At 31.7% G+C, this 72,089-nt stretch overlaps 3 protein-coding genes across 4 annotated transcripts; 1 reads left to right on the plus strand and 2 right to left on the minus strand.

The window, feature by feature from the left end:
• Window positions 1-4,788: 4,788 nt before the first annotated feature.
• Window positions 4,789-38,122, minus strand: LOC100788022 (nuclear-pore anchor). Of its 2 annotated transcripts, none has more exons than XM_026129635.2 (48): window positions 37,724-38,122; window positions 37,462-37,608; window positions 36,906-37,004; window positions 36,438-36,566; window positions 36,230-36,322; window positions 36,074-36,139; window positions 33,454-33,543; window positions 33,267-33,344; window positions 32,869-32,978; window positions 30,437-30,560; window positions 30,250-30,342; window positions 28,495-28,543; window positions 27,898-28,001; window positions 27,753-27,821; window positions 27,292-27,432; window positions 27,102-27,206; window positions 26,892-27,005; window positions 26,420-26,498; window positions 23,466-23,518; window positions 22,958-23,031; window positions 22,072-22,174; window positions 21,854-21,988; window positions 21,655-21,753; window positions 21,542-21,583; window positions 21,403-21,456; window positions 21,092-21,271; window positions 20,954-21,001; window positions 20,152-20,202; window positions 18,800-18,883; window positions 18,649-18,723; window positions 18,377-18,561; window positions 18,193-18,295; window positions 16,977-17,093; window positions 12,586-12,678; window positions 11,833-11,991; window positions 11,696-11,749; window positions 10,786-10,899; window positions 10,558-10,635; window positions 10,155-10,304; window positions 9,994-10,065; window positions 9,129-9,284; window positions 8,993-9,046; window positions 8,787-8,871; window positions 8,615-8,682; window positions 8,394-8,522; window positions 7,032-7,136; window positions 6,673-6,847; window positions 4,789-6,496 (listed from the first exon to the last, which is right to left on the minus strand). In XM_026129635.2, exons 1-48 carry the CDS (start codon window positions 38,027-38,029, stop codon window positions 5,124-5,126), a joined length of 6,264 nt encoding a protein of 2,087 aa, XP_025985420.1. In that variant the 5' UTR covers window positions 38,030-38,122; the 3' UTR covers window positions 4,789-5,123. The 2 variants fall into 2 exon arrangements, with proteins under 2 accessions (XP_025985420.1, XP_006585387.1); XM_006585324.4 differs by having other exon boundaries at window positions 8,787-8,874; window positions 37,724-38,121.
• Window positions 38,123-46,709: 8,587 nt separating this feature from the next.
• LOC100788559 (probable aspartic protease At2g35615) lies at window positions 46,710-50,081 on the plus strand. The gene has a single exon (XM_006585325.3). The coding sequence runs from the start codon at window positions 48,467-48,469 to the stop codon at window positions 49,829-49,831; it is 1,365 nt and encodes a 454-aa protein (XP_006585388.1). The 5' UTR covers window positions 46,710-48,466; the 3' UTR covers window positions 49,832-50,081.
• A 7,518-nt stretch (window positions 50,082-57,599) lies between these two features.
• Window positions 57,600-60,707, minus strand: LOC100791725 (probable GMP synthase [glutamine-hydrolyzing]). The gene is made up of 5 exons (XM_003531426.5): window positions 59,825-60,707; window positions 59,434-59,491; window positions 59,225-59,308; window positions 58,993-59,128; window positions 57,600-58,535 (listed from the first exon to the last, which is right to left on the minus strand). Exons 1-5 carry the CDS (start codon window positions 60,456-60,458, stop codon window positions 58,245-58,247), a joined length of 1,203 nt encoding a protein of 400 aa, XP_003531474.1. The 5' UTR covers window positions 60,459-60,707; the 3' UTR covers window positions 57,600-58,244.
• Between the last annotated feature and the right edge of the window lie 11,382 nt (window positions 60,708-72,089).

Below are 72,089 nucleotides of genomic sequence, written 5' to 3' on the forward strand. Positions count from 1 at the left end.
GGGTAAAGCCTAGAAAGTCTTGGAGAATATTAAGGTGAAGTGCAAAAAGGCTTTTCAAAAGTAATACTTGGTTGCAGCCTGCAAAGGCTTTGATAATACTAGTTGTAAGGAGTCTTTGGAGGCTTCAGGAAAGAGAGAATATTACGACAAATGCAGGTATTGGATGTAGCCAGTCACAACCTACCTTATGAGAGGAGTGCGAGCAAAAAGCCAAATGAGCGTCTTCCAAAAAGGAAAACGCGTGGGAGTCGCCAGTTCGCCACCAACGTTTATTTGAGGAAAACGCTAGAAAAATAAAAAAAAAGGTCTACGAATATTGAAAAGAAGGGTTCAAGAGTTGTTTACGCATAGGGAAGGTATTAGCACCTCACGCGCCCGTCACAAGGGCCGACAGCCTTTAATTGAGTGTGCAAAAACATGACTTCAATATTATTAATTTTCCCTTTTCATATTCTTTTATTTTTTTGGGGTTGACAAGGGTGTTGCCCTTGCTCCTACGTATCCTCATGTGCAATGAGGAATTCAGACCTACGCAGTTCTTTAAGTCTGAAAGTTTGTGTGTTAAATTGATTTTATGTTTTTTTAAAAGATTGATTTTAATTACGAACAAAAGTCGTTTAAGGTGTTGGACCTTGAGACAATGTTTTAAACTTTGAAAAGCGGAGAGTTGTTAAGGCGTTGGACTTTCAAACGATCTTTTGATTTTTGAAAAGATGAGAGAGTCGTTAAAGCGTTGGACCTTGAAATGATCTCAAGTGATATTTGATAAAAAGAAATTAGTTATGAGTTGGTTTTATCTTGGTTTTGTTTATTAAGCTTCAATCTTTTTTAAAGATAACTTTACAACACTTAGTGATCGGTTAAGATTGAAATTTGTAAAGAAAAAGAGATAGACGATGATAGATGGAGAAGATGAATGTGCACAAAACAACAAGGGGGACCCCTAAGGGTACATAGATCATATTCAATCCTCAAAAACAAAACTAATCAACAATAGCACGAAGAACACCGAACGAGAAATGATGTAGAGGTTGATCACAATCTCGATTCAGTAGCGCCTCGACTTCGTTTCTTCTTCTTTCTTCTTCTTCTCTCCTAATTCTCTCAATTTCCTTCACTACTGCATGCTGGAACCCTTTACTCAGCCTCCCTCATGCCTATTTATAGCAAAAAATGACCCTTAGAACCATGGCAGCTCGCCCAGGCGAGCTACTTCATCCTGAATTAACTGGCTCACCCAGGCGAGTTGGTTCCTTCAGCCCTAAGCAATTTGGGGGCCCAGGCAAGCCAGAGGCTAACCAGGGCAAGCCAGGGTTCAGAAAACCCCCTAAAATGACCCTTTTGCCTCTCCATTTCGGTATCTTTTGCATCCTTGACCAAAAATATCGAACATCTTTCGTCTTGTGCGATAATTGGTGTTCAACACCGTAAGTCGACTAACAAGGATCAAAAGATCAACGAATAATAGTCTCCAGACAAAATTAAGGTATGACATAGCCCATGTTAGGATGAACTAGTATAATTCTTTGGTGTGTTGATTTTCCTCTTTATTGTGCCTTGTTTATCTTAGTTGTTATATGCTTAAAGTTTGTTTTTGAAAAGTATAACTTTGACTTTTAATGTTTTAATCAAAAGTTTTTTAGAAAATAATTTTATCATTCAAAAGCAACACCACATACTCTATGTAATAAAAGTCAAAACCAGAATCTATAATTTAACATAATATGATATTTTAAGAGTAGGTTCTAAAGCAGTGAGAGATAAGTTTACTTGAAATATTTTATCTTGATATATTCTTTTATCCAAGTACTTGTGAAAGAAATGTATTACTTCTGTAAGTCTTTTGATTTCCAAGTAATAAGTTTGAAAAGAAAAACCAGAAGTAAAGTGTGTTTATGTGAAAAAAATAGCCTAATCAATTTTTGTGTCACTATTCAACCCCCCTTCTAGTGACCAATTGATTCACTTTAATAGCCTTTTACAATTTTGCATTTGGCATGCTTGAATAAGATTATATTTTTACTCTTTGTGAGTTTTAAGGGTTGTGTCTCTTGTGAGTTCTTAGATCAAACATTTTCATTCTTATCAAAGGTTTTCATGCCTTTGTGATGAATACTCATTGGACTTACCATCCATAGAGTGTGGTGTCTTCCACCATTTTTCATCTTTTCTTTTTGTTACTTACTTTTTTTTTTTCATGTTTTGCACCATTGCTACAAGTTTATAATCTTATGTTATTTTATATTCTTTTCATTTTATCTTTATTTCTTTAAACAAGATAATCAACTCAAGGATGATTCATAAAAACAATAGGAATTCAATTAGGATCATATCAGGTTACCCGAAACTAATTGTGACCAATGAAAAATTATTAGGGATAAATCTTTTTAAAAAATGGATTAGTTGACAAGAGTAAATAATTATATAAGGCTTACCAACAAAAAATAATTGATTATTCTATGGGCCTCTACATTTTCAAAGGCCATTTCATTTTCTACTAAAAGGTACTTTTGCATACTTTTACATATGATTTTTTTATTGGCTATATTATTTTTACTCTGCTAAAAATTCCACTTAAAACTTTCATTGATTTTTGAATAATTCTTTAAGTTCTCATTGAAAGAAAGACACCAAGAAGAGTATGTATACGTTTGTGACTGTCTTTTTTGGTTTTTTGTGACTTGAGTTAGGAATCTCAAGCTAACAAGTAACGAGACAAAGAATCCTTTTGAGGGTTTGGTTCTTGGGTGAAGGATCCTAAATTTCATCAAAGTGTGAGGTATCTCTGTTGTATTAAAGTTGATTTTAGTGGAAAATCCCAATTTATGATTGGAGTTCAGATGTAGCTCTTAGTGGTGAAGAGTAAATCAATATAAAAATTAATGTGCAATTTCTCTATAGTCCTTACAATATTACATTATTAGTAACCTTTGATTGGCCATTAGTTTAAGGTTAATTGACAGGTAAACTGTTATTTAATGCCCATATCTTCCGGTGTCCCTAAAAATATATTGGTCTATGAACTGTGTGACATGTTAGAGACTGTGATCTTGGGAATTTTGAAAGGAGATATGATGTGTCAATTTAGGAACTTGACTAAATTCTTTCTTATTACTTTGCCTTTACCCATTTGGTCAAATAATCAATTGTCACTACGAGGTATTTATTGTTCTGGGCCATAGGAATATTAATGAGTGAAGTTTGGTGAATGGTATAATATGTAAGCAAGCTTGTCATTGAGATTTGTCACAATGCTTTGCATACTTTATTATATCGCACTTCATAGTCGACCAAATATATTAGTTCTTGTGATCTTTTCTTTTCTAATAAAGCTTTTTCCCTCTGGGTGTTGTTCACAAATCCCTTTGTTGGCTTCTGCTTGTGTAATTTGCCTAATACGGGTGTTAAACATTTAAGCAAAAGGCTGGAGTTATTAAGTCGAAATCCCTTATGTTTTAATTATGACAAATTACACACCTGTTGCTTATGGTTCAGTCTTCGTTCCACATTTGTTGACATGTGTCTCTACAGGTGAAAGTCTTAGTCAATGGAGAATAATTGAAAATATGAAGAACTAATTAAGGCTCTAAAACTATCACAAGTTTCTGGGCTATCCTAATCTTACATTGTTGCTAATATTTTGCATTGTTTAGAGGAAGAGATATGTTCTAACTTTGACAAACGAGGAGCAAAGCCAAAACACAAAAAAAAAAATTATAAGGACTAATACCAACCATAATGTGTAGGGACTAATATTTTAACATTCTTGAATTGTGTAATAAGGGGGTTTAGAGGGAATAGAAGTTCTGAAGACTACTTTGATGGTTATGGTGTATGTTGAAAATATCAAATGGTTAATGAATGAAAAAATGGTTTGTGTCCAAGAGATTCAAATGTTGAGCTTGCCCACACTGAAGGAGAATGTCTTATTAACCAATCATAAGCCTCTACGGAAACTTGCTTCAACTCTACCATCTTTTCCCATTTTGCGTGATCATAGCTTTGTATGTAGCAAGCATTATATCTCTAAGCCAAAATCCATAACACATTTCTTAAGAGTGATTAATTTGCCCTTAACATATCTTCGATGCATTATCAACAAAAGGAAAACAATGAACATCTATCTTATACTAAATGCATCGAAGTCAATATTATCGAAACATTATGCATATGCTTTTCAGAAAGTAGAACATTATTGATGGTCACCAACAGTATCACACATCATCAACATTATTCATAATTTCCTAAATCTTAGCTTGCATTATTCCCCCAATAATCCATTATATAACATTAATACCACACATTATCGTATTATTGATATATGTACAAAAAACCCATCAAACTCAACGACCCACACAACTTAACTGCACTAACCTCAAACATTATCAAAACAAACTCTTGAAAACCCTAATCACAAAAAGTGATTTTACAATCAAACCAAATATGCAGAAAATAGAATTCTCAATATTGAATCACAAAATTGGTATAATTTTTTAATGCCATTTGGTTTTCACTTAGTGATGATAACGAAATGATATACCAAAAAAGATATACATACAAAATTTAACTTGCAATGTTTTGTATACTTATTCTTATACTTGATTGATCATACACACTAGCCAATTTTCTAAAGCATCTGTAAAGCAATTTTTAATTGGTTCAAAACTCGAAAAATCATAACGTAAACGTGTAGACCTTCTATTGTGTCTAGATAATAACGGGACATAATTAAATAAAAAATGTGAATTCTTTTATATCTAATACCATGGAACGAATTCATGTATCACCTTCCAAAGAATAGATTCCATGCCCATTCATGATTCTATGAAATGAAATGAGTGAAAAACAACGTTGGTATTCAAATTTTTCCCAACATAAACACCCCCTCGGGAAATGAAAGCTAAATAAAACCACAATTCCCGCATATCTAACATGATGTAAGTCCTACCAAGTAAATTGAGGCAAAATTAAATAGGTAAGGGGAGAAATGAGTGAAAAGCAAAATTGTATTTACATGACGAAAACTGATAACCAATTTGCACCTAACTGGTCTATACTGTCTTCGTCAGACTAAGGGAGAAGTTTACAACCCTAAGTCAAATCACAGACGGTGAATTTGTTGTTCATTGATCACTGCCAGGTGGTGGAGGTGGTCGGCGTACTACTCCCCTACCTCGACCAACTCGACCACGGGGAGCACCGCCTCTTCCACGACCTCTAAGGGTAGAAGAAACCAACCCAGCCTGTCTCATTTGAGCCCTTTCCCGTGCTCGCTCTGATAAATTTATGGTTGTTGAAGTACTACCAACAGGTGATGCCTGCTTTGTCTCTTCTGTTTCAGCGGGGGCACTAGGGGTCCCTTGCCTTGGAACAGGTAAGTTCACTTTAGAGGAGCTACTCTCTGCAACAGTGCTTGTCGAAGTAGCAGTCTCACTCGCAACAGGCTCAGCCACTTGATCGCTCTCAGCTGATATTGGTTCGTTGACATCAATCAACTTGTCAGAACCATCAGCAGCCTCCTCTACCAAGTCACCCTCATCATTCTTATCATCACTTGAAAGCTCAGGAGAATTAATCTCACCAGCCTCTAGAGCATCATCATCAACCCTAGCTGGGGAACGTTCAGGAGTTGCAGCAGACTCAGATTGACCTTCCCGAGATTCTTGGTTTTCCGCAATGTTAGACAAATCACTAGCACCCTCTAGATCTCCAGTATCTGGCATCAATTCTCCCTCTTCTCTCTCACCACTGGGCGCCAATGTTGACTGCTGATTGTCTGGGTCTGTCTGATTCCTCTGCATCTCATCAGACAGCACTTTTGTTTCAGCAGATTGATCTTGATTCTCTTCTAAAGTTCCAGTTTTGTCAGCTTGTAATTCCTCTTGACCAGTACCATCCAAGTGCCGTGGATCTTTGGATTCCTCATCATTCCCGACAGCAATTTCACCATCTTCATTTTGAGCTTCACCAACCTCCTCATTTTGGCATTGGGGCATGTCACTGCTATCAAATAATTCTTCAGTGACAGGGTGGCTGCCAGTAAATTCTAGAATTGCAGCAGGTTGTTCTTCTGTATTCTCTTCTAGGGACTCAGATCCTTTTGACTTCTTCAAGACATCAGAGCTCTTCTCACCAGGTGCAACTGATTCTTCACGTAATTCAGAAGTGGAGGTAGGAGCAACACGCTTACGAGCCAATTGTTGAGATGATTGAACAACATTACTAGTATCTGTGTCACTAGACTGCCCAGGCTTGCCCCCAGGTCCTTCAGCATCAGACATTTCTGTGTCACCACCTTGAAGCTCCTCAGGTCTTTTCTCACTTTTCTCTAGTAGTTTAGGCCTGACCAATCTCCTACCTGTTCGACGAGTTTCAACACTAGCTTTGGGTAATGCAAGTCTTTTCTCACTTTCTCCAGTGGCTTTAGGTGGTAAACCGCTAACTCCAGGGGCCGCTAAAGATGCAATGCCTTGGGATTGAGGATGTACAAGAGAACCTGTCATGTTGTAGTCAATCCATTAATATAGCCAGAGGTACAAGGTTAGATTATGTAGAGAACCACTACTAGTAATTCTTGAAAACTGCATTCTCTGTCTAAGATCATTATTCTACTTTTCTTTAATAGCACTTATTCAACAAACTTGATCTGCACAACATTATAAATGAAATAACCTGTAGCAGCGGCTGAACCATCCGTAATTGTTGCTGCATCTCCAAGATTACCGCGACCTCCAAGCTCCCGAAATACTGACTGAGCTTCCTTTTCAAAACTTTCCACAGCAGATATGTAAGGAGCAGCAAAGTCATCGACATTGGATCCAGAAAGAAGTTGAACCACATTTGAACCCTAGAAAAATCATACAAAAACAAAAGGAGGATAAAGAGTGCCGCTCTAAAATAATTGACTAAAACATATAAGCAAGTGATGAGGCCTCAGAACATAATCATAAAAAATAACCCCTGCGGGCTAAACCATGTCTATCTGTTCAACATTAGTTTGATTGCAAAATAAACCAATTTTGAATCATTACCTCAGGAAGATTGCCAATAACAATCTTAAGCTTTTCAACTTCATCAGATAACCTTTTCAGAGACTCCTTATACCTCTCAATTTCAATAATCAATTTTATTTTCTCCTGAAAGTAAATAAATCAATAAAAGGAGTGAAGAAAATACATAATATATCTTATGGTCGAAGAACTGGACAAGCAATATGTATTTGCATCTCAAAAGTTGAAGGATAAGCTTAATAACTTCTAAAGGCACACACACACGCACATACGAGTACTGCAAATACAGATAGCTTAGGCGAATTCGATGGCCTAATTCTTTCACTCTGAACTTGAAACATTTCACCTCTAAAATATAATCCTCATAAATCATTGTAACAAGCAAAGAAACGAAAACTGCATTCTTCCGATACTACTATAAAGAACAATTACATTTGCATCACTGTATGTAAGCAATTGAGACCAGAAGTAACACAGAAGGTACTTGGACATGAATCACAGTTTATACAAGTAATAAAGGCAAAAAAACTTACAAAAAAAAAAAACAAACAAACATGAGCACTCAATTGAGTCAAATTTTCATGAAAAACATTCTGAAAATTATATGCACATGAGCAATCTCACTAAACATTATCCTTTCTGCATTGAAGTAGAGGAAATTTCAAGACTTAAGAGCTAAGACAACATTGAACCTAGCTAGATTTTGGTTTAAAAGCAGAAGTTCAACAATTGATTGTGGGGGCAAGAAATGGATTTATTCTCCACACAAAATATTTTTACCCACCTTTTTCCTAATAACTTAGTCACCACCAATCATATCCCACAAAGGGGTAGGGGCAGCTACAAGGGTCCAAAAAATAATAGGTTCTATTAAAACCAAAATTTAAATAATTCCATTATGAGAAGGTATTTCAACTATTACTCCCTCTGGTCTCAAATATAAGAAAGAAAAATGTCACAATAACTAGAAAGTTAGTTAATCACATTTAATTGCATCAATTTCAATTAAAAAATAATTTTTACCCTAACTTACCCTTCATTGGAACTTGGTATCAAGAATAAGAAAGAGACATTGAAACTAGCACCTCAATTAAATGAAGGGTATTTTAGAGATAGTAGCATTAAATAACGTAAAGTTAGTTGAAATTTTCTTATATTTGAGACGAAGAAAAAGGTTTTTTTCTTATATTTAAGACTAGAGGGAGTATACCATAATCATTGAATACCCTTTAGCATATGCAAGTCAGTAAAGCCAGGGAGTAAAATTTTCGTTTTGTTGAGCAAATATGGTAACAGGTACAAACCGTACAAGAAATTTAAAACAAATAAGTTGCTAAAAGGTACAAGACAAAAAAAGCAAGCGGGGGTGGGTAAAGGCGGAACCTGTTCAACATTGTTGTAAGAGTCCTTTATGGCCTTTTCAGTCTTCAGTCGTCTACTTCTCTCTAAACGACTCTCTTCCTTCTCCTTCTTTAATTCATCTCTCTGTCTCTCCAGATGTTTCTCCAGAATCTAGGAAACAGAAAATGACAAGCAAAATTAAGACAAAAAGGGTTGCCGCAAAAGGAAAGGGAGAAAAATCAAAACCTCTGTTCCAAATGAACCTGTATTCTTGTGTCCTTTTCCTCCTTCATCGCTTGTTCACCTGTTGTATCACATGTTGACCTTTTCCCTGATATATACCATTAAAATTTAACAATAAATTCCAGCCACAATAGCAGATTAGAAAAAAATATAAACAGACAGCAAGGGAGAGATTAGGAAAAAAAATATTACCTTGTTTAATTTCATCTAATTGCCTAGAAAGTTGTTGGTTCTCTTTCCCTAGGTCTTCCTTTTCCCTTGACAAAACATCAATCCTCTTCTAGAAAAGGATGGTAGGAAAAAAAAAGCAATGTGAATATATATATATATATATATAAAGAAATATACAACCATCCAAAGAACTCTATCCATTTTCCAAGATAAGAATTTCCATGCACCTTAAACTGAGCCAGCAGTTTCCTATGCTTCTCCGAATCAAGTTTTAGGTTAGCCTGTTTTAATCACAGCACAACAAAATGTTAATAAACAAAATATTTCTTCAAACATCAAAGGTAGAGAGAGTATCTCAGAGACCTCATTATGCAGAATGTCATTAATTCTCTTCTCTCTCTCTGCTAGCTCCAATCGGCAGTTTGAAAGATCTTTCTCTAGGCATGAAACAGAATCCTGCTTTTCTGATAGACTTTTACCAAGTTCCTCAATCCGAGCATCTCTCTCTCTTAGTTTATCCTAATGAGATAAAGTATAAATATAATAAATTCTAGAAAAGATACTGACAACTCACTTCAAATTGAGTACAATAAATAGAAATCTAACAATGTTATTTCTTTCTGTGAGTGTGTATCTATCTATCTATCTAAGAAAACTTGAAGTTTCTTGCAAATTTCAAAACTGCTCGATCTGATTTTTAGCTCTATTGGTATTCCAAATATAGTTATAATTTTTGGGAATGGAATTATATGTTCTCCTATGTGTGCTGTTCAGCAATGGAATTATATGTTCCCCTATATGTGCTGTTCAGCAATGGAAGATTGCAAATTTCAAAGAAAATAGCATCACAAAACTATAATTAGAAAAGGAGAAGAGGATCGGCAAAACAAAGATTGCTTGATTCGATCTCCCGCTTTAAGCTTAATCGAGTGACAAAAAGTAGACAATGGAAGGAGAAACGAAAGTCCAGAAAGAACAATTTGAATCTCAATTCTACCATAGATCTTCAAAATGAATAGCATGATTTTATTTAGGATGGAGTCCATGGTAGTTTTGATATAGGCCGACCAAGTTTGATAACCAAGTAATCTTAAATTACTGAACAAGCCAACTTTAGATAACAGATTTTATGTATGCGAAAAGGAACACCAAACATGTATTAAATGATAAACTGTGCTAGACAACTTCAAGGTTGAGAGATGCCAGAATATTCATTAAAATGAACAACCTGGATTTCTCTAGCAAGTTTCTTCACTCGATCATAATCCTCAACATCAACATTTTTACTCCTTTCAAGCAACTGAAAAAAAAAAAAAGAAAAATAATGTAGATCAAAGACACAGTAATACATTATAATATTTTTTTTGTCAAGGTTTGAAAAGAAAATACCTCAGAAACCTTCTTATTGAGATTATCTTTTTCCATTTTTAATGTTCCAATTTCTTTCTTATGGCGCTGAAGCTCAATTTCTCTTTCCCTCAGGAGATTCTCTAGGTTCTCTGTCTCAGCTCTAACCTTTTGTGCTAGTTCACGCAATTTCTAAGCCAAGAAAGTTGTGTATCAGTAACAGAAAAATACTAAACAATGCAACAGATTTTATCAAAATATATTTTAACATAAACTACATCATGCTAGTATGACAAGTCAATACAGATAAGTTTATGAAGCAAGAGGATAGATGGGGGGAATACAAAAAACTTTTTTCCTAGCCTATTAGTACGCAACGTTTTATTGAACTCTATGCGTTGAAATAACAACAAAATGGGAATAGGTAATCGGCAAAGCCATATACCTGACATTCCTCAAAATTGTGTTTATTTTCTTCCCTGAGCTGCATGTTACTCTCACGAAGTAAGTTCAATTCTCTGACCTGCAAATGATTTTAAAAAATCAGCTCATCATTGGATTCAACATAACATCATTAGGAAACACTTCAGTGAAAAATATCAACTTATTATGTCATCAAGAAACAAGCCATAGATAATGAAGAAAAGTGGGTTGTGATGATAGGATTCTCCACCTGAAGCTGCAATGCTTTGAACTCCTCTTCGGTAAACAAAAATGATCTTGATTTTGCACGCTCAGTTTCTAGTGATGCATGTGCAGACTCTGCTGCCTTCAAAGCACTCTCATGCTACAGAAAACCAAGGGATACGATAAGATTATACCATTAAATACACAGAATAAATTCATACATGGTGACAAGAAACTGAATTCAAAAAGTCAAGTTTATTATAAGGAGCCTTCACCAAAAAGAAATACGGACCCTTCACCAAAAAGAAATACGGACCCTTCACATGAACAGGATCTTTCCAAAATATAAATAATAAAATGAAGTCTTTTATATCCATATGAGTTTCAAATGCCAGCATAAACGCGAAAAAGCAAAAGACTATTGTTACAACTGATTTTGTATAACTAAACAGTATATTAGCTCTTTTTGGCGGTGAACATCAGAAGGGGAGAGGCAGCTGTTAAAATAGCGTCAGAAACCAAAATATACAGCAACATCCACATCCAGGGCCTCAGGCACCAGTAACACTAGAGATGATGAATCTCTTTGAAACAAGAGTTGGGAATTTTTTCATGGGATAAGTTATACAGAAAAGGCAAGAAAATACAATAACAAAATCCCCAACCCCATCCGCAAATCCTTAAAAATCCAAATACAATTATCACCACTTCAAATTTGCAGAGAAATAGCGACTGGAAAAGAGATTGGGTTGAGTTACAGATAAATCTATCCGTGAAGATTGAAAGAGAAGGTATTACTTGTGTCAGCCAACTGGTGCAATTTGGAATAATATATTAGGTAATAAACAGTAATATAAATATAAGAAGAATTTTATATAAATATTAATTATGAATACTTGATAAATAATTTATTCTTTATCTTGGAAGAAACATAAGAAAGAAGTACAAAATTTTACCTGTGACTGTAGTCGCAGCTTCTCTTGTTTTAACAATGAAACTTCTGTTTCTGCCTGTAGAAGTACAGAAACATTATTAGATAACCATGAGATAAACATACAAATAGAAGGGAATTCAATAAGACACAGATATGTACAATTTCTTTGGAACGTCTGAGATAATTAATCACGTTTTGAAGACCAGCATCACCAAAGGCATCTGCACTACTACTTCCAGATGAAATACCAGCAGCGTTACGCTCCTTCTCGGCCCATTGAATATGAAAAGCCTCAAGTTGACTATGTAGTATTTTATTCTGAAAAATGTAAACAAAAATTATGAAATAGAATGATAGCAACTAGTACGGTACAATAATAGGTGTAGGAAATCACTGCAAGCAAACATGATGTCATAAGCAGTTCTGACTTCTATGCAATAAAAACCCTCAGCATACAAATCATCAATGCATCTCCCACCATGGCAAAATTTCCAAAACTATACACATAACTCACCAAAACAAATGCAATTGAACAGACAGGAAATCAACATATGGAATAGGAATCCTCCAAAAAGAGAAGAGGAAATTAACATAAGAAAATGAAAATGAAAATGAAAAGACATAAAGGGAGCAACATTGTCCAATCCCAGACAAACTCAAACAATACCTATACCAGTTGTACATTAATAATAACATTAACAATATTAATAACTCATTTCCCAGATGAATCAAATTAGAGACCAAAAAATTTTGACAGTAAGGAAACAATCATGTAGCATTCATTCAATATTATATTAACATAATAAACCTGATATGTAAGCATCACTAATACATAATCAACAGTTAACTGCAAAAGATTTCCTTTTGTACTGAAGCACATAAAAAATAGTCAAGAAAGATATTCTCAATCACCTGTTCATTGATTTCATTGTATTTCTTCTCAGCATCATTCCTAGACTTCTCTAGTTGTACCTTCTCATCTTCCCACTTAGCCTTTAGTTCATTCTGTCAAACACATGAATCATAATTTAAAACTTGTCAGATTTATATTCATGATATGAAAAGCAACCCATAAAAAAAATAGGCAGAGACAAAACAATTGGTACAAATCCAAAAATGACATGAAGAACAAGGGAAAACAGGTAAAGTAGCATGTATTCAAGGTTGAAGGGGAAAATGACAAGTGCGAAAGCAAACCAGTATATCAATAAACATTTCTTTCATACTTATTTTCCATAGCTCACATCGGCATATCCTCAGGCAATAATAAATTATATATCTAGAGGAATTAGCAATAACAGAAAGAGCTTGGCCCAATGGGACAGAGTAAACATGTTGGGGCCAGGTTGCTTCTTATTACTCTCAAAAGACTCAACCTTCATTCTTCTTTGTACCTTATATTGTTCTGTTTGTACTACATTATTTAATATCAATGTGGGATCAACATCACACCTCTGTCATGTCTTGTACTGGACATCTCGACCGTGAAGTTTGCAGAACTAGACATCGACAGGTGATCCAATAATGGGTGGTCCAATAGGCTCAAAAACAATAGTTAGGATAGGCTATACTACTATCTTAGAATTTAGATTTAGACCTAAAATAACCCGAAAGAAAGATCAAGAGGTGAGAGATGCCCCCACATAAATACTTTATTTTAGTCATACCAGTAGTCAATGTGGGATCTCTGATTGAGGCAACTATACTATATAGCTAGAAAGTAAAAATAATAATCAATTACCATCATACATTCTGGATGCACAAATCGAATATAATGATTTTCAATGAATCACATATATTGACCACTACATTGCAATCACACTTTAATAGTTGTATGTACATTATCAGCAAAATTCCTAGGATTAATGGTACTTAACTAGAATATATGAAAATATCTTATCATATCCTTTAGCCACCATCTTTCTTTATCTTATCATGAATTGTTTTCCTTATTAGCTAATATTTGAATTAATATCAATTCGGCATTTATATATCTTTTATCACTTTTTTCTTCCTCAAAATATGGAATCCCTCCCTTGATATCTAAAACTATACAACTTCATAGTATCATAACGATACCATCTTCCCTGACTTGTGATTTACAATTTCATTGTATCCTAAAAATATGGAATTGTTTTGTTTTCAATAACTTTCCCTTTAATTCCAAGAAGTCCTTTATCGTGCTGTATTCTTAATCCGGCTAGTTTAGATATCATCTATCACGATTTGTTTTCCTAATTGGCTAATATTTGAGTTCATATCTCTTAAAATTTGAACTTAGGCCTAATGCAACCCCACAAAACCAGGTTGCAAGGTGAGGACTGCCCAATCATTATAAGCTCTATTTAAGCCATATCTCTAGTCAATGCGGGACAAAACCATCAACCTAAAGGTTGCAATTAATGCAGTCCAAAGAGGCCACTGATAAGGCAGGCTAGGGGTGACTGCAATTAAAGGCAGCTTCCCAACAATATTTTTTTTTTTTGGAAGGCAAAAGTATATATATTAATAATAAGCTGAACAGTACCAGAGGTACTGAAGACTGATACAAGGCACAAAAGTGCGACCTTCCAAAAAGTAAAAACAACCCAACAATAAACCCATCACAGGACCCCAATACAACTAAACAGAAATTTAACCAAAGGCCATCATAAGATTGGTAGACCAATGGTTAAATGTTGTATTGAAACCTTTCTCTCCATATTTTAACCAGGACCAGGCTAGGATTAATGCATCATCCATCATAAAACTATATAACTCAACATGCTATCATAGCAATACCATCCTCCATGACCTTTGGTTTACGACAACATTGTCTATGTTTATCAAAATATGTAATTGTTCTGTTTTCAATAACTTTCCCTTAATTCCAAGAAGTCCTCTATCATGTTGTATTCTTATTCCAACAAATTTAGGTATCTCCAATTCTCCATTATCTGTTTTTCTAATTGGCTAATATGAGTTAGCATCTTTTAGCATTTATGCGTAGGGCTTAATGCAGTACGATACTCAATGGTATCATAGCAAAATTTTCTCTCTCAATATCTAAAACTATAATATATAACTTCAACATGGTATCCTAGCAATATGATACTCGATGACCTATGGTTTACAATTTCATTGTCATTTTCTTAAAATTTTGGAATTATTCTATTTTCTATAACTTTTTCCTTAATTCCAAGAAGTCATCTATTGTTTTGTATTCTTATTCCGACAAGCTTATATCTCTCTCTTATCGTGACCTGTTTTCCTAATTGGCTAATAATTGAGTTAATTAATATCTCTAAGAATTCGGGCTTAGGGCATAATGCAACCCCATAAAATCCGCTTGCAGGGAGAGGATTGTCCAAGTTTTACAAACTCTAAGGCGATGTCAGACTGAAGCACCCCCCTTGAGGCTGAAATTAAAGCAAAGAGGCTACAACTAAAGTGAGGTAAGAGTGAATGCAATAAAAACGGCTTTCCAACACTCCCCTTCACACTTGGGCTACCAGCCTGAATCATAGAAAATACAATTGGTCCAACAATAGATCTAGGATAGGCTCTAATACAATCCAACAAAACCAACTTGTAAGGTGAGGACTAATCGAGCTTTAGAAGCTCTATTTAATCCATATCTTTAGTCGATGGGGGACTGAACCACCACTCTTAAGGCTGCAATTATGGAAGACCCCAAAGAGGATGCTATGGTGGGCTAGAGGTGACCGCTATTAAGGCGACTTTCCAACAATATCAACTCGGTGTTTATTTATTTTCATCATTTTTTCTCCCTCAATATCTAAAACTATGTAACTTCAACATGGTATCATAGCAATACCATCATCCCTCCACAACCTACGGTTTACAATTTCATTGTCATGTTTCTAAAAATATGAAATTGTTCAGTTATCAATAACTTCCACCTTAATTCCAAGTCCTCTTTTGTTTGTGTTGTATCCTTATTCCAACAAGTTTAGATCTCCCTTTTTTTGCTACCACTGTTGATGCTCTGTTGTGGACTTCGTCCCTTTGCCACACTTGCCTGTTCTATGTCCAGATTTGGGCTCAAATCCCCAATTTCAGACCTTTTGTTGGGAGTCTCCTCCAGCAATTTCATCCTTTTGTTTTACTACACATCCACTGCCTCACATGGATTTTTGGATGCACCCCGATGTTTTTGCTTTACTGTTGTTCAGCGCTCACTGATTTTGTTGACCTAGTTTGGTCTTTGAATCTCTCTTGGAAAATCCACTTGGGGCAGCTGTTGCCTCATTTTTCGTTTGTTATGTCCCTCTTGTTTTGATTTCTTAGGAGTTGTGGATTGCTTCCTATGTCCTTGGTTGCGGCTGAATTTGGTTTATTAAGCCCCTTCTCTTTTTTGGCTTTTGTTTCTCACAGGTATCTTACTTCGAGTCTATCTTGTACAAGGTAAAGTCGCACTAAATGTAGACACCTCTCCCAACAGGGATTTGAACCTTGGTTTGCCACGGTGTGATGGACTTGCCCCTTCCACTATACCCAACCCACGTTGGTTAGTTGTGTCCCTCTAGTTGCTTGGTGGTTGTGCTCAATTTCAAGATTGCTCTAACCCTAACCTCTAGGTTTTGGGCTTGTTTGTTTTCCATATAAGAAAAAAGATTATTTGTAATAAGATTAAAGCTTATTAAGCTTTAACTTGAGGGAGAGTGCTAGAATATATGAAAATATGTTATCATATCTTAGATAATCCTTTAGGATTCATATGTTATTTCATCTTTCTCTCATCATGATTTGTTTCACTAATTAGCTAGATTATTAGCATAGAGAAGGATTAATACAATGGATTACACACACATACATATAACAAATGAAACAATAAATTATAATGCATCTCAGTCAATATCAATTCAGCTTTTGATGATCTTTTATCTCTTTTTCTCCATCAATAACTAAAACCAAATGCTTCATTTTAGAACATGTCCACTCATAACTTACAAAACAAACAACTACTCCTTTATTCTCAGGTACATGTGTGTCTAACTTCAAATAAAATTAATAAATAGTTCATGGGAAGAAAAAAATCACTAGGATTTAAGCTATTGAATCCTTTTAAAACTACTTGACACTCAAAAAGTAAAGCAGTAGAAGAAATTGTATGTTAATCTGATGATAATCAACCAAAACAGCAAAAATCAAAGCAACAAACGTACCATAAGGGCTACAACAAACACCTCAGAAACTAAAAAAAATATAAACAGAGAAAAATTAAATGTACTGGTGCTGAAGTATTGAAAAAGAAGCAGATAATAAATCTATAATTATGAATTGAATAGGAAAATTTTTACATTTTCAATTTTCTGAGTATTGGCTAGTTTCCGTAACTCAGATGCCTCCTCCTGCAGCAAGGCTAGTGCTTCAGATGTTTTTGTCAACTCCTGAATAGTTTCGGACTGGAGAACAACCTGAACAACAAGAAACATCTAAGATTAAAAACAATGAAAAGAAATTGAAATAAGCAAAGATAACGCAATATATTGTATCCAACAGCTTCCAAAATTGGTTAGAAAAAACATATTCACATCCTCAAAGATTAATAATTCAGATAACAATGAATGGATTTCAGCATGAATTACACTTTCATAAGCACATTAAGCAGGCAAACTATTAATTTATTTGACATAAGAAATTTTATTTGAGAAACAACATGATATAGGAATACAAAAGGTCACGGTAAAATATATGCTCAACAAGGACAAAGTGATATAGGAATACATTAAGTAGTCTGTTCCAGATCATGACGCAAAGTGGCCGGTCCCAAAAATTGGATTGCGGGATGGCTGCTATTTTAATTATATATATTATATTTCTTATTATTGTATTCATTTTATTAAATTATTACATTTTTTATTTAAATATCTTTTGTTTATGCATATTATTATATTTTATATATTTGTCTGTTATCTTCACAAAAAATATATATATGTTTCTGTTATATAATAAATAATTATGTACCACCTTCATTTCACAGCTCCACCGCCATCGTGGCCACTCCGGCCATTATTAACTACTATGGACAAAACAAAAGGAAAAAAAATAGAAGACAAATAAAAGAAACTCCTAAAAAACCGAGTGATAATTCATACAGTGATAGAGTAAAAGCTGAGACAGCTCTCTGACTCAGCATTACAGTAAGAATAGCTAACAGCTGTCATTTCTGTTGTGACAGCTGGAGTTAGTTAGTTAGAGCTTGGCTTTTAGTGGAAGCTAGCTTCTGTATATATATCTGAGTTCTAAGCTCTCTCTGAATAAGAATTAGATTCAACACTGAAATAGAATTCATCTTTTCTCTCTCTTCTCTGGTTTCTTTACACAGTCAATGAATAAAAAACATCAAATTAAATATTTTACAGCTAGTTGAATCTAAATATTATAATATCAGTCAAATGAAAATGGTAAAATCAGATTGGTCAAAAATCAGACGGCCAAGCAAACTCATCATGCAACTAGATTCATGCAACAGTTTAATCAAATAAGCATATTTTAAGAACCATGTCCATGTACCTGTCTTTCATAATTGGTTTGAGCTGCCCGCCATTTCTGATGTTCCCTGTCCAGTTTTTCTTTTAAACCCGAGATCTGAATTTCCATTGCAGAAATTTGAGAACTACACACACAAAAAAAAATGTAAGAGATGTGAAACCAACTAGCAGTAAATTTAACAGTGCAGCACCATGATACAACTTACGATTTGGTTAAAATTTCTTCTTTAAGATTTGTGATTTCAGCCATAGCAGATGTAAGAGCCTCTTCCTTTCCCACAGTTTCAGAAGCAACTTCTTCATATTTCAAAGAAGATTTATTTTCAAGCTCTAACATCTTGTCTCTTAGTGACTTAAGTTCAGATTCCAGATCTTTCTTTCCATTGTCAGCCTATTTTGTTAACAAGACAGAAAAAATACATGTAAAATAGAAAAATTGACTGGAAAACATATTTGAAGATTCAATATGCTAGAATACCTCTATTTTAAACTTCTCATGCGCCTTTTCTATCTCTTTCAGTGCATCTTCATTCACCTCAGCAATGCTCTTATACTTCATTGTAAAATTTAAACACAGGAAGTTAGTTTAATTACAAATTAAATATAATTCGTTTGAAAATAATAATAACCTGCAGCATGTGGGCTTTGTTGGCATGAGCTTCCTCTTTCCACTTTTCAATTTCGTCCTTTGCCTTTTGCAATTCAGCAACAACCTAGAGATTAAGTTGGGGGAGAAAATGTCAAGCACAATCACAGGTGTAGTTTTTGCAGAGCAAATTAAACAGAAAACAAAGTAGAAGGGGCACTCCTGCAAATCTTTTCTAGCACAACTCATTTGAGCTATTAGAGATAGCTTACCATTGTAGCTGATTTACTTATAGTTAATAACATTGTTTAGGTTCCTTCTCTTATAATTACTGATCACCACTGTAGAGTCTTCAACAACTCCCTAAGAAAATCCTTTTTAAAAAAACTGCTCTCTCTCTCTGGCTTACTTTCTCTCAGTTTCTCACTGTCCAAACAGTGCAGTAATTCTTAACACATAGCAGTGGTACATTTTTATTTGATTTATTTCCTTTAGCTTAGAACTCATTCCCTTCTACACTGTGCATTGGCTACATGTATCAAGTGATGCCACTGCATTCTTGTCAAAAAACATATCTTTCAAGAGATCATTTATATTGGGAAAAACTCATGTCCCACATTAACTAGAGATAAGGCCAAGATAGAGTATATAAGTGAGGTGCAACCCTCACCCCAAGAGCTAGCTTTTGGGGTCAAGTTAGGCCCAAACCCACATTTTAAGAATTTAGATCTGAACCCTTTTAGTGGGTTCACTTTAAGTCTTCTGTGGCCCACTCCTACTTATTGGACTACATCTTAGCAACTCTTCTAACACCAATATTGCTAAGTCTCACGTGTCCAAATCATTCAAGGTGCAATTATACCATCCTAATAGGTACAATTCCCACTTTCAAGTCTCTATTACAACCATTCCAGACCTTGCAAAGGTACCATCCATAGTTTTACAATGACTCATGAGAACCCTAATTCAATTTGTGACATTGAATCTGGAATTCTTTTCCATCATAGACAAATCCAGCCAGCAGGAATCAGGATCTTATTGTGAAGTGACAAACCAAATTTTATTTTTATAATACACAAATTATTGGAAATGAAAAGTTACTCCATCATATAGTACACCAAATGCATCAAAGGAGCACAGTGACATAGGGAACAATTCTAACTGATCATTGAATAGTCCATTTTGCGCACACACCCCTAAAAACACACATCTTTTCTGGGGGCAATACAAGAGTCCCCACACAAGGTCTTGTCATTTGCCCATACTGTTTACTTAACTGACTACTGTGCACACTTCAATAATCTCAACAGATTGGTATATTTCATATTTTCATAACATTGCATAAGAAAGTGTGTAAGACTAAAGTGAAATTGATATATAAAAATGTATGCCCACCTCATCACTTGATAAAGTGGAAGGTCCACTCACTCCACCTATTTCGACAAGCTACATTCAATAATACAGTACGTTAGAATTAAGAGCATAAATATTATCATTGCATGGAAGCAAAACTACTAAAATTGGACTTCCATATAATGGATGCAAAACACTTCTAAATTTCCAGCAGTTATATAACACGTAATGAATCTATTACAAGACACTTGACCATAAGGAGTGGCATCTAGATACTATTAGTACATCATAGAGAAGCAGATGGATTAGAGTTTTAATAATGGTAAAAACAGCCTCTGCATTTGCATGGGTAAGGCTGCATACATTACTCTCCCCAGACCTCAGGGGAGAGTCTCATGCACTAGGTTGCCCTTTTTCTTGTTATGGGTAGCTCGCCAAGCTGTCAGCCTAGCAAGCAATCAGTTTCAATCATTAGATTTCAGTTAGGAATCCAAGTAATGATTCCAACAATGAATGTTAAAGAAGCTGTTAGAAGTTCAGTCAATTCATTCAGATACACAGAATAGAAAATATATATCACATTGTAAACTTTTCATTAACTTTCTCCTGCATCTCTCAGATTCTTGGTCACTCTTTATTTCTATCGCATCTAATAAATTTCTCCTTTCAATGAAAAATAGGAGCCTTAAAATGCCCACAAACATTTTTACTTGGAAATTGGAAATGATATTCAAAGGAAAGTTCTACAAACTAAAACATAAAGAGTGTTAACCCTAATAGTTCTCAAAGAACCACTATCAGCAACACACTTCACAAATTAACAAAACCAATCCCAGAAGCAAACCTTGTCATCCGTGGAACCCATCTTTCTTTGAAGACCAGAGAGTTTTACCTGTGTATAGAGCTTGAAGTTAATATTTACCATTTGTGAAGACTTTAAGAAGAATAAGGTATACAAAAGAGAGCAAAAAAAAACACATACCTCAGCCACAGCAGCCCTTGATTCAGCAGATGCAACTGCACGCAATGCATTAGCTAACTCTTTGCTCATATCCTCAACCTGTCTCAGAGAATTTTTTAGGGTCTGGTCCCGATCTGATGTGAATCTCCGCACATTTTCCCGCTCTTCATTTAACTCTTGCTTGGCCTCAGCCCATTCCCTCTGAAAAGTGAGAAATTATGATAAGCATAACAAAAAACCATGAAAAAACACCAAATATGCACTAGTGAAGGAAACAAAATTATGGTTAACCAAATAGTATTAAGTATTTATAAGGAAACAATAGAACAAACCTCCAATTTCTTTATATATTCTTCTTGCTTAACCCTCTCTGCAGCTCTTGCTTCCTACATTTTTCAAATAAAAAGGAATCATATAGATAGTAATTTTATAGAAACATGAAAATAACACAAGCTGATGATAATAACCTACCCCTCGAACTTCCTCAGTACTCTGTATGGTACTCAAACTAGCCTGCAATAGCAAGTGTAACTGTGTAAGAATATGCAAATTTAAAAAAATTGAAAAATAACAACAATGTTGACCTGCAAACGCTGCACCCTTTCAGACAAACTGCGAACTTCATTGGATGCTCTTTTTTCAGAATTTGATATGACTTCCTTTTCTTGCTTTAAAACTGACAGCTGAAATAATAGTACAGGTCCATAAAAAAAAGGTACATGTCGGCTCAAAAGTTCATAAAATCTCAAATAGCCCGATATTTATAATGAATAAAGTATTAACCTCCAAAGTAAGTTTCCGCGAAAGCTCCTCAGCAGCAATCAATGACTCAGAGCTTTCACGCAATTTTCGTTGGTAGTCAACAACCAGCTGAGAAAACTCAACATTTCTTTCTAAAATGCCTTTGGCTTCAGTTTTCTAAAATGTCATCAGAAATTCATAAATTAGTACAACACAGATATACAAGGACAAAGCACTTAATATTATGGACAAGTAATTGCCTGATGTTCAAATTCTTTCATAATGTCATTAAGTTTCTCTCTAGCAAAATTTGCTTCAAGTGCACTCTTGTCACGTTCTGATCGTAATACAATAATCTCACTCCTGAAGACACAAAATTTCAGATTTAGAACCCATACATTACATGCTATACAGAAAGCATGTAGGTATCTGTAAAAGGATCATGCAAAAATTTAGTAATCCAAATATTATTTCTCTAATGAGCATTAAGATTACTTGGTTATAATTGCTCTAAAAAAATGAAAATAATATGAATCAAAGAATAAAAAAGGGAATATAGTTCTGTGAACAAGAAAAAACTTCATTAATTGTTACAAGGGATTAAGAATAAACAACCTGAAATTATAAAAATCATTGTTACATCAACTACAACTCAAACCAAACAACTTTTTGAGAGTTCCGATAACTGAATTTAAATTACTTCTCCATGGTTAGCAGATTAAAAATTATAAAAGCAGTTTATGTTATTTTATAAAACCAGTAATCAAAAAGGGAAGCCAAGGTGCAAGGTTGGAGTTGTCATCATGTCAGGTAATGCAGCCCTGTCATACACCCACATTAGGATGGACCCTTCCCTAGACCCTGTACACAGCAGGAACTTTATAGAACCATGCTGCAGTTTAGTAGTCTACGTACCTTTTACAGTTAAATTCAGTAGCATATGATTAGGTCAATTATTATAATCTTCTCTTTTCAGCCAATTAGACACAATAAATTAATACATGACAGCAGATAAAAAAAAAAAAAAGCAGAGTGGTAGTATTTATAAGAAATCCAGACTTACTAAAAGCAACCATGTTTCTAAGAAAAAATTATGAACATTTATGTCATATTTTTCTGAAAATATAGCAAATTTGAAACCTTTACCTAGACTTCGCTAAATCATCCTCAAGGCATCTCACACGCTCAGCAGCTTTTTCAAGGGACTTCTTAGCAGCCTCCTATAATAATGAAAACAACACACAATATAAGTGCTAGATAAAGAACCTTTCATGAGAATTCACCGAATAATTAAAGCTTATAGGAGAGTTGGTTCATTACATGATGTCAAAGCAGAAAGAAAATTAATGGGCTACAATACAATAATGTCAAGCAGTATAACACGATTTAATGTCAAGCAGTACAACAAGATTAGGCAATAATTTTAGATCCAAGTAATGACCAAATCAACTTTACATTATTAACACAACCTTATATTCTTCACAATATAAAAGTGTAATTTCAGCACAAAGAATAAGAGACCTATGTATTCTGCACACTTCAAGCCCAAAGAGCACAATAAAACCATTCATAATTTTCTTGACAAAGGTGATCCTTGACAAGAAGTATGAGATTAGAAGTAATTTTCTCAAAAGTGTCCCAACATTATCTTTACCTGTGAACTTTCAATTGAAGTCTTAAGGTTGTTTCTTCCAACTTCCGCAACAGCTGAAAAATCCAGAATCAATAAAATATAAGATGCCAACAGAGTATAAGGGGAAGACACCTGTCTGACAATAATCAAGCAAAGAACCAAAGCTAATCTACACTAGCTTACAGATCTAAAGATCCATTAAGAAATCATTATTCAATTCATATCAGCATTTTTCACAATACAACAAAAAATACTTATGAAAACAAGCACAACCGATCAACAACAATATCCTTATCCCACTAGAAAGGCAGCTACATGGATTACACAATGTCATTACACTTGGTTCAAAATAAAATTCTAACTCCGCCTGTGGTCTCATAGCTTGTGCTAGGTCCTCAATAGCCAACCAAAAACTAGCTGAAAGCCCAAACATGGATCACACAAGGACAACCAATTGAGCATGCAAAAAACTAAATCAATGTAATTGCATTACACACATTTCTCTGCCAACACACAAGCATAACCAACATGCAAAGATACAAAGAATTTTCAAGTAATTGACCAGTAAGTTAAAGCAGAACCTGTAAGCACTTCATTATAGCCACACACACACAAAGAAAAAAGACACAGGAGGAATCATACATCACACATTCATTAGAGTTTATATCCAAGTGACCAGGATTATCTCTAAAATTTGAACCCAGAAGGCATTTTAAAGTTTTAATGTTTTTATGCTGAAGGTAGAATGTATGCATGCCTGTGTATGCTTTCATTGGATTATTAAAATAAAAAATTCTCACAGAAAGTCCATACCATATCAATGATAAAGTAAATTTATTAATTCAATTTCTATATGATCATAAGCCATTTTTTTCTTGCTTTATACTTGCATTCTTTTATACCATACAAAATATAAAATTTTAAATGTTTACATATACCTTACAAGGAAAAGGAATTCATTAAATAGTTGAGAACCAGATAAGATAAGGTAGAGCAGCATTTTACTCCCTTCTCAATGTCTTACACAAAATGTCCAAGGGACCTCAAGTGGGATGAATAGGTCTTTTGTTGCTATTTCTCTATTTCTACTTTATTTTTACTCAGACTTTCTATGCTACCCAAATCTAACTTCTTTGAGAGACTAACTATTAGAGGATTGTATAGAGAGCTGCAGTATTCAACTGCACTCTCATTAAAGTGAAGATAGTTAGGATTAGAGTTAGTTCTCTACCTGACTTAATTAGTAAGTTAGTTATTGACAGCTGTCATAACTAACTATCCTAGTCTATATATACTCTTGTAACTCAAAGTTCAGTGCCAATAACAATTACAATTTCTTGATTCTCAAGTTTTCTCTCTTTTAGATTTCATCCTTTATCTTCTTTCTGTTCTGTTAAGAACTCTATTATGGTATCCAAAGCTTGGTGAGATCTTCAATGGCATCTCAACAAAATGCGTTTCTTTCCTCTTTCTCATTTCCTCACTCAATTGCACACAAGCTCAATGATTCAACCTTCCTTCTCTAGCGACAACAGGTTGAGCCAGTTATCAAGTTTGACCGCCTTCAGCGATTCGTCGCAAATCCACAAATTCCGCTACGCTTTCTTTCTAAAGATGATTGTGAAGCTGGAATTGAAAGCCCAGCATAGAAGTTTGGGAGCAACAAGACCAAGTGCTTCTCACATGGCTTCAATCGACACTTTCTACGTCAATTTTATCTTGTGTTCTTAGGATGCACACACTACTATGAGGTTTAGGAGAGAATTCATGAGTATTTTCACAAGCAAACGTGATATGAACTCAACTTCGAGCCACGGCTCTTAAAGGTAAGTCAATGCGAGAATTCCTGTCGCAGATCGGAGCGATCTTTGATTCGCTTGCCTCAGTCGGATGTCCGATTATGCTTCAGGAGCATGTCGACTCAATTCTTGAACGCCTTTCATCTGACTATCATCCGATCATTGCGATGATCGAACCTCAGCCTACTGAGCAAGTTAAAGCGCTTTTCTTGGCTCTATTACTAACAATAACCAACACTCAAACCCTTGTCAAAATCCTCCTCTTCCTTCAACTTTTCTTAAAACACATCAAACACAAAACCCTTGGTACATTCATAGCACCAACACATTTATGACTCATGCTGATCATGGCAAAGCCTCTTGATGTTTATCTATATCCAATAACTATTTGATATAGCCATTTGCTTCCTTTGATTCAACATGAAACCCCAATCATTACCCATTAAAATCCATAACTTTCTGTTGTCCCACATCATAATGCCTTCAAAGAAGAAATATGTTAAACCTCAAACTAGGTCAGTCCAATGATCCATCTACAAGACCTCTAGACATTGAAATACTGATGAGTATTAAATGCAGTTAGTGTTAACAAGAGTTGTTGAAATATTTTTTTGATAAAACTTTACCAACGAACAAGGGATGTTACATCACAAGAGCAAACAATATTAAAATGAAATAAAAAAAGGGAACATTGAAGCAGTTAGAGAGAACAAAAGGAAAATATCAAAACAAGACCGCCCTTTTAAATGCCATAGCCAAAACAATATGCAGTCGGGCTTTAGTTTGATTTTCTTTAAGATATCATGGGGTTCAAACATTGAAGCCTATGAAAAGCCCCAACTGCTGAAAATCTGTCAATAGATAAGGCAGAATAATCCTATCTTTTCCCAAGGCTTTTCTGCCTAGTTTTGCATTCTCTATGAAATTTGAACGTACAGAGCTAATTACATTGGATGTGCCCCATCTCAACCTCATTGAAATAAAGATAATTTTGCAAAATATCATTTCTTTTGTGCTGTTTTTTTTTTTGTGGTAGGGGGATTCAAAGCATCATGTTCGTCTCAAACAATATAAACTGTTAACAGACTCTGAAAGCTCCTGTTCTTGTTAAAAATTGATTGCACAAGAGGGGGGGAAGAATAAAAGGAAATGCCAACAAATTAATATTTATGAAACCTGCAAGAGCTTCTGAGGAATGGGTATGAGATAAATGAAGATTATGCTCCTCCTCATATAACCTCTTATACATCGCAACCTACAAAAAGTAGACATCACAAGTACAAATTTAGACACCTGAATAGTATCATAACAAGAGGAATGTTAGTAACCATAACACAATGTTTGACAGACTTTTTTCAACACATGAAATTCACCCAGCAATAAAAAGTTGGTTGGTACCATTTTTCATAATAACAAAAATCAAAATAAAAAATATGACAATTATCAAAGATGTGGAACATTATAACTCAGAGCATTCTGATCAACAGTAAAAACCTGAGTCATTACAGTTACCATTCTATGGGTCTGGTGTTTTAATCCCACAGGGACCTTAAGGTAATTTCCTCCTATCTCAAACAAAACCCAGGTCCCCTCCCCCAAGTCGCAGATCTTGAACTAGAAACAAAAACATTATGTTATATAGAATTACAGATGCATGAAGCGCTTCAATCATGTGGCCTTGCTCTTCTGCTCTCTGCAGAACAGCTGCAACTTTTGAAGCAGATTCTTCAGTATGCTTTTTGAGTTCCATTTCAAGCTTCTCCTACAATTAACAGGACAGGAACAACCAAATACTTCAGGTTGAGGGTCTTTGCAGGCTTATGTATAAGGATAGCAAAAGATTTTTTCTCCGACAAACCTTGAATTCCACCTCCTGATTTTCAATATGGCCAGAAATGCTACGTACAAGGCTTCTAAGTTGAACATTCTGCTCAACTAGTCCGTTGATGTCCTTGAAGGTCAACTACATCCCAAATTTCAATTGAACACATTTAACAATGAAACAGACAAGTTCAAGAAGAGACAAAATAAATCCAAAAACAACTTACGAGGTGCTCGGATATGACATGTTCAGCTTCAGTCTCTGTACTTGTCCTTGAAACAATATTTGAAGCATCATCAACAATATCATATCCCATTGAGCCACAACGAAGTTGTATGTCTCGGCATTCCTTCAGAAGTACTGTCACCTGTAAAGAATCAATTTTCAATTAATAAGGAACCATAATCAAGGCAATGAAGATGCAATCATGACCTTGAGGAGTATAATACAGTAAGACAAATTAAGTGCAACCAGTGAGAATTTTTTGGTAATAAAATTACTTCTTAAACTAAAAAGTGTTGGGTTCTAAACAAGCACTAAAAATAATCATTTACTTGAGGCTTGTTAGAGTTAAAATTTATAAACAGTATAGTGTATTTCTGCTAACACAAGATGTTAAGCTATTAGAAGCTATCTGCTATGATTCCATTACAATGTTACATAATAAAAAATTGTGTTTCTGTTTACCTGTTTTCGAAGGTCATCAGTTTCTTTCTGGACAAGATTATAATCCCGTTCATGCCTTTTCAGATCAGCCTGCAAGAGATACACCTAAGCAAATCCACATGTAAGCAAAAATAAAGGTAGTGAAACTGTATTTTATGTTTTAAACCTTCAGTTCCTGGATGGTTTTCTCTAAGTTGGAATTTTCATTCAGGGATTTTCGCAATTTTTGGTTCATCAAGGAGTATGAGTCAGCCATTTTTTCATGTTCCACTGCAAGCACAACATTATATCTATTTCAGTGAAAAACTACGGCATCAATGATAAACAAACAATGCAAATTGACCATGCTAGCATAGCTTTTCCTCTACAGTGAAATCAAGCACAAGTGATTCCTGCTTGAAAAATCATCATATTGAAACATGAAAATTCACACAGCCAGTTTAAAATTCAAAATGAATTATCAAATCCTTGTGTATTTTCCCAAAGCAGTGCAAAATGAAATCTTTAAATAACAAGACTACCACCGCCAACATGACAACAAACAGGAGCAAGGACAAAAATAGCGAACACCCACTATTGGTTCATTCATCATATTAGATATATAATCAAAGAAACGAAGCAGTACAATTGAGATGCAGATCTACATTCTGTCTTCTAGTTAAACTTTAAGGAGAGCAATGTAGGATTGGGATTTAATGACTTTGTGTTCTCTAAGTTTACAGCATATTTAATAAACACCAACTCAATCCAACAGAAGATATACCTCTTTCATCTATAATTGCTTCCGCTTTCTCCTCTAACTCGTATAGAACCTGAAAAGGTCAATAAAATAACATTGTATCATCTTTAGCATAATAGACACAGAAAACATGTGTGTGTATTATTAAATCATACTGTTATGTATTGGGAAGCACCCAAATCCCACATCGGCAAGAGATAAGGCCAATATAGAGTATATAAGTGGGGGACAACCCTCACCCTTTGAGCTAGCTTTTGAGGTTGGGTTAAGTTCAAACCCACATTCTAAGTTGATATCAGAGTCTATTCTCAAAAGGTCATCCACCATGTTGTCCACGCATCAAGCCCAAAAGTGTTGGATGTGAGGGGTGTATTGGAAAAAATTCAAGTCCCACATTGGCAGGAGATAGTGCCAAGCTATATAATATATAAGTGGAGGCCAACCCTCACTCTATGAGTTAGCTTTTGGGGTTGAGTTAGGCCCAAACCCATATTTCACGATGGTATCAGAGCCTATCCTAGATCCATTTAAAGGGTAACTCACCATGTTATCCACGCACCAAGTCCAAAAGTGTTGGGAGTGAGTGGGTATATTGGAAAAAACCCAACTCCCACATTGGCTAGAGATAGTACCAAGATAGTATATAAGTGGAGGGAAACCCTCACCCTATGAGCTAGCTCTTAGGATTGAGTTAGGTCCAAATTCACATTCTAAGATGGTATCAGAGCCTAGATCCATTCAAAGGGTCACCCACCATATTATCCACACACCAAGTCCAAAAGTGTTGGGTGTGAGAGGGTGTATTGGGAAAAACATAAGTCTCACATTGGCTAGAGATAATGTCAAGATAAAGTATATAAGTGGAGGGCAATTCTTAACGTATGAGCTAACTTTTGGGGTTGAGTTAGGTCCAAATTCACATTCTAAGATGGTATCAAAGTCTATCCTAGATCCATTCAAAAGGTCACCCACCATGTTATCCACGCATTAAGCCCAAAAAGTGTTGGATGTGGGGGTATATTGAGAAACACCCAAGTCCCACATCAGCTAGAGATAAGGCCAATATAGAATATATAAGTGAGGGGCAACCCTCACCTTTTGAGCTAACTTTTAGGGTTAAGTCCAAACTCATTCTAAGATTATGGAAATGGAAATCGAAAATATCATAGTTAGTGACAAACGATAGTATAAACGAATGCCCTGGAAAAAAAACTTTGTATTAAAATGAATATAGTTTGTCATTCATAAAACATAACCTTTAAACTCAAGCATACCAAAACACAGTTGCAGGGTAGAGCTGTAGTAAATCAATTCATCGCAAAATCAAAGCAAATATATGCCAAAAGGAAAAAAAAAACAAACAACTAAATTATACTCTGGGTGTGTCACAAACATTCTTCAAACCATTTTTACCCAACCAAAGCAAAAAAAATAATAGTAAGAGTTGGCACCATTACTTGGTCCTCCAAAAATAAAAGTATCATTACTCATTAGTTTGGTCTTCCATGGATAAATACATCAAAAAGGCCATTTCATGCAAATTCTTCTCATCAAATAGGATCTTTTTGGGAGACAAAATGGATCTTGTTACATGCTTGCATACAAATGATATGCCAGATAATAATTCATATCATTACAGCCACCCATTCCTTGCCATTGCTCTTTGTTGTCCATTTTACAAATTAGTACCAGATAGACAAGACAAAACATTAAAGAAATTATTTGCCATATTAGTCTTTTGAGGTTATACAAAAAAAAGATACGCCAGGTCAATCATACCCGTTGCAGTACTGCTTCTGACTCCTTCCTTCCCAATTGTTCGTGCCTCAATGCATCAATTGCCTCTTGATATTTTGCATACATTTTGGCCAACTTCAACAAATAGACATGCATGGTAAGAAGATCTAATTGTGTAAATCAAATAAAAAATGGTGCCAGTATTAAAAGTAAAACTTTAATAACTCACACTCCACCCATCTCGCAGAAGTGAAGCAGCCAATGCAGTTCCAGAAACTCCAACAGGAATTCTTGGGACTAGTAGCAAGCTATTTTCCTCAACCATGGTATCAGCTTCAATTGGTTCCATCCACCTTTAAGAACAAAACAAATTACTAAGAAAAAAATTATAGGAGCAAACAATGGCCTTTATGTTATCTCCTAATCATTGCCATGATTAGGTATGTTTTCATAACTTAATACATGAAAAAGGTTGGAAGGAAATTCAATTACATATGCTGATTGCTGATTTCACACAAAAATGTCAAAAATGAAAACTGCAATCATCTGACTACTGCCTTCAAGATATATTGGAGTATGTAAATACATAACTGTGTAAACAGTTTTGTTTCATAATTGTAAGGGCAGTTAGCTCTTGCTAACTGCACCCATCTAGTATTAGACCGCAGTGTATATGTTGTAAGAGCTGTGAGTTTTCACTAAACTGCACCCAAGTAGTTACATTCTGTTAGAGGTAGTTAGAGTTAGTTTACATTCTGTTAGAAGTTAGTTAGAGGTAGTTGTGGTTAGTTTCTTAAGTCAGAACTCTTTAAATACCTCTGTTGTATCTAACTCATTGAGTTTTTTCTTCTGAGCAATAATATCAGCTTTATCTTTTTCATTTTCTCTCTCACTTTCACTCAGTTTATCGAAAAAGATAATATTCATTAATTGAGAATTAAAAATGATCACATATTACCATCATTAGTGTCATTGTATTAGTGGACTTGGGCTTGTATTATTGCAAGCCTAGTAGTCATCCCAATTTCTAGTGTTTCAGCCAGCTTTTGCGTGATTTCTATTGTCCAGTGGTTTCTTTTGAAGCCACTGACATTCTTTTTAAATGTTTCTCTTCCTCCTCTTCTCTTCTCAGATGGCATTTCTTCTCCTCCTGCTCTCTGCTCTGTTTAGACAGTGGGTAGTCAGGAATTTCCTTTTGTTTATGCTGGGTTTGGATGGTTAAGTATCAGCTATTTAACTGAGCTTATCTTCCCTCCCTAACGATAGCTTCCAATTAAAATGGGTCGTAGTTACTTCTCTTCTTTTTGGTTGTTTGGCCAGGGGATTTCATTGTGATTCAATGATTATGGTGTCAATGTTTTTGGTCACATTTAAGATGGTTTGTGCTATGCTAACATATAGGGAAAGTTTTTCAGTGGGGTGAAATATGTTATAGTTTCATGAGGCAATTAATAATATTGTGGATTTGTTGTTTGAAAGATTACTTTGGATACTAAGCACGAGAAAGATCAAAAACTCCAAAAATTGTCGCATTTGTTTGGGATGTGATAAGAAAAAGCTAGGAGCTAGATGGATGTCAGAGATATAATTAGTTAGCATGACAAGAACATTGCCAAGATTAGTATTTCAAGGGAAGTACTAGGTGTTATGCTGTCTTGAAATGTGATGGGGTTCTTTGCTTTAGTATATGAATATGGATTTGCTAGTTGCTATTAGTAAATGGTTGTGTTTTGGCTTCAGGGCAACTGTTAAAATATTAGGGTTATCAGAATTATTGTTAAAAAAACCCTGGCTTGTACCAGTAGACTACTTAACAGTTGACCCAATCATTATTAGTACAATAGAACTACCAGGTTAAGGTATTGTAACACGTTACATCTAACCAGTAACCATCTGTCTTCTTCATCCCTAACTCTAAGCATAATATACTCCTATATTATAAACTTAGAGAGTGAGGTTCTCACTCTTCCAACTCTCTCAAATTCAATTAACTCATTTTTTTTATTCTCTCTTCCCTCATTAATTCATTGAAAGAATATAATAAAGTGATTTCAATTTATATAATTAAATGAATTGTATATAAAAAATATTTAATTCGTGCATTTGGAAGGGTTAAAATGCTAGTTCTCAACAAAAACAATTTAATGTGAACATTTTCATTTAGTAATATCTATTCATCACCCCCTAAAATAAAAAGAATATCCTTCATAATGAGGATACAACAAAAGATGCAACAATTAAGAAACTCATGATTTTCACTCTACCATCCAACTGCAACACCTCAGCCAATCACATTCTAACACTATAAAGTACAAACTAGCATGATCATGCTCATTGCTCAGTGTTGTCATTAATGGATACCATGACAATTACACAGCACCACATCATAATACCTCCGTGGCCAAGTAACTTAAATTAGGTAGCTGTGACAACTTCCAAAGTGGAAGAGGCAGATTTTTACATATTTCATCCTTTTTCCTCAACCAAAAATGAGTACTAGATTTTTATTAGTATAAAAGACATTTATCCACATAATAATACTGCATTTCCGGGGCTTGATATTTTCAACAGTTTATGCTATGAGAAGGACACAAGTTGAACATGGGAAAATGAATAAAATCAAATAATTGAAAAGAGCAAAAAAAGTAATGAAAGACATACGGTTCAGTAGCAAAACTGCTAAGAGGAAGATTATTCACTCCATCAGTCTTCTTCCTTGTCTCAATTTCAGCTTCACACTTCTCAAGCTTTTCTTTTAAATCAGTGGCCTCCTACAAGTTCACAAATAGGCATAAGGTATGGCTATTAGTATATTCAAGCACATGGTAGAAATCTGCCCTCCAATAATGAGAGCACCAGCAACCCAATGTCACCCAAGTATTCATCAACTCCAAGCATTACCATTGTTGTAACCTAAAACATTTAGCAACTACAAACCCATACTATTTTTTTTACGTAGCAAGTCAATTATTATTTCTTCCAAAATAACTAGGTTCATATAAGAGGGAAAACCCAACAAACACTGCAGAGTAACACACAACTGAGGAAGAATAGAATACCTTTTCAACTTGTTTTCTGGCAGATAATTCCTTCTCAAGTTTCTCTTTATAATCATCTTCAACTTGCTTTAGGCGTGACTGTTTACACCCAAGTAACATTTAAAAATCAAAAATCAAGCATTCTAGTTTTTAGTTTGACTAATTCCATATCCAACCATCAAATAGAGCAATAGCAAACTAAATTCACCTCTATTGCTTTTATCACACCCTCTAGGTCTGCTGCTTTTTTTGACCATTCCTCGGAACTCTCTTTATATAGCTCATTAAGCTTATTAACCTAAAAATGCGACATATTCAAATTCAAAATACATAATAAAAGACACAAATAAAAAAAATGCTTATTATCTTGAGAAATACATCATTGTTCATAAAGTGTCAAGATAATTTCACTTTACACAGGATATATATCTGTTCCCACAAAAAATGAATTGGGATAGAGTTACTCGGAGGAGGAGGAGGAGAAGAATCACGAGCGGAAACCATAAAAACACATCTAGGGTTCAAACCCTGCTCATTATATGATAATAGGTAATAGGTAATAGGTAATAGATTTCAGATAATAGTTGAGACTTGAGAGAACTATTCGTGTTCAATGCAAAATTGTTATTCAACTAAACTGATTTAGAGTTACGCAAAGTATATTTAATAGATCAGTTCGAACCTAAACACTAACAGACTAACAGGCTCTAACTACCTGCTAGAGATTACAGCTGGCAAAAAATAAAGTCCAGATATGCTAATGTAATGGACAGCATTGTTGCATTCCAAGTTTTTCGAGCACTATCATGTCTCCCCTACATAGATTTCTTAGTATTGAGGGATCTATTTGTCCTCACCATAGTTGTACTCCATCCCTCCTGTCTCTATTTATTTTGCTATCAAAATATAGTGATTATAGACTATTTAGCATCCTTAAAATGTAATGCCAAAAGAAAAAAATAGCCAATAATTTTATTACAAGATGTGTGAGGGCGAGCCCTGGTGCAGCGGTAAAGTTGTGTCTTGGTGACTTGTTGGTCATGGGTTCGAATCCGGAAACAGCCTCTTTGCATATGCAAGGGTAAGGCTGCGTACAACATCCCTCCCCCATACCTTCGCATAGCGAAGAGCCTCTGGGCAATGGGGTACGTAGTTTTTTTAATTTTATTACAAGATGTTCATTCAATTCCCTATTAAACAATTCTATACTCCAAGGCTCATCGAGTCCCTCATTAATCAGCTCATTCAGCTGCAAAGCAACTTTTAAAGAATTGGACTATTTCCTTGGGATTGAAGTAGAGCACTTTGTTGATGGGCTTTACTCCTAACTCAGTCTAAATATATTAGAGAAGGCTAACATGGCAGAAGACAAGTGCATTTCCTTCCCCATGGTTGGAAGTTAAAAGTTGTCAAGACAGAGGGCAAACTACTCATTGAACAGAACAATTATTGGATCATTGCATTATGCTACTATTACTCCTTCTAAGCTTTCCTTCTCTGTCAACAAAGTGTTTCAATTTATGTAAGCACCTTTGGAGTCTCACTGGACAGCAGTCAAATGCATATTGCATTATCAAAAGGGTATTATGAATCATGGCCTACATGCTAACTAGCATCATCAGCAATTCCTGTACAGCTCACTGCATTTTCTAATGCAGATTGGGCTTCTAATCCTGATGATAGGAGATCAACATGAGGGTCCTGCATCTTTTTTGGCCTCAACTCCCAAGGACCCCAACCTCATCTCTTGGTGATCTCAAAAACAAATAGTTCAGGAGCTTGAAGATTCAGCACCGGCCTTTTGACCAAGGCTCTCTCTCCCACTCAATTTCAAATGTTAATAGACAAGCTGCAGGTGTCAGTTCTTCAGACCCTTGCTCAGACACCTCCAGCTGGGGGGGGCAGCATGTTTACAGTATTTGCACAGGGTAATATTCTGAGCACAATTGTACTGTATAGGACTGTTAGGATTATGTTAGTGTTCCATTACAACTGAACCCTCAGAATCTCGTATCAATATCTGTTGTATGATTGTGTCCCATCAGTTCGATAATATAATGTATATTTTTTTCATTCTCAAAAACCCTATCACCATTTTCTGAATCTTAATAAGGGAGGTGGGATTGATGAATACCTCAAATGCTACTTATTCTGTGATTGTGACTGGTGAGCCATGTCTAGGTTTCAAGGACAGGTGGAGATGGGCAAGGAGACCAGCATTGCCTTTATTGTTCACATTAGTTTTAGTGGTTGCAAAGCCAAATAGTTATGGCAGAACAAATCATGAAGCAGCTAGCCTCAAAAGCACTATGATAGAAACAATGAGACCTCCAAAATTTACTGAGAAGTTAGAAGTATGATTGTAGTTTAACTTCTCTCCTTTCCATCCTAAAGGATTATATTTGCTATGGCATACGATTATGGAAAGTTACATTTTAGCCGCATGCTAAAAATCTTAAAGTGCATGTTGGTTTCCAGTTAAAAATCCCCAAATGGATGTTCTCACATAAGCAAGAAAATGTTTTTTTCTCATGAAACAGAGCTTTAGAATTCATGTTTCTCTGTTCAACATTTAAATTTACACAAAAGCACACTAGATTCCAAGCATTGTAATGTTAATACCTATTTAAATTTACAATCAAGGTTATTCTTCCTTTCCATCAACTCCTTGTTTCCAAATGATTCCACAAATATGCCACAAAAGTATACTCAACAGCAATGAACCTATCTCCAATGCCTAAACTATCTTAGAGCCATATCAAGAAAGAACATATGGATATTTTTGGGGATGAGGGATCATGCATGCCAAAGGTTGTCATAACACTCACAGTGGAAAGTTCAGCAGATAATTGTTCTTCGTTCGCTGCAGCAACATCTTTAGCAGAAATTAATTCCTAAAAAGGCATTAAAAAAAATGAATCAGGCATGTTTCAAGATAAAAGAAATTCATGCATCACATTTTAAGATAATGTTCCATGTTCAACCTCCTGCACAGATTTAAGCTTAATTTCAAGCTCCCTCACTCTATCCTCATTCCACAGTAGAGATTTAGAACTTTCACCAAACTGCCTCTGCATCTGAAAGCATTGGCAACCACTCAAATATCATCAAAGCAAAGAGAATAAAAGTATAAAACAAATTATAATTCAAAACGAGAAAGTCATTTTCAATTACAATATCAAACTAGCTTACATCTGCAAGTTTGGAGGTCATATCAGCTTCAAATTCAGTGTGCTTTCTGCGCAGCTCAAAAACAATGTTAACTTTAGCATTCAACTCCTCGTTGAGCCACGAATTCTGCCTCTCAACAATCTCCTTCTCCTGCTCACGCAAATTATTCGGTTACCGTGAAAGGAACATTCAAGTTTTCACTCCAGATAAAACAAGAAAAAGTCTAGTCCACAATAAGAGCAATAAATGTTCAGACACATTTTGCCAATTCAGAAAACAGCAAATCAGACCAGCCCCCTCGAAAATATCCGAGTCACAGTTATATATAACATATAATATGCCACAACTATGATCCATTCATAAATGAGTCATTTAGAACAGTCAGTCAGTGAAGGAATCCAGTACCACTAGTAATCTGCTCAGCCATAAAAATTAAAAGGAAAATCAAAGGAAAGAAGTTACAATAAAAGCAAGCCATAAAGAAAAGACCTGTTCAAAGCGAGTGCAAGCAGCCCGGCACAGTGCCAATTCTGCCTCAACTTCACTCAACCGTGCCTCCTTATGAGCAGCATTTTCACTTAAACGAACCTTCAATACCACCATTGAAACACAACAAAGCACATCAATACCGTTACAACAAAACACATCACCTAAGCAACCAAACCAACACCCAAGATTTTAAATTGAAGTCGCCATGGTTTCCAATTGCAGTTGCAGTTGTTTTTGTGGTTTCATTGCAAATTCGCAATCCTAACATTGCGGGAAAAAGCGGCCATCAGCCGCAATTGCAGTCGCAGTTGAGTCAAAAAAACCTTAACATTGCCGCCACAATTGTGGTTGCAGACCACAATTTAAAACCATGGCAGTTGCAATAGCTGTTTTGTCTTGTTCCTCGATAGTGGGAAATTGCAAACAAATGCAGCCGATATATGGCCATAATTGCGGTGGCAAACACTCCAAAAACCTTGACATTGCCACCACGAACCGCGGATTGATTTTTAAAACCTTGCTAACACCAAAATACCAAAAATACAGAGAAACTCACAATCTTATCAAGATAACTCTTCATGGTTGCATTCTTCTCACTTAGCTCCAAATCCTTCTGCTCGTTCAACTCAAGCAACTGCCTCTTCGACTTGTGCAACTCCGCCACCTCCGTCCTCAACCGCTCTATCTCCCTATCTTTCTCAACCTAACAAAACAAAAACCAAAAAAAATCAAAAAATTAAAAAAAAAATCACAACAACAATAATAATAACAATATCAACGAGCAAATGAGAGAAACGTTTCGTTTAAACGGTTCGTACCGCTTCCAATTTGATTCGGTGGTTCTGCGATTGCACCTCGTCGATTTCGCGGAGGCGCTGATCGAGAGAGGATTGAAGTTCGGCGATGTTCGACTCGAGTTTGGAGAACTCGGCGGTGAGGGAGAGATACTTCTGCTCGATGAGAAGGCAGTTCTGCTCGGCGTTGATGTCGGCGGCGTGGGCCTTGGAGCGGACGGTGTCGAGCTCGTTGAAGAGGCCGCGGATGAAGGCGTCGGCCTTCGCGGCCACGGCAGAGCCGTCACCGGAGCACCACGCGAACTCCTCGTCGGAGAGGAAGAGAGGCATCGCGTGTGCCCTAATCGGAGAGAGTTCGAAAGGGATAGTGAAAGAAAAAAAAAAAGGAAGGAGAGAGTGTAAAGGTGAAATGGAAAAGAGGGAAGTGATAAATTTGAAGAGGAAACGTAAAAAAAAATAAAAAATAGAGAGAGGGAGAGAGAGGTGAAAATCGGTAGTTTATTTGTGGATTCCTAGGATATATATATATATATATATATATTAATCAAAAATTATTTACGTGTGGATCAATGTAATATGAATTTTTTAAAATTACTAGAATATAGATTATTTGATTACTTATTTATTGATATTCAATTTTAATAAAATTTGACACAAATAATTTTGGTAATATAAAGATATAATAAAACAGGTGGATCAATATAAATTATATTTTATATCAAGTTATCAATAAGTTTAATAGTTGTTAAAGATACAGTTGTGTAACTTTGATTATTATTTTAATAATTTTTAATTGAATAATATTTTTTCAAAATCCACCGCTCGATTGATAGTTATAATTATGTTCACATAGATCATATATACAAAATGTAATATTAATCCAAAATTATTAATTACATATAGATTATAATCAACCTAATCATTTTTTTTCAAAATATATTAAAATACAGATCATTTAATTACCTATTTATTAATGTTGAATTTTGATAAAATTTGATATGAATAATTTTAGTAATATATAAATATAACACAATGGCTAGATCAGTAGAAATTATATTTTATATCAAGTTATTAAATGGGTCTAACAATTGTTTAAGTTACCAATGTAATTTGATATTTCCTATATATATATATATATATATATTTTTTATTTCAAAATATTTATATTAGAAAATAAACAAATAATATATGTATTCAAATTCAATCACAAATTAGTAAAAATAAGTTTATTAATTTTTACAATAAATAATTTAAAACTTATACCAATTATAAGATGTTGACTTTTTAAAAACTTTATCAATTATATGTCAATAATTATGATTTTAACTAAAATTATTTGAAAAGTAAAATTACTTGTATATGTTTAGAAATATAAAAATATAGTCTTATTTTAAAAGATTTGGATGAAAAATAATAAATAATGTATGCATTAAAAACGTAAAAGAATGTTATAAATTGATTTTATAATAATATAAGATTATTATTTTTTCTAATAATTACTTTAATATTCATATTCATTTATTATTTATCTATTATAGTTATTATTATCTAATAAAACAATGACTTATATAACATGTAGCATATTTTTAGTACCTTTTTTCCATTTATTTTATTTCACACACCATCTATTTCATTTCTCATGATTCATATGATTTAGCAAGTCTCTCACTTTCAATGAATGCATAAAAATTAACATTATCAATTTGTGAGTCTTTGTTGTCACTTTCCTCTTTTAATGGTATATTTTTTGTCTTAGCCTTACAGTTCATTAGAGGAAAGGGATATTGACTAATTCGGAGTTCGTTAGGAAGTAAGTAAACCCTAAATAGAAAATATTTCTGTCAATGATCGAATTCAAATCATACTCAACAATTTAACCTAAACTTTAGCACATTATCTTGATTTTTTCTATTGTTTTTTTATGAAGAAATTGCCTCACATTTGGAAGATTCACTTGATAGTAAACGATTCTTATGATATTTGATAAAGATCTACAAGTTATCTCTTAGTATATTATCTCTAAGTCAATAATTATATTTTTTTTACTTTTATATTTTTTATTCTTTCTTTTGCTAAAGCTCACGGATTTATTTATAATTTTTATTCTTTTATTATATAACTATCCTTCAACAGGGCAAAGGTTTTGGAAGAAAAAAAAATTCACAAAGAAAGGGACAAAGGTGTTTATGATACGGGGCAAGTTTTCATTGTGTTTGTAATATTTCTTTTATTCTCGTCAAATTTACTTTCATTTTCTTTTGCAACTTTAGAAAGATGGTATATATATAAAGGATATGTGTTTAAGAATTCCATTTTGTAGGTATGTCAAATCTATATTGGTTTTTTTTTTATATCTAACTTTGTTGTGCTATTATCTCTCTTTCTTAATGCCTTTTTTTTAAATTAGTTTATAGTCCTTTAATTTATTATTTAGGTTCAATTTGATCCTGTAATTTTTAAAATTGATTCATTTTTTTTATAAATATATGATTTGTGGTGGTTTAAAAATACTTAGTGGGAGTTTTGAACCACCACAAAGTGTGATTTCATACAATTTGGCCCGGAGGATCAAATTTAGTTGTAAAAAATAGAGGATCAAATTAAACTTGAAAAAAACTAAATGATCAAATTGAATCTAAAAAATAAATTAGAGGACTAACAAATTAATTTAACCTTTTTTTCTCATTTCCATTGATTTATAATAAAGATTTGGCTACCAAGTGATACATAGGGAAGTTTATAATTGCATGCACGCAAATGACTCTTTGTTGTGATAGTCATCATCAAGAAATGTCCATAGTCATGAGAAAAATATGTCAAACTCAAGGCTTACAATAAGTAGCATGGACCCGGTGCCAATTTTGAAGTCACCAAGATTGGCCTTTTTCATTGCAACTATCTTTTAAGATTGGTTGCATCAAATGTTGTCTGATATAATTATGATATGATATAAAATAATGATCTTTCTCATTTAAAGATTATAATGCCACTTCAATTCTTGATATTTGTGGTTTGTAGATCCTTAATTGGAGTAATTAATGGAGAAAGATTGAATACAAAATGTACAAATACAATCGGGAACAAAAAATAAACAAATCCATAAAATTCAATTTTTTATACTCTACTGATATGGTTTGTAGATCATGAGAGCATTGAATTTTCATTCTTGCTACAAAATTCTAATAGCAATGAAGAATTAATTCAAATAACTAAAAATGACCTCAAACATTATAATCTGAAACAAATGATTTGTTTTTTTTTTTTTTGTCTTAAAAAGAAGGATGAATTTTGAAGATGAAAGTCATGAATTTGAATTTTGGTAAGGAGATTTACCCACATTATGCTAAAAAAAATAATTTGATGTCTATTTCATATTTTTCCACTTATCAAAATAACTATTAATAAATTGAGATTTCTTTATCTTTATGTTTTTGTTAATTTATGATTGTTGAAATCTCTCATTAATTGTTTTTTTTAGAAAAAAAACTTTCAACATATATTGCATTCATATTTAATTAAAATGAATTTTCACCTAAAAAACATATTTAATTAAAATGTTCACAAATTTAAAAAAATCATGTGTCGCACGGGTAACCCAATTAGTTAAATTACTAAAAAAACTCTTGTTACTTTTTATTATTAAATAAAAAAATTGTCAAATGGTCACGAGCAAGTTTGATCAAGATGTATAAAATATATGAATATTAAATCAGATCAAAATAATAATGGTTAGTTGTTATATATTTTTATCAAGATCAAAACAATTTTATGGAAACATATTATATGCTAGTATTTAATAATTAACTATTAATGATTTAATGTGTTTTAGGAATTGTAATTATATCACTAGCATCTTACTAAATGAAAATATAGTATAGTAAGTTATTAATTGATATGACAACTATTTTATAAAATGTGAGTTATAATTATACTTCTTTTTAATGTCTTAAGCTAGATAATTAACTTTTTAGCTAATGTACTCATGTTATTTTATATTTTGCTACATTAAGGAAATATACATTTACATTATTATTAATTCTTTTTATAAATTAAAGTATATTGTTTTAAGCTATAGTTACTATAGCAACTTTTATGAGTTTGAATATGAAAACTTATTAATTAAAGTATAGTTAAATTTAAGTTATTATACAAGTGTATGTAAACATACATTAGACAATTTTTTATTCTACTAAGCGACTAGCATGTAGATTTCACATGTAAATCACTTAAGATTTTTTTGCTAGTAGCTCCCACAAATTCCTAACCCACGATGATCTCTAAATCATTCTTCTAAGCATAGTTAGATTGCTACACTTACTCGGTCAACCTGCACAAAGACATATTTACGTCACTTTCTTAAACACAATCAAACCTAATTCTTTCTTAAATTGTTAGAAACTTAAATCTTTTCCCTTATCCCTCTGGACACAGGCATAATATGACCTTTCAATACTTTTAATTCTCATTGCACACATTTGGGTTGGAGAACCCCAAGTGTTCCTTTCTCCTATTTCCACAAGCTTCCTCTTTTCCCCTCTCATATATGTCCTCCACTAACAACCACTAGGGGTGTGCAACGAGTCAGGTTTAGGCCAAAAAGCTCAATCTTACCTAACCCCAGGGGTTGCCCTTTGTGAACCAAACTTGATCGAATTACACTTTCAGTTTGAACGGGTCTAAGTTTAGACGGTTGGGTTAGTGCAGGTATGGACTCAAGTGGGCCAAAATCATTTAAGTGGCACAATTCAAATTTTGAGTTTTTTTTTTTTATAACTTTTGCTTCTTTAATATAACTTCATTTGACCTAAATGTCATAATGTGAATAGACAAAATTATCCTTCAAAGCCAAAGACAACACCCCCGTTAACCCACCCTATCTTCTCTAATCTTTATTGCGTTGCTACCTACCATAAAGCAAGTTTGTCTATACGGCACCAATCTCGCCATCATCAAAACCCTCTCCAATTATGGCATCAAAATCGTCATCGGCCCCTTTAACGATGACATTTCAAGTCTCGTTGTAGATCTCAATGCGGCCACTCAGTGGGTGAATGCGAATGTGTTGTTCAGCCAATGCACTGCATGGTGAACACTATCACCTGACACCCTCATTGGACATGAGATGAGCAATCACTGGGTCTAGAAGAAAGCGAAGTCATTTCCACCCGATGATGGTGCAAGAAAGACGAGAGAGAGGGGCGAGATGGATGAGGCAAGATGCAAGAGTGATGATAGGAAACTAAGGCAAGAACGACTGCTACTGCTAGTCTGCTAGAGTGTTTTACTTTCAGGGGAAGGAACAAAAGCATATCTATTTTAGGGTTAATGTTGTGAAAGTAACTCGGTCGAGCCTGCTAAACATATACTAGTTAAATGGCTTTGGACCAGGTTGGTTTTTGAATCACAAGTGAACCTCACGTGCATGCAAGTTTCGTTCTTTTCTTTTTCTAGACCGAGACCTCCTTGGTTCATCGAAGTGTCATTTACCCATCCTTGAAGCCTAGAATTGCGTCAAAGTGGCTTTCTCACGGTCTAGCAACCAAAAGGGGTGAGCAAATCACAAAACTCTTTCTTTTCAAGTTTTGGTCAAAATCTATTTGGGCTTGGGTGTGAATTCTAGGCCACCAAAAGTCACATTCAATGCCATTAGTGCATAATGTGATATAATCATATGAATAATCTTCAGCTGTGTAATTTGTGTGTGTGAAAATGTTTTAGATACTGGATAATTTAAATAGATATTGTTTTCTTGATGTAGGAGGCTAGTTGAGGAATTAGGAAAAATGTAGTTGAAGAATGAAGTGGACTAACCAAGTGGTCTAGTATACAACTAATCATAGGAAACAAAAGAAGCATCAACATCACTGTGTATACATGTGAAAGTAAATGGACCACCGTTAAAACAACGAATATCAAGGGAAAAGGTAGTAGGATTATCTAAATAAGTAAAGTGTAATGTCTAAAAAGCTTACAACATTGTGTTTGTGCAAAGTAAAAAATGGAGAGATCATATCTTTTGATGATGTCTATTGTATCTACTTGTATTAATGCATAAAATAAATCAGAGGGCATGGATTCTTAGAATCTGAAACAAAAAAAAATAGTAATTCTAAAAAGAAATTCTAAAATAAGTGTGAATCCCAAACATGGTCAAATAATCTGAAACAAAATAAAAATTAAGGAATTCTGAAACCAAACATTTTCATAATAGTCAATAGCAATACCCTTTTTATAAAATAAGCAGCACATTCAATCACACAACAACATAATCAAACACTTAACAAATCTCATATTCATTCATAACAAGATAACCAAGTGCAGTTATATGATATTTCTTCTAAAATATACAAAGTTGTTGGCTACAACTTAAATTTGCTTTGTCCTTGTAAGCAAACTCCTTAAATAAGGGGAAGAAAAAGAATTAAGAGAAAGTGATTTCTAAAGTCTGTCAGTGACTCATTCTAAACCTGTGAACAAGTTCTGGTAATTAAGTATAAAAGTTGTTGCCAATAGTTAGAAATGCAATTTCTAATAGCTTAACTAACTTATTTTTGTATTCCAGAAACAACAATACTGGTTTAAGAATCACAATGTCTTTTTCCAGCCTATTGTAGTTTTAGATTTAAGCTAAGGAATCAGCTGCCAAATTAGAAAGCTACTTATTAGGAGGCGAGATTTTCAATTTTGTTTTGGGTTAGGAGACAAAAGTACTTGCCCTTGCACTTTTTTTTTCTGTTTTTGTTTTTTAATATTATTAATTATTTGTCACACTCACATAAAAATTACCCTTTCTCCAACTAAATAGGCATATCCCCCCTCACATGCTACAAGAGTTTCACTCAACACATAATTCGTCCTCACTTTTATCTCTTATCAGGACCGGCCCTGAGGATCGTCCGGAGGTGCAACAACATTGGGTCCAAAACTAAAAGGGGCCCCAATTTTTTTTAAAAATATTATAGTTTTGTAGTATTTCTAAAAAATATTTTATATTATTTTTATAAATAGATAAATTAAAGTTTTTATTTTATTTATGTATTTTTTATTCAAATTAAAATACAACATGGGATAAAAAAGATATCATTCTTTTAGTTAGTTTTCCTAATGTGTTATAGTCATAGAAGGATATTCAATGAATTTTCAATTCTTTGTTATATCAAAGAAACACAAACACAAATTAAATATATAAAGGAGATAAAACTAAAATTAGCATATTAATAAAGAACAAAATATATGCAAGCTTTAATATGAAATGATATTTTGTCAATGATAGATGATAATGAAGAAAATCTAGAGACTTTTCTTAGTGGGACCAAATATAAAAAATAAATTAAATCATAAATATAATTAATATTTTAAAAATATATAAATAAATTAAAATTTAAAAAATGATACGAGATCCATGGAAGTTTATCCAAACTTAATAAAATTCGACATGAGTATATATGTGAATGAATTTCAAAAATATAACATAATCTCTTTTAAATCAAATATTTTCTAATCTGTTGTGGCAACAAGACAAGGAGAGTCAAACCTACATCCACTTTGTTTCTTTGTCGTGCTTACATTATATATAAATATTGATGTGTATGTATTTTTCTAGACATAAAAATTAAATAATAGACAATAATATAAGAGTAAATTAAATAAAAAATGTTTTATGAAAAAAAATGTAATGTATGTTTTTCAAATAAAGGGCCTTACTTAATATTTTGGCATGGGCCATAAAAACCGGCCCTGTCTCTTATTCTCTCAGATTCTTTTTTTTATCACACACTAACTTTCTTTCGGTTTTCATTTTTGACTCCTTATTCTGCTACCTATCTGTTTTTTTTTTTTTTTTTTAAGTAATCCTAATTATGTCATAGTACTTAAAAAGATAATTTATTACTGCAATTCAGTTTTCAATATGCACTGAAATCACTAAGGACAACAAAAGTCACTAATCATGATAATTGGTTAAACGCAATGCAAACAATATTGAGACATTATTTCTTAAAAGCTTACTTTTCGAAGAATCATTTTGTTTTGGTTAAATTACTTAATCAAGTTTTTTAATGCAATTTAATTAAGTTTTTAATCTTTAAAAACTTGTAATTTCTTCTAAAAAAAACTTGTAATTTACTCATTTAGTAGTTTATCGTTTTGATTGAAATATTTCCCTGGTTATATATTTTTTTATTAAATGATTTCCTTTGTTTTTTTTTCATTTAATCCCTTGAAACATTGTGATTTTTATTTATTCTCTCTAAATATGAAATGGAAGGGAAAACTGTTAAGAAGATCAAATGAAACTCATGATATTTAGAGAAATTCAATGAAAATTTATAATATTTAGCGAAACAAAATAATAATTGCAAAGTGTAAAAGAATCATTATTTAATAAAAAAATATTTTACTAAAGACTTCTTTAAATAAAATAAAAACGAGAAATCAAACTATTACCACTTTGTTGGGCCCAATCTCACATATTTAGTCTTATAGATAAAAAATTGTAATTTTTTAGGGAAAAAAAGATAATTAGAAGAAAAAAATTCATTAAAATTGATTAATTACATTTTACAATATAGATTAATTATTAATAAAAATAAATGTTGTGCATCAATGTCAGGATAAAAAAATGAAGTAATTTTTTTTAGGAACCAATATCTTAATTAAACCTTTATTTTCTTATTCAAGGCGATATATCAATAAGTTATCTTATATCTTTTGCCCCCAGCTTTTAGGTAATGCTTAAAGACAATATTTTGGAAAATTGTTATTGTTATTTAAGATTAGAAACTGGCTCTTGACATTCAAGTGTTATTTATGCGTAACATTATATACATTTTATTCATTGGAAGCCAAAATTTTATTCGGCCGTTTTGATATTAAACAAATTAAATCATGATCATTTTCGTAGAACCTACGTTATAATTTTCTGATTTTTTTTTCCTGGCTTTTAGTTTATGTTTTAAGACAACATGCAAAATGGAGACGGTTTTTTATTTTTCTAAGGCTTACAAGTAGCTTCTGACATTTTATATATTGTTGTTAACAAGTAATATTACACACTATAAATTGGATGCTAAAATTTTGTTTTGGGCACTGTTTTGACGTTAAAGTTTTTGGTCTTATATACTTATATTTTGATGAGTTTTGCTTTAATTCCTTCGTGTCAGATTTCTTATACTTCTGAATGCATGTATAAATATAAGTACTTAATTAATCTTCAGCCGTGTGAATAAACAGAAACAAAATGTAATTAGCACAACCAAAAAAAAAATGTAATTATTAGTAAAGGTTTAAGTAATTTATATATTGTATGTCTCTGACCAATAAGTTGTGTATCCGAGTGTAACTAATTTTTTTTAAGTAAAATTTTAAATTTAAGTGTTTTAAGTGAAGAAAATATGAATAGAAAAGAAGAGCTTCATTAAAGATATTCCGTCAATTTTTATAGCACATCATCGAGAAAATTAGTGGATGTTTCATATTATGGTTAAAAAAAATTATATGTTCATGTAAAAAAAACATACTATATATCGCTGTCGTTGTAAATAGTGTTATTAGATCGATCTGCCAAGCAATTGAAATTTATCTTTAGTGAGAAAAGATATTTAGAAGAGGGCAATTTAATTAAAAGCTGTTAATGAAGAATACATATAACTAATTAGTTCTGCCAAGCAATTGCCTGTATTAACCATCGTATTAGTTGCTTATTTACGTACATTGATCTGCTAATAATTTTAATTTCTTAAATTATTCCTATTTATACATTGATTAAAAAATTAAAAGAATAATTTTTTTTATTGAGATATGTAAAATTGTATTATTTATTATATTTTTTACACTCTTCTGTAATTTTCACAATAAATATTTTCTTCTATTAATTCTTTAACCAATGCATTAAACTTACTAGTTAGCAAGATTTTTTTTTATATAAAAAAAAGACAAAGAAATTTATAATTAATATTTACTAATAAAAAATATCAAAAAAATTATAATAATAATTAATGCACGCTACTCAATGAATTAAGTTAGATTTTCTTAATAATAACTGTGGATCTAACAAAAAATTCATAAAACTGGAAAAATACAATGGCGCCTACTTATGTATGAAAACAACTTTATATATTTTGCATTAAGGCTCTCGAATTGAAGATTCTGATTCTCTCCGGTTACTGGATACAACCTTTTGCAATATGTGTACCTTACGGGTATCTCACATTGTTAATTTCCCCCCTAGTTCCTATTTCTGGCTTTTAGTTGATACTTAAAAACAAGCATCTTGGAAAATGTCTTATTTTATTTTATTTTAAAGATAAGAAACATGGCCTTTGACACTCACTTACTGATTTTTAATTAATCATTGGCTATTAAATTTTCATGGGCTACTTTGATGTTAATTAAACTTTTTAACTTAGATTTTCAACTATGTTTTACTTCAAATTCTCACATAATAAATGTGGACATAACAATAGACTGCTGTTATAAAATATAGTATCAAAATAGAAGAATCTTACATATATGACACTTTTAGATAATGAGACAAGAACAAAAAAAATTAGTAAATTAGTGAACATATTTAAAGACTCATAGTAAAATGTGATGTTTAACTTACAATATTATACCAATTAAAACTCTCTCATTCAAGTAAAAATCTTTATTTACACAACTAAAAAAAAATCTATAAATAGAACCATTTCAACATGTTCTTCTCCACCATCCATTTCATTTTTTCACTTTTGCACTCTCTATTCCTTTGCTTCTTTCCTTTCCACAAGCATGCATCATTTTGTGCTAACCTTATTCTTTTTAGTTTCCACTATGTTGGTTGATGCTAGTAAAAGCCTAATGGGCTTTAGCATCGATCTCATTCCACGTCACTCTCCAATATCCCCATTATATAACTCCCAAATGACCCAAACCGAGTTAGTTAAAAGTGCTGCCTTACGATCTATTACTCGATCGAAACGAGTAAATTTTATTGGTCAAATTTCACCACCATTATCACCGTCACCGTCACCATCATCATCACCACCATCTCCACCATCACCATCATCATCATCATCATCACCTGCTGAAAGTATCATAACTCCTATCCCTGACCATGGAGAATACCTAATGAGATTCTCTTTAGGCACTCCGAGTGTTGAAAGGCTTGCAATTTTTGACACGGGGAGTGATCTCTCTTGGCTACAATGCACCCCTTGTAAAACATGTTACCCGCAAGAAGCACCATTGTTTGATCCAACCCAATCTTCAACCTACGTGGATGTGCCATGTGAGTCACAACCATGCACACTATTCCCCCAAAACCAACGCGAGTGTGGGAGCTCAAAGCAATGCATTTACCTTCACCAATATGGTACGGACTCATTCACCATTGGGAGATTGGGCTATGACACCATTAGTTTTAGTTCAACTGGTATGGGCCAAGGTGGTGCCACATTTCCCAAATCTGTGTTTGGGTGTGCCTTTTATAGCAATTTCACGTTTAAGATAAGTACCAAGGCCAATGGCTTTGTGGGCCTTGGGCCTGGCCCATTGTCACTAGCCTCGCAACTAGGAGACCAAATTGGCCACAAATTTTCCTATTGCATGGTTCCTTTTAGTTCAACCTCTACGGGAAAATTGAAATTTGGTTCCATGGCACCAACAAATGAGGTTGTGTCCACACCCTTTATGATCAATCCTTCTTACCCTTCATATTATGTCCTCAACTTAGAGGGCATCACAGTTGGACAAAAAAAGGTGTTGACTGGTCAAATTGGTGGCAACATAATCATTGATTCGGTGCCCATATTGACACATCTTGAACAAGGAATTTACACCGATTTTATAAGTTCGGTGAAGGAAGCTATTAATGTGGAGGTTGCGGAAGATGCTCCAACCCCATTTGAATATTGTGTTAGAAATCCAACTAACTTGAATTTCCCCGAATTTGTGTTTCATTTTACAGGGGCTGATGTGGTCTTAGGCCCAAAGAACATGTTTATTGCCTTGGACAACAACTTAGTTTGCATGACGGTGGTGCCCTCCAAAGGAATTTCCATCTTTGGAAATTGGGCACAGGTTAATTTTCAAGTAGAATATGACCTTGGAGAGAAAAAGGTTTCTTTTGCCCCTACCAATTGCAGCACCATTTAATTTAGCTTATCCTTAGAGAGACCTTTTAGTTATACTATTTCCTTAGTTAATTTAGATTTTATTTCGATGAGAAAAAGGTTATGTATGTTTTCTTTTGTAGTTTTTTTTTTTACTTAACTAGATAGTTAGGAACTCTACCTGTCAGATGTAGACATGTAGTAGGTTGATCTATATGTAATGCTTCTACTTATTTCTGCCAGTTTGAATTGAATTTTTGTGATAAATTTGGAAGTGTTTGTTGCATTTTTATTTTTATTTTCAGCTACTAGCTAGGAATTACCTGACCTAGCTACTCACTCTTTTAATTCTGCTTATTCAAAAGATATGTTAAGGAATGAATTCTCTAAGTTTCCAAACAAATCTTGAAAGTGGTTAGTTTAATAACTCGCCAACTTCTTAAGTTTGCATGAGAGAATCGATGAAATTAAGCAAAGGACAAGAAAAAGAATAATAAGTTATAAATAGGACAAAGGCTGGAAGTACGTAGAGCAAAATAAAAAAGGATAGCATGTAAAGACTTTGTTTTTGCTGGCTAATTCATTCAAAAAGTCTATACAATTAGTATCTAAAAGTCTAAAACTAATCATTAAGCCTCACTGAGTCTATTTGCCATGTTCTTAACCTTTTGTCCCACATTTTAAATCACGCAAGATTATGACTTAGAAGCATAATGTTGTAGTTGCTCTATATCTATGATATGGAGAAAAACCTATAACTCAACCAATTTTAAAATTACAGATAGGTTTCAGGTTATTGAAAATTAGTCAAGAGTTCATTTTAATTTCTTTATTTGATTTTGCTATCTGTGGTTAATTAATTAAGCTTTTTATATTGAGAGTTTAATTCTTAACGTCGTTACCTGCCATTGTCTTCGAAAGAGTATATTTGTTGGTGTTGTGGAACTCAATCACTATAAACCGTTTCTTGTTTATAATCAACGTCACAGACTTAAATTTATTTTTACACACCAATTTATCTTTTTTAATTATTTTTTTAAAATTTATATCAATGTATTTTAATTAAATTCTTATTAAGGGATGCATTGGATTAGAATTTTAAAAGAATATTTTAGCATAAAATTTTTTTATGAATGGTAAAAATTACATAAGAATATTATGATTTATCAAATTTTTTTTACAAGATTTTTATGGATTTATATCATAAAAATTTAAAACATTTAAAATGACTTTATAAATTTATAAGATTTAAAAATATTTTGTTATTTTTTAAAAATACATTTAAAATTATAAAAGTCAGTGAAAAAAATAATAAGAAACAATGAGGTGTGAATAAAAAAAAGTAAAGCTAATATATTTTTTTAATATTTTAATAGCTAAATTGATTATAGCTTTATGTTCTCATATACTAATCATTCTTACAATAATATTTTTTTCATTCTCACTTTTGGATTTGAACAATAAATTTAAAATTATACGTTGATTTTCTTTTTTTTTAATTACTACACTTATTTCAAGATAAATCCAATGACATGTTTAAATGGGATAGAAGGGAGTGATGTAGGTGAAAAATTTGTAGGGAAGTTATTGAGTTATGTGGATGACAAGATTAAGGATGATAATTACAACAATATTGTGTTGAACAAATGATGAATATAATCGGTATAAGAAAAACATTGTTAACATTATCACATAAAACAAAACATTAATTTATAAAATAAAGTGTAGAGAGAAGGATAAATATATTTGATATTTTTTATTCTAAAAGAATAAAAAATATATATATGACATGTGCATCTTGAAAAACATTAAAGAAAAATAAAATAATGTGATGAGATAAAAGAAAGTCAAGTAACTAATAAAATAAATAATCTAGTAAAATCTCAACCGTTTGCAATAAATTGTTTGGTAGATGTTTTATAATAAAAAAAGTCTAATTAAATCCATCAAAATTCTTTTTAAAAATAATTCATCAAAATTTGTATATCTTTTAATATCAAAAGACTTTTTATAAGTTATAAAAGATCCTAATTGATATCATTGAATTTTGTTGTCCTCATTAAAAAAATCTTAAAACTTTTAATTGAATACCACAAAACTTATTTGTCATTTAAAAATCCTAATTGAATACCCCAAAACTTTTTTTATAAAAAAACTCTTTTAAAATCCTAATCCAATATACTTTCAAAATGTACTACATTTTCTCCACTCATTTATGACCATGCATGAGAATTACTTAATGTTTTTTTAGTCTAAAATCATCGATATCAAATGTTACATTAAATATCCTTTTAAAAAATGTTCCATTAAATATTTGACTAATTTCAATTAAATAGGATAAAATCATTGTAAGAAAATAATGTTTTTCTCGGAATTTTTAAGAGATGTATTGAATTAAGATTTTAAAAGATTATTTTGGCATAAAAAAATCTTGTGAATTTTAAAATACTTTGTATGAATGTAATGATTTTAAAGATTTTCTTAAAAGACTTTTATGATTATGATTCTATAGTTCATATTTTAATGGGTTTACAAAAATATGAATTCATAAGGTTTGAAAGACATTGTGGATTTTAATATTTTAAAGGACTCCACAAATTTTTAAAAATATTTAAAATCATTAATAAAAATCCATGAATTTTGTCCATTTAACACTTTAAATAAAATTCATCTTATACGAAGAATGCTAAATCTATTACATAACAAATCAATTTCTTCTAATATATTAACAAGTGCAGGTTTATTTTCCTTCAATCATCAATTATGTTAATTGTATAAAAATTACAGTAGCATGAATGTTTGTATCCATTTTCACAATAATGATCCCAACAAACAAAAACATGTCCAACAATTATTTCGAACATTATTTGTATATTTATCCACTTATACATGAGTAAACTTTTTAGGTTTATTAAAATTATATATTTCTCATGTTTATATATATATATATATATATATATATATATATATATATATATATATATATATATATATTTCCGTTCATTTATATGAATAAGCATGTAATTAAGATATCCAAAATTTAAAGAATTGAAAAGATCTTTCATATTACACGTTTCAAGGCATGTTGACCATTAGTAAAAAAATAAGTATAAATGTCTATCACTTTCAACAAAAAGACAAGTGATTATGTGTGATGGAAAAAGAAAAGTAAAAAAAGTAAAGAAAGTCTCATGAAATTTTAAGGATTTGAGAGAAATTGTTTAATGCATTTTTTCTACTAAAAAGTCTCATGAAATCCATTAAAATCTATCCTAAAAAAAAATTCATCAAAATTTGTATATTTTTGAATATCATAAAACTTTTTTTAAGTTGTAAAAAATCTTAATTAAATACCAATAAATTTTATTGAATTTTTAAAAAATTATAATAATTTTGATTAAATACCACAAAATTTATTTTAATTATTTAAAAATCTTGATTAAATACCTCAAACTTTTTTTACCAATAATTTTTTAAAAATATTTTGAAATCCTAATTAAATAAACCATCCTTAATACAATCACATGCTTCACTATATCAAATTCAAGATTTCTAATTAAACAATGTTTTGGACCCCAACCTAGGTCCGCATAGGCCCATAAGATCAGTCCACCCACCCAAACAGAACCAGTTAATAAGGGTTACTTGGCATGACACAATTGCATAATGCAGGACCTTCTTCAAGAATCTTGAGATATTATCATCAGTTAATCTCCTTAATATTTTATCGTATTTAGATACTTGTTTAATGTTTCACTTTGACATTTAATTAAATTATGTTGTTCTGACGCTTATCTGACTCATATATGTTCTAATAACATTACTAACGTTCAGTAACATAAAAAAATTACTCTAACGTTATTTAAACAAATGTTTTATATAAGTCTGATAAATTTTTGTTTGTCACACGCTCTAAATGATCTACAATCAATTAACATTCGTCTAATTTTAGCAAGTTTTGATATGCTCTAAACATACGTTTTTCGTTGAACGTATTGCTATTGTATTTTTGTATTTCTCTCTAAAAGGATTTAGAGACATTATTAATATATTCACATATAAAGATAAAAAAGGTGATATAAATAATTGTCTCCTTTTACCTTTTATATATGAAAGTGTGTCATGTATTATTTTTATTTTCATAAATGAAGAACTAAAAGAAATATATATATATATAGTTTGTTAATATGCACTCATTATTTTTTCAGTTGGTGTTGGTAACGTATGCCAAAGTATTTAGAACAAAATAACCATTGTCTTTCTATTTTAATTAACTTATTTTAGGATATTAGAGTAATTTTAGATATTTAATTAAAAAAAATCCCATTTCTCTCCTCCATAAATTAAAAAATTATTATAAATTAAAAATAAACAAATTTATTAGTATACTCTCATTAAATTGATAGAAGAAGAAAAAAAACACATAAAAAGGGGGAAAGAACTTTTCAAAGTTTGGACATTACTGGCGGATCATGAGATTAGAACAAGCTTGTGTTTCAATTAGGCTGCATCATCACCATCAAAATACGTTCAAATTAAATAATTGAGCCAGGGTTATTCACAACAATTCTTTTGGTTTGTTAAAATGTCATCATATATATATACAAATAAAAAAGTTAGGTTTCTCTAATGAATTTCTTTTTCTCCAATAATAGCAAAAAAAATTGAAAGGCTTTTGAAAAGTTCAACTCAATAATTAATTATCAAAATTCACGAGAAGGATATATTGTTAGAACAAATGCACCAATGCAAGTATTAGTTAAACATCAAAGCAATATCCTCAAAACCGTCCTTGGATATTTCATGTTAAGTATGGAATTTCTGGTAGGGATTATAGGATAATGGAAGTCATGGACTTGACATGGAACGACATAATATCACGAACTATAGCAATTTCCTAATTAAAAGTCAAACATTGAATTGTGTACTACATTTTAGTCAGACGCAGCGCAATTCATGGACAGTGCTTTCGGAAAAAAAACTTTGAAGATTATCTTCAAGAGTGATCATAATATTATTAGTGATATATTATTGCATGCCATAGTTAAATCATATAGCAACACATATCCAAAGCAAAAGGATCTAATTAAATAACTAAATAAATTATATTCTCCATAGTCTTTTACAATTTCGAGGTGGAATATCGTTTAATATATACAAACTTGTGTTGTAGTCGCTAAACAATTGGCAATTGCTTGAGCATGAAGATTGGGAATTCATAAAGTGTGGAAACATCATCATTTATTGATCAAAAGTTGCATTTTTAAAGCTCTATGTAAGTTTCATTGATAAATGTATCTTGACCAAGTTTACTTACGTTATTTGCATCTTACTTTTATTTGAAAATAATGAGTCATTTATTTAATCATGATAAAGTCCTTAGAATAATAAATTTAATGTCACGAGACATTAAGTACATGATTTAGTCATAAGATTCTTTTATTATGAAAAAATAAGATGAGAAGAAACTTTCAATACTATCGGCAAGATATCAATGACATATTAAAGCTACGCAAGTAGTTATTTGTGTCAACCCGCAATGATATTTATTCATAAGATTCTATTGATTCTATTGAGTAACAGAATATTGTTTTACAATATCCTTAATAAAGTGATATTGTTAATAAAGAAAAAAAATGATGCATTGAGACAAAAATATATATGCACAAACTAATGATCACATCTTGTCATCTTGTGAGTTATGGATACGAGAAACATCAAGTCTTTACATATATGTATATATTAAGATAATAATGCAATGAATTGATCTGTTATAAAAATATTGTATGAAATATTGCGAAAGTATCATAAACGTTTCTTAAAGTATATAATTATGATTGATATAGTCTTTTGGGCTGAAAATATTGTAATTTCTATATGAAGAATTTGCTATTTTAATGCCACCAAAATTTAGATGTAACAAGATAATTATAAAGTTAGTTATTGAATACGAGCTATGATATATGCATATATAGGAATATGAGTGACTCATATGAGATTTGTCCCTCCTACATATATAACATGAGTGATATCTTTGAGACCTCTTAATAGAGTAAAACTATAAAATGCATGCCATGCTAGAGTGAATTGTTAGGAGATGTTAACTTCATTTGTTTGTTACTATGTTTGCTGAAGCATCTAACAATGAATCGTTGAACAATAGAAGGATGACATGTCTTATATTTTGTGTTCAAGTAAACATGTATTAATAGAAACATTTGTTATGGAAAGGTTACATCAAATAGTGGCATTATTATTACTTTAACAGATATATACTGCAATGCAAACATGTATTAAATTAATAGATATATACTGCTCACTATTTGTAATATAAAATGAGATTTATAATTTTAAATCTCATTTACGTACCATCCCCCTATGAAATGTAAGTATCATACCACCCTCTCTTTTTGTGCTAAAATATACAGTCTTTTCTTAACGAATGCAAATATATTACACCTTAGTATACAACTAACAGTTCTTAGAGAAATTTGATTTTAAGTTTAGTTTATTTTTTAAAACTACCAATAGTCCTTCATGGGAAGTGCATGATATTATTTTTTATATAAATTCTTTAATTTTCTCTGTTACATTTAAGAATTTATCTAGTAGCCTGAAGTTCCATATACAATGCAAGAAAGTTCTTTAGTTTTTATTTGTTATAATAATAACTTCTCCTGGGTGTTAGAAAAAGGCCAGAAAGAACAATCAAGATCAGCAATGTAGAATAAAACTTCTGAAAAATACAGAGAATGTGAAGAGCATGGGCTTATCATTTTCTGCAGAATCCACATATCACGCTAGCATATATAGCCTAGAAATAATAAAAAACTATGAGGCCAAACCCATAATATCTGCATTTGGATTGATGAAATGCATGAATAGTAGTGTATAGAAGTATTTCTTAATTTGTTCTTTGTGTGTCAGTTATAGAGAGAAGAGAGAGGGAGCACAGTCAACGATTTATTTACACCTATTAACTATTGAAAATTAATTAGGTGGTACAATGGTTCGTTGGCATGGATCACGAAGTTGCTTATAGTACCTTGCAATAAAGGGAGGCTTGCTAAACACTTTAGTGGATTCTTGTTGTTTTACAGTTTTTGGTATTGTCAACTACCTCACATTAATTGGCCATTTATTCTTTTATTAAATACACTTTTTTGTCAAGGATGTTACACTAGCTAGCCTGGATGTTAGGACCCCAATCTCTTAATACTAGTACACCACTAACCTGGCCTCATGCATTTGCCAAGTCCTTCCATGCATGTGTACCATGTTAAATGCTGCTACAGTGATGGTGGTAGTAATGAGTTTCACAAATGTATTTATATTCATATTTGGATTAAAGTTGGAAGAACTCAAAAGGTATTTTTACTTTAGAAGCTGCATATCTTATTAATTCATGCATTGGAACACATAATTTTGTATCAAAATTTGCAAAAAATACTTCTATAGCTTTAAATCAAACATAGGCCTGTTTGGATACAAATCATTAGTGTTTTTGAGTGTTTTTCTATTTGAAATATAGAATTTTTTTCAGTAAAAGAACTCTCAAAAGGACTTCTAGCAAAGGACTTCTAACTTGTATCCAAACATATTCTTAATCTTTGAGGTATTACCAATTAAGAGAGAATGAAAGCAACAAAGAGAGGAAGGAAAGAAAAGACTAATTCTTTAACAAAGAAGGTGAGTGATGCGGGGGTGAGATAGTAAGATACTTATCTTATCTTGTTAACGTTTAGAAAAGTATATATTAGTGATGATAGTACAGAAGCACATGAGAAACGTATTGAAGGCCACTCAAAACATCCACACCAACTCCAAAATATATATTGGGGGTATAATATTATATCACCCAAGCCAAAAAGTTAGAGAGAATACAGTAAAGATAACAACCCCATAAAACAAAGCAAAGAGAAGGAAAAAAGAGTGGTCCTACACTCCCCTCTTACAAGTATCACACACAGGCTGTTAAGGGAACCAAATAATGCAAAGTATGATGGGTCACATGGTCTCGAAAGCAAACTGACACCACCACACATGCACATGTCTCCCAATTGCACATGCACATGGTGACTGTTCCCTAAGCCTCCCACCACCTAATAACACCATCCTAAACCCTTTTTTTCTTCTTCTCTTCTCTCTAATAATAATCACTTTTTTCTCATTAATTATGCAAAGAAAAATCACACCCAAACTATCATTAAAAATTCTCACAACATCTCACAAATCAGAAAAAAAAACCTTTTTGTCCTATATCTAATTAATTAATATTATACACAACATTAACTGAAAAGTAAACTATTGTTGTTAGCCACCTTACATATGCTCTTCAGCATACATAAGTAATAGTAACTCTTATTATTATTTTTTTTTTATGTCTTGAGCTCTTCTTCAGGGTCAATAATCTCTTGTTGTTGTTCCTTGTTTCCAAGTAGTAATTGAAATTGGATCTATTGAGAGGGCTCTATGGTACAAAGGGATCGAGCTGCCAATAGGGTGCACTGCAAGTGCCTGTGGCATGTGATTAAGTGGTCATTCGTGAGGCCAGATGTTTGCATGAATGAATGAACCACTGTTGGACCAACGAACCTAAAGCCTCTTCTAACCATGTCTTTGCTTATGCTCTCTGATTTTGATGTCTTCACTGGAATCTTGTGGCCAAACTTGTATTGAGTGGAGATTGGTTTATGATTCACAAACCCCCAAATGTACTTGTCAAATGAACCAAAGTCTTTCTTAATCTGTAACACAAATTTGCAAATAGTTAAGTAGACATGACCAATGCAAGATTAATGTTATAAGCAAAATCAACAGAAATTACGCTACCCTAATGAAAAAATAATTGCTAGCTAGTGTTAACCAACAGCAACTAAAGTTTTGTAATGCATGACAAGATTGTTATGGTAACCATTGTATGAATCAGCTCATGAGGGGACAGGCATTAAAGCTTGTAACCTACTGGAAATTTCTTGTCATTAGGTGAATTAAAGAGATAATAATAAGATGTAGGCTGTAGCTGAACATGTCACCTCACCATTAATACTCTTTAACTATTCTGTTTTTTTTTTCTTATACTAGAATATTCAGTTAAGCCAGCTCAAACTATTATTTTGGGAGGACATGACATGAAAAGAGGGAGAGACCAAGTTAAAAAGAGTGATGCAAAAAAGGGCACAGTTTTTGAGTTTTAATTCTTACCTCTAAAATTTGGTTAGCATTATCAACAACTCCTCGGACTCTGCTTATGTCAATGCCATATTCAGAACTAATAGACATCATTTGCTTATCAGTCAAGTTAGCCACGGTTTCTGCATCAAATTCTGAAAATGCAGCCCTGCACACATAATTTAAAATTATTAGTTTCCATGACCCCCAAAAAAAAAGTTCATAATAAAACTATGCATATGAATGCCTTTTAGCAGAATCCAACCTGAAATCTAGGCGTTTCTTCAAGGTTGAGGTCCAATCAGATCCAACTTGAGCACCGCTCAAAACTAAAAGTTCAAACAGCATCCTGGATGGAGAACAGTGTTTTTGTCAGTCATCATCATTATTCATTAGTTTATGTATATTTGTGTTTGGTGTGACACTGTGATGTTGTTGTGTGTGTGACAGAAAAAGAAAGAAGTGGTGGCTTACTTGTCATCATGAACTGGAACTCCCCATTCCTCATCATGATAAGCAATATAGATGGGATCTATTTATCAAAAGAAACATTGAGATTAATTAATAAACACATTTTGCTTTGAAGATAAAGCACCATTGCACTGAGTATAAAAATAGGTATGAAATTGTATTAAAACATGGACAAAACTTGGATATAATTATTTTTTAGATGTTTTTGGTGTTTTTCTTCTATCAGAATCAGAGTTTCATCTCAGTAACTTATGAAGATATTTGATACAATCCTTTATTATGAATATTATCGAGATGAAACTCTTATTCTAATCGGAGAACAGTAGTACCGAGAACACTTAAGAAAAAAAAAATTCATCCGAATTTTGTCCTTAAAATATTCACAATGAATTACCTGAATTGGGTGTGATAAAGCTGCATCTCTTCTCCTCCTCAGTTGGCTTTGATGCAAGACTAGTGTTTGAAGGATCAAGAGGAACAACTCTTTCAAACTTTGCAGACTTTGATCTTCCATAATGGGCAATCTTCATTTTCCTTTGTGCTTGTTGCAGTGCCATCTGCTCCCTCCTCACAGCAGCAATGCTACCTGGGGAGTCAGTGATCAAAGAAGACGAGTAACTCAACGAAGCCTCAATGGAAGCAGACACACATGACCCTTCCTTGAAGCTCTTGGACTTCTTTCTCTCCAAAGTTGGAGTTTTTGTGGAGCTTCTAGGGATCACAATCTTCTCATAACTCGAGTTAAGTCCATTGTTGTCATTGCCTCTCTTTGTGGCAGGAAGCCTAGGGGACTTTAACTTTGGAGAAACCGGGGGTGTCAATGAGGTCTTGCTTGGAAGTGGTGGTGATGGTGGAGAAAGTGACTTTGGTGGTGCCACTTTCTTGATTGAATTCCTCCTCTCAAGGTTTGGAACACGGTTACAAGTTGGTTGGAGGACTGGCCTTCCATTGATTCTAGCCACTGAGGGCTTCGCAGCAGCGACAACGGCTTCTAAACCAACAGTCACTTTGGTCTTAGAGCTACACATTTTGGTATATATATATACCTTGTTATGATATGTGTTTGATTATCAAAAGGGTATGTCAACAACAAAGAAAGAGGACAAGTAATGGTGTAATGGCACAATGAGAGGGTGTGATGAGGGAGAGTGAATTAGGAGAAGAAAGGGAGGGATATGGGGGAGGGGGGAAGATATAGGGACAGGTAGAGGGGAAGTTGTAACATGGGGAGGTGGGGATCTGCCATACAACCTCTTGTGAAGGGCATTACTTTTTGCAAACTAAACCACGAGGGATCAATGTGACACGCGCTTCTAACCTTTTGCCACTTGCCAATGTCTCAAGTTAATAATATGTTATTAGTTCCATAATAACAAGGGTATGATTAATAAGTACCTTTAGAATATTACTTAAAGAAATTAAAAACAAAAAATATTTACTGTGAAAATTATAAGAAACTATAAAAAAAAAAGTCACTAGTAATGTGATTCTGCATATTTCAATAAAAAAATTCTTTCTTTTTAGTTTCTTAATTGATGTTTTAATGGTTGGTTAACATTTGCTAAATAATAATAATGCTATTAGTGTATTACTGTATTGGAATTATTTGGTTTCAATTAGGAGAGAATCAAGGAAGCTTGTTCGAGGATTCGTTGGGTGGGGGATTTTGAGCTGTTCGGCTTGAATCATGCATCAACCATGTTAAATTTTTTTTCTCACATTTAACTTTACTTCCTCATGAAATTTTGTATGGATTTTTTTTAGCGTGCCTTCTTAAGGATTTTTGTTAGTGTTGGAGTGATGGATAAGAAAGGTTAAAATGCAAGGCAAAAAGACCAATCATTGGGTCCATTCTTTTTATCTCTCTGTAAGTGTGAGAATGAGAGAGTGCAAACGGATTGTGGTGGAAAAAAGTACATGAGATCATTTGTAAGCACCATCACAAAGTGAACACTGAGAACAAAAAAAGTTTGTTGTGGGATTGAATTGAATTGTATTGTTGTAGCTCTGAAAAAAAAGAGAGTTTGAGGCCATGTGAGACTTTTTGTGGGGATTTTTTTCTATGACCCTTAAACTGAGATCTTTTCTCTCTTTTTTTGTTCTTATATTCCTGTCCAGCTTCTGATTAATGTAAACCTAGTTTCATATGCTTTTCATCGGTGGTCCTGATCTCTGATATTATCTTCCACTTCATATGAAAATGATGGAAGATATCTAAAGAAATTGAGTTTTAATCCACACAGGCTGGCTGGTTTAGTTCTTCAATTGGATTCAAAACATGTTAGAGTAAGCCCTGAAAGTTATATCGTTATTCATAATTCTCTGCTGGATATATGATCTCATCCCAAAGCCGAGAGATTCAATTCAGATAATATGTATGATTCAATTCAGATAATATGTATTCCGGTGTAACTTTAATAATTATTATATTATTTTATAACTTTTATCTCTTAAAATTTATTATTGGATCGAAAATTTATTTCACATAAATCGCATGTACAAAAATGTTATATTTATCCAAAATTATTTGTTACCTCTTTCATATAAAATTAACGTAATATAAATATTTTAAAATATATTAAGATATGATCATTTGATTATCTTTTTGTTGTTCAACCTTGATAAAATTTAACACAAACAATCTTGATAATACATAGATATAATTAAATTATTTAATTAATAAAAATTACATTCTATAGCAAGTTACAAAAATGTTATAAAAATTATCAAAATATTAGAAATCATAAAATTTTGTGACTCTACTCTTTATTTACTAAGTCATGCTTGCTTGTGATTAATAATTTTTAATAAATTTTAACTAATAATAAAGAGTATTAAAAGTGTTGCACACTCAAGGAACCTAGAGGTAAACAAAGTAAATCTTGGTAATATACCAGTGAGTAGGATGAGTGTAAATTTGGACTATACAATCTTCCATGAATAGTCTGAGATTTTTTTAAAAAAAAAAATTACCTAACCACTTAAAAAAGTCATATGATTTTTATATTTTAATATTAAATATTTATAATAAAATTTAATGTTTAATATATATTCCACTCATCCTTAGGTATAAAAATTTCACTAAAGGTTCATTCACTTGCAATTGATACATTCCCTAGACCCTTACTAACAGAACAGATATATCCAATAAGAAAGTCATTTTTATATGAAAAAGGAGAGGAATAAATATCTACCATATAATTACAGTGGTCACAATTTAAAGTCACAATCATTTAGCAACATCATGTAACTTTTTAAAAACTCACATCATTGGTGTGTATTAATCATGCTCGTTCATAATAAATTTAATAGTCAATGTATATTTCTTTCACTAAGGCATAGTTTACATTTCAGGAATGTGAGAATTATAAATCTAGAGCATATATATAAATGGTTAAGATTAAATTAATCATTGGTTACATAATAATTAAAAAAGCTGCATGCATTTATCTTTTATTTTGACCATACTTAAATATGCTCTAATAGTTTATGGGTGCTGTTAACATGTGCCCTTAGGGCACATGTTAATGTGTAATAAATGATGGTTGGTCCCCACTTATTATACTTTGGAAAAAACAGCATCATAAATGTGGGACCACTTATTATACTTTGGAAGTTAATTTTCTCTTTGTCCAAAATAAAATAGGTGGGACCATGAGCCATTTATTACTCCTTAACATGTGCCTTAAGGGCACATGTTAACATTGCCCATAGTTTATATCTATAATTTTTAGGCTAAAGTAGACAACATTAATATCTAACTCAATATGTTGGAAACATGCATGGTCTCGGACGCATAACAAAAAAGAAGAGGCTAAATTATTCTTTTAGTTTCTTTTTTTTATTTAATTTATCAATTTGATCCTTTTATTAATAAAAGTTTAATTTAATTCTTTAATTTTTAAAATTACATTAATGTTGTCCGTTCCATCTAATTGACAATAACATCCTTAACCAACCTAAAATGTGAAAATGACACGTGCCAATTTAGCTAATGTCCTGATGGTCAAATGAACAAAAAGGATAGTATTGACGCGATTTTAAAAATCAAGGAATCAGATTAAAAAAAATATTAATAAAGGAATTAAATTAAACTAATTAACTAAAAATATAGGTAAAAAAAGGCTATTTAGTCTTATTTTTATTTCTTCAAATAAACAAGTATTCTTACCCATAACAAATCTCTTTGTACATATATAAAGACCTATGAAGTCGAAATAAGAGACTCTGAAACATCAATTTCTTTTTTAATTGGAAAGAAAGGTCATAAAGCTTTACACTCCTTTAATTTTTGCTTGTCTCTTTTCAACTCAACAGATGGAATTTGGAAGAAAGCTCTTGTTCAATTTTTGTGTACACTATCGTACGTTTCCAAAGAGCATTATTTAGCCAATTCACTCGACAGCTAAGGGATGGATTGACATTAAAGTCAAAAGTTTGGTATTAGTCACTCGTTCTGTGGACAGAATCAAAACATGAATTTCTTTTTTCACTGGCCAATTGTGCATTTGTCCATAGACTTCTAGCCTAGCTCTTTTGTCATAAGTTTTAACCAAATTCAAGTTTGATTTGAGGTTCGTACTAACAAATTAAAAGCTTTTCTTTTTTAATAAATATTTGGTACAACCTACATTGAACATTATTTTGCATATTAGGGTATGATTTATTTTCAAATGGAGCTCTCCCAAAGTGAAAAATTATTTCCATCTATTATACGTACTTTAGAATCCTGAGTGGAGTGATCTGGTCCGTTGATGAGAGATCTTGAAATTTGTGTTGCATTCACTGAAGGAAGACACAATTAGACGCTTAACCAGACTAGGTTTCGATTCATCAATCATCATACACTAATACTAATGACAAAACTGTCATGAGATTAGACCTTCCCATGTTCTATGCTCTCACCTTCCAACTTCTTAGCTGCTTCTTAATTTTGGGATCCAAAACTCGTTTTCCAGATAATGAATTGTGCATTAGGTGAAACTTAAAAAAATGTTTTTGATTAAAATTAATTTTAAAGTATAGTGCTTTATTTTACATTAAAAAGTGGTCTATATTTAAAAATAAGGTAGTAGTAAAATTTATTATAAACCTTTTTATTCAACACTAAAATTACTTGTCATTATTTTAATTCAAAATCAATTTTACATCGTTAGACTAAATATTTAAAACTTTACTTTTTTACTGCATATATAAAACTTCATTTGGTGTCATATTAACATGATTTCATACAGTTCTGTTTGAATAATTTTTTAATCTTCTAAAAATAATTTTAAACAACAATATAGAGTTTTTTTTGAATATTTATATTTAATAATTAACATTTAAATTTATATGATTTATTTTATGCATAATAAAATATTTGTAAATTGTATTTTAAATTAACTTTATTAATTAAAATATTTTTGACATTAATAAAATTAAAATTAAAATGTATTAAGTTTAATTGTATATGTTTTTTTAGAATTAAAATAAATTTATGTTGATTAAATTAATTTTATATAATACGTTCTTTATTTTATCAATGTTTTTTTTATTGAGTGAGGCAAATTAGTTTTAAAGAAATATAATACTTTTTACCAAACAACTTTTAACTTAAAAAGAGCTTTAAAAGTGAGGGGAAAAAATTACCAAGCAACTTCTACTTTTTTTTAAGTTCTTATTTGGAGACACATAAAAAAGTTTTTATTTGGAGTTTTAAATTAAAAGTGAACTAATAAGAAGGAAAAAGAAAACTAGGTCAAACAGAACCTTAATTTTGTATGTAAGAACTTTTCTATCTTATAATGGTAGTTTTGCAATAATTAAATTTAATTTTGAGAGAAAAAATTAACTTCTTTTGTCGGAAATTATTGGTGTTGAGTATAAAAGTTACTAATATTATATGTATTTACACCTTAAAAATATTTTTACTTTACTAATCAAACAAATTTTATTATTTTAATATAAACTAACTTTTATAATACTATTCTCAAATATAAATCATTTTCTTAACCTTAATTCGTCAAAAAAAAAAAATAATGCATACACTGACATTATAAATTTCTTTACACTATTTTTAAACACAAATTATTATAAGTTATATAAAATTTTTAACTTTACTAATAATTATCTTAAAAATTATATATAGTATATTATATTTTTTAGTTAATTAATACCAATATATAACATATTGCACTTAAGTACATAAAAATTAAACTCAGTCATCAATCTTACTGAAAGCTAAAAAAAAAAAAAAAAAAAACCTCTTTAATTTAGGTGCATGTAACTAGCCAAAAATGAGTATAAAGAAATTAAAAGGTTAAAGACATAATTTTACCCTATCCATTGGTCTGAGATTGATTTGAGCAGCATGATCACTCTGAATATTTCAACCTAGACAGTCACTTTAGTTTGATGAAGAAGCAGGTTCCTCTTTTTTGAGTTTTTTCTCATCTCATAATATATTCATAGTAATTTTTATGGCTGTCAGCTAGAAGCATGAAATATACATGTCTTAATTGCATTTTTTATCCTTATTTTTTTAATTTATAACAAATTTTATCTCAACTTTTTAGTTTAACATATTTTACCTTTAACTTTTAATAAACTTACAAATTTTACCCCATCCAGCTTTCCATTATTAAGCACAAAAATTGGAGTAAAATTTGTCTTAAAAATAAAAAAGTTGATGGTAAAAAAATTTCAAAAATAAAAAATATAATTATATTAAAAGTAAAATGACATAAGATAAAATCCATAAGTTTATTAAAACTTAAATATAAAATAGGTTAAATGAATTTATTAAGAGTAAAATTTATCAAAACTTAAAAAATAAAAAATACAAAGCCAGTATACAAATAGAACTAGTGATAGGTCATTGATTACTTGAAGAGCTCTAGACTTTAAGAAAAGTGCTGCGAGTTCAAGAAAATAACGATATTGAATTCAAAATTTGATGAAATCGTGTCTGAGATTTCAGAAACCTGCGATCACATCATCGATCTATTGATTGCTCTGTTGAGAGCATTACTGCTCATTGGAAACCTTTGATTTCAAGTGACACTTCATCGTTCATTCATTCCATATGAATAAAAAGAACTGAGAAGACTAGAAAGTAAGACATATAGAAAAGAAAAATATTTGTCACTAACAATTTTAATTCATTTTTTATTACTAACTGAAATTTATTAAAAATAATAAAATTATAATTGTGTATTTTTATATATATACTTTTTCATTCATGTAAATTAGTTTTTTATTTTATTTTCATCCTTATAATTTTTTTTTTCATTTTAGTCTTTATAAAATATATTTGTTTTACTTTTTATCCTTAAAATATTTTATATAATATTTTTTTACTATTTAAAGCGCTATATAAAGTGTTTAAGGACAAAAAAAAATGAAACCAACACACTTTATAAGAACTAAAATAAAAATAAATAAATTTATAAAAATTAAAATAAAAAACACTAAATTACATAGATAAAAAATATATTTAAGTTTAATTTTAATAAAAAAAATAAATTAATTAAAATGCACTCACAATATTAAAGTTTTTCAACAAATCACAAATAATTATATACTCCCTTTTATAATCTTGAATATAAAAAATAATATTTGATACTAATTAAGAATATTAGTTAATTTCATTTAATTTTCTTAATGTTGCATAAAAAATAAGTTTATTTTATAAATTATCCTTCATGTTCATTAAAAAGGATATTTAAAATGATTTTTAATTGGTTTATAATATAAATAAAATAAATGATAAGATGTAAATGCAAACAAGTTTTATAGGATTTTTCTTTTTTATTTATAAGAGAGGCCTTAGCCCAAACTAAAAATCTCTAGAAAAGAGACTGAACTAACGTATGCTAAATTGCTAATAAACATAGAGATAGAATAAACTTTTTTTTAGGGAAAGAATTAATGTCAAACTTATAGCATAGTAATAAAAAAAACCCATAAATATAGAAAATAAAAAAAAAACAATAATAACATACAAGCCAACAGTCTGGACTCTCGACCAAACCAAATTTAACCAAATCATTTTCACGTTGATTTGCTTCACGGTTAATAAGCATCTATTAATTAGAGCACCTACGAAGAAAATAATGTTGTGAATGTAAGAAGAAAAAAAAAACAATTTTATGTTTTGGTTGCACATAAGTCATTTGATTTAACAGTGCAAACCTAACAACACAACTTTTTTTTTTTGAATCGGCAAACAAACAATACAACTTAGTTAATACAAAAAAAATTGAAATATATTGATAATGTATAAAAAAAATAATATCAACCCATCATAAATAGTTATGTTGTTAAAAATTATTAATTTTAAAAAAATTCTTAGTATTATCTAATTAATTAGACAACGTAACAAAATACTAAAATGTAGGGACCATATCCCCTATCGTTACCTAATAATGTAACACGAAACGAGGAAAGGCATCTGACTTTATAAAATTCCCTGCAGGTTATATTCCTTTTTCTTTTCATAGTGCGTGACTGATTATTCGCTGACAAAATTGCTATAACTTTTCTTTACAAATCCTCAAATAATGGGTGATGTATTTTGAAAGATCCATTTTTTTACAAGGTAAAACTTGCATGCTTTATCTACCCTGAAAAAAGAAATGTTGCATACTTTTCAGAAAATTATATTCATGAGTGAAATTATTTAATAAAATTACTTTTAGATATGAGTTTATTATACATATATATACTAAATGTGTTTAAGTATGGCTATATATTGAATTTAACTAAAATGCACGTATAGTTTTTTAAAATATAATTATTTAATCATAAAATATTATACATGATAAATATATAACTTTTTATAATAATTATTTTTAAAAATTATACATAAAATAATTCTTTTTTAGATTAATTAAATTTTTAATCCCTTAATTTTTTTAAAATTTTAAGTTTTAATTCCTAAACAAAATGGCGACTGATCATAACTTTTAGTCATTAGGATGTGTCATTGATGAATGTGATATATGGTTTCTGAAACTGCCTTATGTTATATTCTAATTATTTAATTTGAGTTCATTTTGTAGGAACTAATAAAAACAACTATAAAATATCTCATAATAGTATCTACTCTTAAAAATTAAACCTCGAAAACTGGTTCATAACACAATTCAACCTTTGTGTTTGAATCTATCTTTGTCACTGTGAATAATAAAATGTTTGATCAATTTATGATGATTTTTAGTAGCAAGAAAATAAACTCTCATTTAAATAAGTAAAAATATAATATGGGACAGTTTCATAGTTTGTCACACCATTATTTACCCACATTTAATGTTTTGTTTAAGGACTAAAACTTAAGTTTTAAAAAATTTAACAACTACAAATTTTGTTAAACTTTTTTTTAACAACCTAAAACAATTCATAATCCATAGACAGTATAAAAATATTTATTTAAATTTGAGATTTCCAAAACTTATTGTAGGCGACAAACATGCTTTAAATAATTTTATTTAAACTGTTTTTTGTTTTTGTCTGAGAAATGAATGGTGTTACCATAATATTGTGCAAGTACCATTTTTATTCTTCCATAGATTTTGATGTCTAATAAATTAGTACCTCTCCGAATATTACACAATAATTTCCCTTTTTCTTTGGCGTGAATCATTATCGAAGGATATCCTAATTAATTGCTTTTATTAATTCGCAATCGTATTATTCTTTTGTTATATGTAGATGATAATCCCCAATAAAAAAATATGTAGATGATAATAATTTACCCACCTTTCCAAAATTAGGCCTCAACTCGTGTTGATTCTTTTGCCCCACGAATGAAACATCCCATGTGATAATGAAACGCGCCCTCTAAAATTCTAAAATTCTAAAATTCAATAATTGTTGATTAATTAAAATAATGACTACCAAGATAAATATATGACAAAATTAAAATTCTAGAATAATATGCCATGCCAATTTTTGCTCTCCAATTAATTTTTTGCTTTTCTTTCTTGGGATAAAAGGCACATGATTCTCATTTCCCCGAGGCTTCCTTTTGAATTATTATGTTCCTTAATTGAGCCCAACACAATTTTCTTTATCAATTTGAATTGTATTCTCTTTCTACTCGTGTAAGAATTATTCTTTCATCGCCTTCATCGATCAAGACACATGATGATCATAATTTCTCAGAGGCTTCCCATTATGAATTAATTGTTTCGTTTTCATTTTTTTTTATTATTAGTATTACATTTGTTAACATTTGGTTTGGATTAAAGTTTGTCATAAAAAAAAAATCGGCTTTGGATTAATTGGGTTTTCAGCTGTCTCTGTAGACCGATAAATTAAGAATAGTCAGTCATAAATTTTAATTTATGATCTGATCAATTTTAAACTTTTATTTCCTTTAAATACGTAGTCAACCGCCGGTATACGAATGGTATAATATAATCTATTTCTACATGTTATGTTATCAATAGGAATATTATAATTAATAAATTTACAGCAATTTTAACGTTAATTTATAGCGATATACTCTGAAGGCATAAAACATCCAATACGTACATAAAATACATAAAATTCATAAAATCATTGTATATATGTGCCCAAGCGAAGGAAGAAGTTCATCACTCATTCTCACATTGCACCACCATGTAGTTTGAATATTTATTAGTTTAATTTATCCAAATCTATCACACTCCAAAATTTTAATTTCATGTTTAGATTGTCTAATTTTAGAGAAATAATTACTTTCTGCCAATTTTTTTTAAAAAAGGTAACATTTTTAAAATCAATTTAAAATAAACACAAATTATTGAATGTGAAATCAAATTGATCATAAAGTTTGCACCAAAAGAAAAAATTAAAATTGATCATAAAGTCAACCACTCAACATATGAATTAATGCAAAATTGTTTTAGTTTAACACATAGTCTCAAATTTGAGTGTTAAATATAGAATTACATTAAAAATTAAGATAATTTTTCTATTATTCATGGTAATCTTATCCTACTTAAATAAGATTTGTCTTACATGAATCTACATATAAAAAAATAAAGCCAAATATTGTAAAGTTATATAGTTAAACTTATGAATGGACTATTAGATTTAGTTGTGCGTCTTTCCCTCCTTTTGAGGCAGCTTTAAAATTCTCTTAACTTTTATTTTTGAAATCTTCATGTTATATAATTTTCAAGCACTTCATACATATATAGATGCCAAGAGATCGAAATATATATCATTACTTCGATCAAGTTTTATATTTATAGGATAAAAAGCAAGATGACCAAACCAGAGACCCATATACAAAATACACATAGGTCCATACATGAAAGCATCTTTCACTATTCTTCCCCCATAGCTTGTTGTGGGAGTGTGAGAAAGCACCATTGTGAACAAATGCAGGCCATTAGGGGCTGGTATTGTTGGATGTACAATAGAATTAAAGCTGGATTATATGTTGTGTTGGGGAATATTATTTAGTTGTCTTGCTCAAAACAAAAAGATGTTATATTATGTTACTTTGTTTTCTTTTATATATATATATATATATATATATATATATATATATATATGGGTGTTCGTGATCCAAGAAAAAATAAAATAAAATAAAGCAAATACATGATAAACGTACAGTCCTCTGCTATAGGTGCATTATTATTTGTACCTTGACTTTTGACTTTGTACGTACAATTATCTCTCTCCCCATGCCTTTCTTTATCAAGCTACACACGAGAGCACAGTTGTTTTGATAAATTATTTGAATTTTTTTTCGAACTTTCTCGCTTTTCTTCTCCTTTTTTTTTATTCGAATTTTGGTTTTATGCTTTTGTTTTGGTGTCTTCTGCAGGGGCAAAGCACATGTGTTGGTGTTGGACAAATTATTGTCTTGTTTTTGCTTTGCTACTTCTGGGTAGTGGCTAGCTAGCTAGGAATAACCAAGAAAAAAAGTTATGTATTTGAACTTTTATCGGAAGAAATCATTAATTAGGTTTTCATAGATGTAATTTTTGCTCTTATTCAACTTAAATTAAGTTTGTCTTCTCTTCAAATTAACTAAGAGTTTGTTTTGACGAAGAAATTTAAAATTCTGAGAAATTTAAAATTTTAAGAATTTTAAATATTTCAATTGGAATTTTTTTATTTTCAAAATTTTGTGTGTGGATAAAAAAAATTATGAGAATGAAAAAAATGAATGAAAAAAAAGATATGGTTGGTGTGTTAGTTATACGTGTTCCTCTCTTCTATGCTCACACCCGATCGATATTTTAGGAGCTTAGATGATGTTTCTTGAAGAAGACGGTAAGAAGAGAATTCTAATTTCTCACCTTTTAGAAGGAAATTGAAATTCCAGATTTTTAGTTGTTTAAAATTTTATTTTAAAATTTCAAAATTTTAAATTTTTTATAAAAAATATCCAAATAATGAATTGTAAATTATAAAAATTTAAATTCTCTGATAAATTACTTTCCTCAGTTAAAATTCTCTGTCCAAACGCACTCTAAATGAATTACCCGAACCAAATTAATTTTTAACTTAAAATTCAATTGACTTAAGTGTGTTTAAAGTAATTCTAAAACATTTTTTTTGGGGGTGGGGGTGGGTATAGATAAAACAGTATTGTTAATTCCTTGATCATTCATTTAAAATATATAAATTATTTCATATAATTGATAATTATAGTAATAATCATAATCAATCTTATG

Source organism: Glycine max, chromosome 8, assembly GCF_000004515.6.
Source record: "Glycine max cultivar Williams 82 chromosome 8, Glycine_max_v4.0, whole genome shotgun sequence".
NCBI classification, from domain to species: domain Eukaryota; kingdom Viridiplantae; phylum Streptophyta; class Magnoliopsida; order Fabales; family Fabaceae; genus Glycine; species Glycine max.

What these genes read in the sequence shown, in the direction of transcription:
- LOC100788022 (XM_006585324.4), bottom strand. Translation starts at nt 38,029, where the DNA reads ATGCCTCTCTTCCTCTCCGACGAGGAGTTCGCGTGGTGCTCCGGTGAC. An exon ending in CTTGCACTCGCTTTGAACAG is followed by an intron (nt 36,567 to 36,905) that starts GTCTTTTCTTTA and finishes TTGCGTGAGCAG; the next exon opens with GAGAAGGAGATTGTTGAGAG. An exon ending in ATTAGATGAAATTAAACAAG is followed by an intron (nt 8,683 to 8,786) that starts GTAATATTTTTT and finishes GGTATATATCAG; the next exon opens with GGAAAAGGTCAACATGTGAT.
- LOC100788559 (XM_006585325.3), top strand. Translation starts at nt 48,467, where the DNA reads ATGCATCATTTTGTGCTAACCTTATTCTTTTTAGTTTCCACTATGTTG.
- LOC100791725 (XM_003531426.5), bottom strand. Translation starts at nt 60,458, where the DNA reads ATGTGTAGCTCTAAGACCAAAGTGACTGTTGGTTTAGAAGCCGTTGTC. An exon ending in CTTTATCACACCCAATTCAG is followed by an intron (nt 59,492 to 59,824) that starts GTAATTCATTGT and finishes TTTGATAAATAG; the next exon opens with ATCCCATCTATATTGCTTAT. An exon ending in AAGAAACGCCTAGATTTCAG is followed by an intron (nt 59,129 to 59,224) that starts GTTGGATTCTGC and finishes TTATGTGTGCAG; the next exon opens with GGCTGCATTTTCAGAATTTG.